This window comes from Erpetoichthys calabaricus, chromosome 6, assembly GCF_900747795.2.
Source record: "Erpetoichthys calabaricus chromosome 6, fErpCal1.3, whole genome shotgun sequence".
NCBI classification, from domain to species: domain Eukaryota; kingdom Metazoa; phylum Chordata; class Cladistia; order Polypteriformes; family Polypteridae; genus Erpetoichthys; species Erpetoichthys calabaricus.
In genome coordinates this window covers 101800703-101872359 of record NC_041399.2, presented here as the reverse complement: position 1 = coordinate 101872359, position 71657 = coordinate 101800703, and the positions used below count along the sequence as shown (strand labels likewise).

The window sequence follows — 71657 nt, the reverse complement described above, 5'->3', positions numbered from 1 at the left end:
GGCTACACATGTTATGTTTTACGTACTGTATATATATCCACATTATGTGAAAACTGAATATAGCGCCTTATCAGTCAGTTAATGGCTTCCAACACAACAGGCATGACAGAGTGAAACTTGTCTGAGATAATGGCAAACCAAATAACTTATTCAGTGCAAATTCACAGAATTGGCCCTTTTAAAAGGGAACTAAGTCTGTACATTACATTCATCACTTTTAAGGTTTCACATGTTTGTCACGTCAACAAACATTATAATAATGGCTGGGTGATATGAATTATTGTACAGGTGCATCATCATTTAGCTGATTTGGCTGCATTTCCCAGCTTGATCAAGGGTGTCGTAAGAGTAAGAGTTGCTGTTTATATACGCTAAGTTTTCCCATCAAGTTTTCTTTTATAAATCCCAACTTCTGTGGGTAAAGTTGCGTATGCTCATTCATGTGTGTGTGCAAGTTTTATAAATCTGGCTCCTTGTGCCAGAGATTGTCAATTTTATTTCCACACATGCTTTCACTTACAGACAGTTTATAAATCTCATTGCTGAGCTTATGGAAGAGTATCAAGACCTTACCAGAGATTTGCTGTTCCACTGCACTATGAGGTAGTTTTCAAAAGATAAAGTGCTTTTTTGTTTTTATTTTTTTGAACTTTTGGATGAAGTAAAGCAGTTATTGGAGGAGAACCACAAACACTATCCTGAGCTCTATGACCCATATTGGTGAACATGCTGTGCCGTTTAGGCGGTGTGATGATGTGGGTTCTGCTCCATGCTCCCATCTTACTTCTGGGAGCTCTTAAACCCAACATCGTCGGTAATGTCACCGATGAGATGGACAGTGAGACACAACAAATCAAGGGGATAGTGCAAAAAGTGTGAAGTGCTTTTATTAAAAACAGCAAAAACAAAGTGTCCAAATAAATAGTGCAGTGCTTCAAATAAGTTATTAAATAAATAATCCAATAAAACAGGTGAATCCATGGAGGTTAAAAATACAATAGAAAAAAAAATCCTTCAAAAGAGCGAGGTTAAAAACAATGGCAGGAGGCAGTCTTTCTGTAAAACTCCGGTGCTTACTTATTCCTTACTGACGGCTCCCCTGTTTCTCCCATTTGGGCCCCGCAACAGGTTAGTCGCCCTACCAGCAAAATGCAGCTCCCTTCAATTCTGGTCCGGAAGCCCTCCGATCTCCGGCTACATCGGACTCCAGCCGGACCGAGACTTGGGTTCCTTCCCCAGCGGCCAGGGCGCTAACGCTGGGGCTCAACAGGCCCAAAGTCTCCTTGACTCCGCTTCCTTCAACGGCCAGTCGAGCCCTCTGCCAGTCACTCCAGCTCCTCAAAATTGCTCAACTGGAGCAGCCACTTCAATCTGCCCCCTCTGAGAATTGGCCAAACACTCCTCTGGGGCTCTCCTACCAGCTGCATTAAACCTTCATGAGCCAGCACTCGCTCTTACTCTCCCGCACCAGCTTTCTCCTTCTCCTCCTATTTCCCCATTAACCTCCATTCCTGTTCTTTTCTCACTCTTCTATCTTTTTTTCCTCCTTTTTTCTCTGTCCTCATCTGCCTTGCGCTTCTATTAAATATTACGGGGACGTGGATCAGGTGTGGCAATTAGCAGCCCCCAGCAACAATTATGGATGCGGACGACTCCTCACCTGTGCACTTAAGCGAGGACCATCCACATCACGAATCACCCGGGAACCATTCCGGCCACACTTACCACTCATCCTCTCTAAGCTGCGAGAGCGGCAACTATTTATTTAAAAAGTGGCCTTTTTGAATTGAGCTGTGGACACAGGCAGACTACGTGGATCTACAAGGCAACCTAAACATGCTGCCTGATCGGGTGCAAAAAGTGTTTATCTTTGCAAGTAAACTCAGGCTGTTCAAGAGAAATTCTCCCTTTGTATTAAATGCAAGCGGACAATGAACTGAGTACCTAATATGGAGTAATGCATGGTATGTTACATTCCTTACTGACCCTTTTACAGCTGAATAAGACAGTTTGAAATCCTATTTAGAGACAGATGAAATAGCATCTCAAATAGAGATGATAGAAATTTTTAAAGATCACAGACTGAAATCTGTTATGAGGGAAGCACCCTGGAATTTTGGGAAAAAACCTAATGTCAAGCGGACACCACTGAAGCTGTTATAAATGTCCTACATAGTCAAAAGCAACTGTTTGCAGGTAACCTGGCAAACAGTTATCCTTTGCTACAGGTTACTTGAAATTGCTCTGTGTATGTGTCTGTCTGTGTGTATGTGTGCACACACATACATACATAACTTATGATGAGGCTCTTTGCAGTGGCATGGCTTTTTTTTAACAATCAACCCATTTAAACAATTTTTTAAATATTTTAATAACACTTGTTCATATAGCATACTATAAATCATTAGGGTTTGCTAGATATAAAGAATTTTGAGTTGTGCCATGCTGAGAAAATTTAAATTTTTTTAGTTTTACATACAGTAGTATAGAATGTCATGTTTCCATCCTTGCACAGAGACTGTAAGGGGACTCTTCCAATTGAGCAAGATAATGCTGCGAGCTAGCCATTTAATCACACCAATGTGTACATTGATCAAGAGTTTTCCATCCATCATAATGACTAAAAGGGCTATTAAACTATAAGGGTCTATTACTGTATAACCTCAACAATGTCTAATATGTAAGCAAAAACAGTAGTTCAGAGCCAAGCTAAGAGAGACAAATGATTGATAGCATATTTTACTAGTAGGATATGGTCCTGGGCTAATGTTTGACAGTCTAAGTTTTGTGAGATGAAGTTGATGTATGATTTTGAATATTAACCCCTATCTGGCAGAAGCTGCGGAAGAGTGTATTGGGTAAAGGCTTGACTTTTAGTCATTGTCTGAAAATTAAATTCTAAAGTCTCATTCCCAGCTCTTTTTTAGTATCTAAGAATGTATTGTCATATAAACAGTTGAATAATTTTGATGAGTCCTTTACCAGAGAGGCATCTTTGTAATAATTATGTCTCTGTATCAGACAGCAGAGGATGTATAGAAGGTCTAGTATGCCAAATCTACAATAGAAGGTCTACAATCTACAACCAGCAACAGTCTTTCTCTACTCCACACAATCTTTAACCTGGGTAGCTAAAATCTGTATTAGAAATATATTGTAAATGTACTGTAATAGAGAACATAGACAGGCTGTCATCCTGGCTAGGATGGAATTTTACTTTACCTGTCTAGGAAACCCTTATAATTGTTATATTTCTCCTTAAAGCATTGTTCACACTTCTATGTTTACCTGTGTAATCTATAGCACACTAGTGAAATCAATTCTATTTATGCCTCTCATTCACATCATCCCAGAGGTGAAGTGCATTTTTTTTAATGTGACATGCATATTTCCATCCATTTTCCAACCCACTGAATCCGAACACAGGGTCACTGGGGTCTGCTGGAGCCAATCCCAGCCAACACAGGGCACAAGGCAGGAACCAATCCTGGGCAGGGTGCCAACCCACCGCAGGACAGACACAAACACACCCACTCACACACACCAAGCATACACTAGGGCCAATTTAGAATCGGCAATCCACCTAACCAGCATGTCTTTGGACTGTGGGAGGAAACCGGAGCACCCGGAGGAAACCCACGCAGACACGGGGAGAACATGCAAACTCCACGCAGGGAGGACCCGGGAAGCGAACCCAGGCCCCCAGGTCTCCCAACTGCAAGGCAGCAGCGCTACCCACTGCGCCACCGTGCCGCCAACCTGCATATTTTCCACACAAAAACACATCAAAATATACCATTTTGCACATTTACTGCATTTACTCCATAGGAAATCCCGTGACACAAAAAGACCCCTTCTTTGATCATTACCTAGCAATGGCTTTTTTCTATTTCCTAATACATCTTACAATAGTAGTCCTGCTTCAAGTTTCTTTTCTGTCTGGGATGCATCTTTATCTTTGTTATTGCCAAGATTGTCACTGTAAATGGCAAACTGTGTATCATACTACCAGAATATCCACAACACATGGCTGATTGCTCAACAAAATAGCTTCAATTGACAGGAATAAAGTCTGGTCACTTTTTAATGGAGATCGTTAAATGCTAAATAAGTGGCAGATACATACAGAGTTAATTCACGTAAATGCTTCCATAAAGGAACTAAATGGCACAAATTTTGCTAAAGGTGAAATGCCATTTATTTCCCAATTATCCATGTTTGCTAAGAATTTTTTTCTGCAAATTCAATGTTGTGCAAATCATTTTGTCATCACTATTCAGAGATAAAGAATCATACATGCAACAGTCAAGTCTAATCAAACAGAAAAACGTCAAAGGAAACATGTGGCGGCTTTTGTATCTATAGTGTGCTACATGTGAACAGTAGTTGTGTAGTAAAGTTTAATGTTTGCTTTGATAAAATGCTAAGTTCAACTTCATTTTCTGTTGAAATTTCTAAAAAGGTAATCATGACATTAAAACAATACCTATTTCATTCACCATTTAAACTAATAGCATTGATTGACTATATTCCTCGTTACCTAAATATGGCCCAAATTGAAAAGCCATGGAAGTATAACAAAGATAACTCATTGAATACACATTTGTGCTTTGCTTGTAGTCCAAAACACACTACAATTTGCCATTGTTTCTTGATCCCACCAGTGCTCTTTTTATAGATTTGATAGGGCTCTTCTTATTCGGTGGGCATCACATGCATTTTTCTTAAGTGTGAGTACAGTACTCACTATTTGTCAACATTTGCACACATAATAATATCCCTGTGACCTACAAGATGTTTGATTTTGTCATGGATAGTCACAGAACTCTATAACTGACTCACAGGGGATGTCACTCTACCTGACTGGTGGTCACAATTCTATCCTTGACTTGTTAAGACAATGACTGAAAATCTATGTACTGTGAAATGGGCTTAAAAATCTGCAATTTTAAGTTCTTACTGTTCTATTTGAAGTTTACATTTGAACTGCATTAGATACTACTTCTTATGTTATTTTAACCACGTGAATTTATTAAAAAAAATTAGTGGCAAATAAATTGATCATCTGTCCATTTGATGTGCAGAGAGCTAATGGCAGCAGTGAGACAGGCTTCAGGATTAGTTGACTTTTTAAATCGTGTTACACATCATTTAAATGTTCTCATTTTGTCTTTCTGTTTTTTGCTTTTACTGTACTGAGAGCATAAAAAAAGTTTAAATCTACCAAAAACAATGTTTAAAATCTTCAGTTTTTAATTAAACATAGCACACTGTGGCTTGATGTTATAATTTAGGGCATTATTTTTATTTGTATGTCTTTTCTTTTCTTTCATCACATTTTGACAATAGTCTATTATTAAAAAAAATCAAGAAACCTGTTCCCTTATAACTTGCAAACACACAATTCATGCCCAAACTACAAAATAAAAAAAAGAATAGCAATAAAAGATGAAAAATTAACAAAAACTAAAAAATCATGTACTGTATGTGCTCTTTTAGCTTTATTATGCAGCATTATCTTACTGTATGTGAGACCTGTGGTTTGCTTATCCTCCATATTTCTGGCTAGAAGTTTCTTAGTTGAACTCTAGTCAATCATTTCACTTTGTCAATAAGCTGATAGCTATTTCTTCTTCAATCTAATGCACAAGTAGGGCTGGCAGAGAGATGGATTTGTTTGCATTTTTTCTTTAATGCTGATTTTAAGGCCACAGATTTCTGCTCTCTTTCTCCATCAGGTAAGCCTAATTTCATATTCTTTGCCCTTGAAGTTGGTCATAAAACATGATTTCATTTTGTGAAAGAAGTAAAACTAATTATAGCTTTTCATTTTCTTTTATAATTATTTATTAAAACATGCACTTGCCTGTGAGGTAGGTGTATGGACACTCTGGGAAAGAAATGACTGAGCAGTGACACAAAGTCACTGCATTGGTAGCTGTTCAAGTCAGTTGTGTGGAGTCCTGTCCATCTGGTTGAACCTTTGACCACTGGCATGCCAACATCCCAGAATTCCTTCCCAACTGTTGAGAAAGAACGTGCATAGTCTGCATGTGCAAGTCTGCATGTGTTGTGGCAGAGTCGTTATGAGCGAGAAAACAGGCATGCAAGTTGGTCGTGCAAAAGAGAGCTGCAATAGAGTTGAGGTCCCAGAGAAAGACAGACGTTTAGAAATTTACCTGAAAGTGGGGGCCTGTGCACATTTGTGCAGCTTAAAGACTCAGGGACATGTGATAGGCAGTGTCACGGGTTTTTTTTAGTAAGTTAATTTATTGGTTTTTAGGAGTTTTTATTTACCCAGAGGGTTAACTAGTATTATCTTGCACATGCACTCTCATAATGTGTTAATTGCTGCTTATCGGTTCAATCTGGATGGCAGTGGCTGGATTAGCCAGAATGATAAGAATGAAGGGGTAAGTGCGGGAAAGAAAGAAAAGAAACATGTGTAAAGACAAGAAAAAGGGTACTCGAGAAAGGTGAGAGAGAGAGAATGAAGTGAAAGCCAGCAGAGAATTGATATCTGGATCAACTGTAGAAGGTTGAAATGAGCTGGCAATAAAAGGGCATAGTCTGGCAGGAACAAGTTTTTGTCAGACAGTGTGAAAACCATAGAAGTCCTAGCTGTGGGCTGGGGGACTTCCAGGAGAAGCTATTCTGTATATATAGCTATATAGAGACACTGTTTGGGCAGTTTATCTGTGAAAAAAAAACTGTCCTCAGCACTTTTGCTATTTAAAATCTTGTCTGCCTCTTCACTTGCTACAGGTCCATTTCAGTTTAAGATCTATTAGATGCTCCTTCAAGGAACAATGTCAAAGCCTGCTTGCATGGGACATCACAAAATATTGGAGACTTTACACCAAAGATAGGCTGCTTGGGGTGAAATGTCATGACAGCATTTCCGATTAGAGTTAGGTTTAGGGTTACGGTTAGAGTTTTCTATATCTTGTGTTTGTGTTATTTTTCATTTTTGCTGTGGATAACTGTCCTTTTTCTGTCCTCTTTGATTTTTTGTCTTGTGTCTGAAGGAGGAGGAAGAAGAATTGCTTGTTTGTTTTCCTTTCCTTTTGCAGAGACACTGTATATACTGTACAGATTTACTATCACTTTTTAATTTTTTGTTCTAAATATTCTGTGTCATTGCAGAGGACTGCATTTACTTTTGGCCCTAGAAATAAAGAACATTTGTTTTTGAACATTGTCTTGGAGTCTGTGCTACCGTTTTCCCACCACTGGTCTGTTCGGGTACGTCCACAAATGCCCGAAGTTCCAGAGTCCATGTAGAGGTGCCAGGACGTGGGTCATCACACCCCTGTAGTAGACTCCCTACTGTCTCAGGTCAGGCCTACAACAAACTTGAGAACTTTAAATGGAATTCTATTGCAGAATGTTAGAAACGGAACACAAACTCTTGCAGAACTAGGCACAGATTATGCATAGAGTGTGCAAGCAAGAGGAACGTTAAGTAAAAGCAGTATGGTTGTCTCACTGTCTCACTGAAGCAAGTGTTAACTGATACAAATTCCAGAGAGACATACTGCAGTTTATGTTAGTATGATGGGGTCACCTTGTTAAGCTTTAAAGGCTGCAAGTTAAGTAGAAACTCTAATTGCCTTAAAGACCTCAAGACAAAACTTCTCCTTTTGCCCTTTAGATGACAGGAACTAGACTAAGAGTAAGTATCACTACTGCCGTTTTTTATTTGTCAAAGGCTAACATCACTTACCACCTCAAACCTATTGTTAACACAGAAAATATATTAGTATGTAGTTTTCTGAATACTGGTTTTACTTAAGCGGCAAGAAATAATGCATGTGTTGGCTAAATTTTTAGCCTTTATAAGTTTCTTCCTTCAAATTTCAATTGAAAAGATAAATTTTTAAACTGCACTCCTTCTATTAAACTTGTGTTGAGGACATTGTGATGAAATGCCCTGTAATTTAAATTACAAGACATGACCACTGTTCTGCTACATTGTGAAAAGACAGGTAATTAAAGTAAATGGACCAGGAAAAGTTAATCAAAATGAAAATGAGCCAGGGTCAGGAGCCAAAAAAGACAAAAAAGAACCAACCACCAAAGACCAAGAAGTTAACCATTGAAAAAACAGAAGCTGTAAATTCCTCAGTCTATGCGATTTTAATTTTAATAAAATTTAGAAATTTGGGCACATAGCACATTTAATGGCAAGATGCTGGCTTAAATAGAGTTGACATGCTTAGTTCATTTGATACAACTTCCAGTCATCATGGGATGACAACGGGAGTCATTACTAATGGAAACAAACCACAAAATGGTAATGGTGTAATATTCAAATACTGTAAACAATTGGTGTCATTTAAAAACAACAACAATAATGAAAAGTTGTTATATGATGCTTCACATGGTGTAAAATGTCTTATACAATTCAAATTTTTGTTGTCAATTTCCCAAAACCCTTAGTATTATAACAATCAGTAAATTAATAAGGTACCCAAAGTACAGTATAGGTAGAATCATAAAAAGTACACTACACAATAATAAAGTGGTCAGCTAGTCAATATCCAGCATGTATGAGACGCACATATAAATTATGCATATATACACATTCATAAATCATGTTATTCAACAGAATAAACTATGGCTGCTTCACATATTAGTTGAACCTAATAGTCCATTATTAATTGTGAAGATAACTCATTTAGAATTAAAAACCTGTAAACATTACAATCAGCAAATAGTGCGTAGCTTAAGATTGGAATTAAATTTTATTTCAAAAGGAACAGCGGTTTCAAATATGCAATGTCAACCTCATAATTGAGTGCAGAGTTGCAGGGACTGACGGTTATTGAGTGCAAGGCCATTGATAGAACACCACACTGTCACACACAATCGCACTCGCAAACACTTACATCTGAGTGCCACAGTGTACTTTGCTGCATTATTTTATTTTAGAGGTTAGGTGGATCGGTGATTCTAAATTGGCCTTGATGTGTGGGTGTGTTTGTGTGTTCGGATTCAGCGGGTTGGAAAATGGATGGATGGATGTTGTCATTTTAATTTGTCACTTATGAAAGTTGCTTGTTTGATAGTATGAATGTTTTTGTACCACTCCTTGAGACCCTTTTCCCTTCCATAACAGCACAATTATAAAATGTGCTGCTGATCCCTAGAATGACAGGAAAAAGGAAGAAAATGAACAAAATATCTTCTTCTTTTCCTGCTACTGCACTTTCCTCATCTTTGGTATGGTCAGTCCCTGTCCTTTAAGCTTTTATTGGCACTTCAGGCAAGGTGACCCTTCACAGGTAATCCATAGGCTTCCAAAACCCATTCAGACATTTTATTTTTTCCAGCAATGATGAAAAGGTACAACCAGTCAATGACACTAAACACATACGACAACTGCTACATATTCTTGCTAAAAGAGAATTCATAACCGTGAAACATGATACTTTGCACAGCTCTTAACACTCTACTTACAATATAAAGTCATTTCATGGCTTCTGTTAACTATCTGTCTTTTGATTCAAAACTGTTAAAATGTCTTTTTATTGGTCACTATTAGGGGATAGATAGATAGATAGATAGATAGATAGATAGATAGATAGATAGATAGATAGATAGATAGATAGATAGATAGATAGATAGATAGATAGATAGATAGATAGATAGATAGATAGATAGATAGATAGATAGATAGATAGATAGATAGATAGATAGATAGATAGATAGATAGATAGATAGATAACTTTATTAATCCCCAAGGGGAAATTCACATACTCCAGCAACATACTGATAAAAACAATATTAATTAAAGAGTGATAAAAACACAGTGCAAGTTAAAAAGTACAAGGTGGAGAGGTGGAGTGGAATTGCATAGTGTGGGGGAGGAATGATCTCCTCAGTCTGTCAGTGGAGCAGGACAGTGACAGCAGCCTGTCGCTGAAGCTGTTCCTCTGTCTGGAGATGATACTGTTCAGTGGATGCAGTGGATTCTCCGTGATTGACAGGAGCCTGCTCAGCACCCATTGCTCAGCCACAGATATCAAACTGTACAGCTCCTTGCATATAATAGAGCCTGCCTTCATCACTAGTTTGTCCAGGTGTGAGGCGTCCCTCTTCTTTATGCTGCCTCCCAAGCACACCACTGCATAGAAGAGGGCGCTCGCCACAACCGTTTGATAGAACATCTGCAGCATCTTACTGCAGATGTTGAAAGACGGCAGCCTTTTAAGGAAGTATAGTCGGCTCTGTCCTCTCTTGCACAGAGCATCAATATTGGCAGACCAGTCCAGTTTATCATCCAGCTGCACTCCCAGGTATTTATAGGTCTGTACCCTCTGCACACAGTCACCTCTGATAATCACAGGGTCCGTGAGGGGCCTGGGCCTCCTAAAATCCACCACCAGCTCTTTTGTTTTGCTGGTGTTCAGTTGTAGGTGGTTTGAGTCACACCATTTAACAAAGTCCTTGATTAGGTTCCTATACTCCTCCTCCTGCCCACGATAGCAGTGTTGTCAGCGAACCTTTGCACATGGCAGGACTCTGAGTTGTATTGGAAGTCCAATGTATATAGGCTGAACAGGACCAGAGAAAGCACTGTCCCCTGCGGCACTCCTGTACTGCTCACCACAATGTCAGACCTGCAGTTCCAGAGACGCACATACTGAGGTCAGTCTGTAAGATAGTTCACGATCCATGCCACCAGGTATGAATCTACTCCCATCTCTGTCAGTTTGTCCCTAAGGAGCAGAGGTTGGATGGTGTTAAAGGTGCTAGAGAAGTCCAGAAACATAATTCTTACTGCACCACTGCCTCTGTCCAAGTAGGAGAGGGATCGGTGTAACATGTAGATGATGGCATCCTCCGCTCCCACCTTCTCCTGGTATGCGAACTGCAGAGAGTCGAGGGCATGGCGGACCTGTGGCCTCAGGTGGTGAAGCAGCAGCCGCTCCATGGTCTTCATCACATGCAACGTCAAGGCGACAAGCCTGAAGTCATTCTGCTCACTAGGACATGATACCTTTGTGACTGGGGTGATGCAAAATGTTTTCCAAAGCCTCGGGACTCTCCCCTGTTCCAGGCTAAGGTTGAAGATGCGTTGTAGAGGACTCCCCAGCTCCAACGCACAGGCCTTCAACAGTCATGGCAATACTCCATCTGGACCCACTGCTTTGCTGACGTAAAGTCTCCTCAGCTCTCTGCTTACCTGGGCTGCTGTAATTGTGGGTGGGGGAAAACCCTCTCCTATGCTGGTATCAGCAGAAGGCTGGGTGGAGGATGCAGTACTCTGAGGTGAGAGTGGGTTAAGGTAGTCAAACCTGCTAAAAAAGTTGTTCATCAGGTTTGCTTTCTCCCTGTGTCTCTCGATGGAGGCACCCCACTTCGAGCTGCAGCCAGTGATGATCTTCATCCCATCCTACACTTCCTTCATGCTGTTATTCTGCAACTTTTGCTCCATTTTTCTCCTGTGCTGCTCCTCCGCCACCCTGAGCTGGACTCGGAGTTCCTTCTGCACGCACTTGAGCTCATGCTGATCACCACCTTTAAAAGCCGTTTTCTTCTGGTTCAAAAGGCCCTTGATGTCACTTGTAATCCATGGTCTGTTGTTAGCATAGCAGCGAACTGTTCTTACTGGAACTACAATGTCCATACAGAACGTTGATGTAGTCAGTAGTGCAGTCAACAATCTCTTCAATGTTCTCACTATGTGACCCCTGCAGGATATCCCAGTCCGTAGTTCCAAAGCAGTCTCTCAGAGCCCTGCTCTGCCTCAGGGGACCACTTCCTGAATGAGCGTGTGGTTGTAGGTAGCTCCCTCACTCTTGGTTTGTAGTGAGTCTGAAGCAGAACCAGGTTATGATCTGCTTTCCCAAGCGCAGGCAGCAGGGTGGTGCTGTATGCGTCCTTGACGTTTGCATACAGTAGGTCAATAATTCTATTTCCCCAGGTGTTACAATCCACATACTGAGAGAAGGCAGGTAATGTTTTGTCCAGCGTCACATGGTTAAAATCTCCAGCGATTAGCACAAGCACCTCGGGGTGCTGTGTTTGTAGTTTAGCAACAGCGGAGCGAGGAGGGATGTAAACAATACCAACAATGACGTGTCTGGGCAAGTAATAGGGATGCAGACTTATGGCAAACAGTTTGATGTCCCTGCAGCAAGTGGAGATTTTGACGTTTATATGTCCAGGGTTGCACCACCTTGAATTCACATACAGAGCGAATCCTCCTCCTTTCCGCTTCCCGCAGGTATTTGTGTCTCTGTCCGCTCTAACTGTGCTAAACCCGGGTAGCTCCACGTTAGCATCTGGGATGCTAGTTGTTAGCCAGGTTTCACAAAAACACAACAAACTGCATTCTCTGTAGTTCCTGACATTTTTCACCAGCGTAGCCATTTCATCGATCTTATTTGGTAGTGAGTTCACATTTCCCAGGATCACAGAAGGCACCGAAAGGCTTGTATCGCCACTTCCTCGCTAGCCACTTAGCCTTTAAGTCAAAGTCAAACCGAACTTTATTGTCATCTCAACCATATACAAGTATACAGATAGACGAAATTGCGAAGCTCAGGGTCCACAGTGTAACAACATGACGTGCAAATAATAATTTAAAAATAGAATTAAAATTTAAATTAAAATTAAAATATAAAATTTAAATTAAAATTAAAACACAAACAAGACAAGACATTGTGCAAAGACAAGACAAAGAAGTAGCAGCAATATTGATGTGTAAGATATGTAATATAATAAATAAATAATAGATATAGATTATACAGAAATTATCAGTGCATGCTAATAGTTGTTTAAGACATGTGTAAACAATGACATGTCAGAATGTTTCACAGCAGATGGATATCAAGAGTGTCAAATTCTTAAAGGTCAGTAGGAGATTTTCAGTTCTTTTCTCCCTGCACACTCGTCTTTCCAGGACAGTGGCTCACATGTATAAAAGTTCTGTTTTTAGAGGTGGTTGAGGCCGTGTGAAAGGTCCCAGGGGGTAGCCTGGTGTTAAGGAGTCTAACAGCTTGGGGGTAAAAACTCTCCTGCAGCCTGGCAGATCTGGCTTTGATGCTGCAGTATCATCTCTTGGATGGCAAAAGTGTGAAAAGTCCATGTGAGGGGTGTAAGGGGTCCTGCACAATGCTGCAGGCCTTGCAGACACTGCATTTGTAAAATATGTCCTACAGTGAAGGGAGAGGCACTCCAATAATGTTCTCTGCTGTCTTCACTATCCTTTGCAGGCGCTTGCAGTCGGATATGTTGCAGTTGCCATACCAGACAGTGATACAGCTGGTCAGAACACTCCCAATGGTGCCTCTGTAGAACATGGTGAGGATGGAAGGGGGAAAACGTGCTCGCTTTAGCAGCCTCAGGAAGTGTAGTCTCTGCTGGTCTTTCTTGATTAGTGATGAGGTGTTATGTGTCCACGTAAGTTCCTCAGTTATGTGCACAATGAGGAACTTGGTACTCCTAACAGTCTCCACATCTAAACCGTTGATGCTGAGTGGGATGTGGGCAGGACGTGATTTTCTGAAGTCCACGATTATCTCTTTTGTCTTGTCGACATTGAGAGATAGATTGTTGTCTTCACACCATGCGGACAGCCGTTCCACCTCATCTCTGTATGCTGTTTCATCATCCCTGCTTATCAGTTCCAGCACTGTCGTATCATCCGCAAACTTGATGATGTGGTTGGTGTTGTGCGTGGCTCTGCAGTCGTGAGTCAGCAGGGTGAACAGCAGTAGACTAAGCACGCAGCCCTGCGGTGCTCCAGTGCTCAGTGTGATGATGCTGGAAGTGTTGCAGCCTGTCCGAACTGACTGGGGCCTCCCTGTCAAGAAGTCCAGGATCCAATTGCAGAGGGTGGTGTTCAGGCCCAACCTGCTCAGTTTTACAACCAGTTTTTTAGGGATGATTGTGTTGAAGGCAGAGCTAAAATCTCTGAATAGTCCTGACATATGTGTCTTTTTTATCCAGATGTGTCAGGGAGAGGTGAAGGGCAGAGCATATGGCATCCTCAGTTGACCTGTTTGAGCGGTATGCAAACTGAAGAGGGTCAAGGTTAGGCAGGGAGATTAGTCTTTATGTGTGACATGAATAACCTTTCAAAGCACTTCATTATGATTGGCGTGAGTGCAACTGGTCGGTAGTCATTCAGGCATGTCACTGATGACTTCTTCGGCACTGGTATGATCGTGGTCGACTTGAAGCATGCTGGGACTGACGACTGGCTCAGAGATGTGTTGAAGATGTCTGTGAGGACACCAGCCAGTTGACTGGCACATTCTTTGAGCACACAACCAGGTACGTTGTCAGGTCCTGCTGCCTTGCGTGGATTGACTCTGGATAGAGTCCTCTTCACGTCATTTATGGAGAGACATAGTGCCTGGTCAGTGGAGGGAGGTGTTGCTTTTCTCGCAGGCTCTTTGTTCTGCGCCTCAAACCGTGCAAAGAATTTGTTCAGCTCATCCGGTAGGGAGGCATCATCATCGCTGCTGTGTGGGTTGAGCTTGTAATTTGTAATTGTCTGAACGCCCTGCCACATACGACGTGTGTCTCTGGTGCTGCTGAATTGTTTGTTGATCCTCTGCGCGTATGCCCACTTAGCTCTCCTTATAGTGCGAGACAGGTTGGCTCTGGTCATCCTGAGGACGGCCTTGTCTCCAGATCAGAAGGCTGCATTTCTGATCTTGAGCAGCTTGTGCACTTCTCTTGTCATCCAGGGCTTTTGGTTGGCTCTTCTGGTAACATCCTTGGTAACAGTAACATCCTCTATGCATTTGGAGATATAGCCAGTCACAGAGTCTGTGTACTCCTCCAGATTGATGGAGTCACCATTCCTAGCAGCCTCTCTGAAAATGTCCCAATCTGTCATTTCGAAGCAGTCTTGGAGAGCTGAAACCGCACCATCCTGCCACACTCTGATGCTCTTGCGGGCTGGTTTAGTACGCTTCAGCAGGGACTTGTATGCAGGGACCATAAAAATGCTGATATGATCTGAACAACTGAGGTGGGGGTGGGGCAGGGCTTTGTAGGTGTCAGGGGCACTCTGCTGCCACAATATGGCCTTCTTACCTCGTCAGGTAAATAGGGAACCACACCAGCACGGGCCTTTGTTCTTAGCGCTAGAAGTTGACTACCTGAATAGACGACTCTCGGCGTGTAAAAATCTATATCCAAGTAGTAAAAAGTCTCCAGGAAACTAGTCCACATAAAAGAAAGTGGTAGGAGTGATTAGAGAGATAGAGAAAAAGTTAGAAAGATAAAGTCCTACATGGAGCCGCTGGAAAGGCTGCCACTCACGGTGGCGCCTAACTATTCCATTTTTCTGTTTATAAAAATAAAGAACATACAGTAAATAATTGTTTTAATCTCTGAACCAGTGAAAGGAGCACCATTTCAAATTGTTTTAGCATAGTATATAAAGGCATGGGCAGCATGGTGGTGCAGTAGTAGTGTTCACGCCCCAGCATGGAGTTTGCATGTTTTCCCTGTGTCTACATGGGTTTCCTCTGGGTGTTCCAGTTTCTTCCCACAGTTCAAAGATGTGCAAGTTAGGTGGATTTATGATGTTTAATTGGCCCTGGTGTGTGTGTCTGAGTGTGTTCACCTTGTGATGGACTGACACCTGTAATGGATGGCTGGGGCCCATGCCCGGCTGGGATGCCCCTGCAGCATTTGTTCCAGGGGAGCAAGCATGGGAAACCTAATATCTCTCCCTGGATGGCAGCCTTCCTGAGTTGCAGCAGTGCCTTGGACTCCCGCAGGGCTTCATGGAAGTTGGAGTTTGGTGCAGCCCTGTTGGGTTCCGCAGGCTCCGTCAGGGGGTGCGGCAGCAGGAGCTGCTAGCACCTTTTGGGCACTAGTTTCACCACACCTGGAAGTGCAGCCGGATGTCGGCAATCAAGCACCTGGAGCACTTCCGGGTACCTAATAAAAGGAGCCAGCAACCTCCACTCATTGGCCAGAGTCGGGAGGAGGAGGACAAAGCTTGGAGGAGGAGTGGTGGTGGAAGAGAAAAAAGAAAGTGTGTGGTGTGTTTTTGGTGGTGCTTATTTTACACTTGGGACTGTGTTGTGCTTGTGGAGATTACGGGGAAGATGTGCCCCACAGGTGTAGAAAAATAAAAGTCTTTTTATTTTATACGTGTCTCCAGTGTGAATATGTGTCGGGTCGGGTGCTTATATAGCACCTTGTTACACACCCTGTCCAGAAACTGTTCCTGTTTTGTACCCTTTGCTTGCTGGCTTAAGCTCCACCCTGCCATGACACTGCTTGAGATTAAGCGGGCAAAGAAAATGCCATGGTATTTTAAAGGAATTAAAAACTGTAAAATAGGAGTCATTTATGTGCTTGCCTTTATTTCAGTGGTTCTTAACTTGATTTTCCTGGTCCAACAAAGCACAAATTGGTGGGTTTGGGGGAAGAGCTAAAATAATGGGAAACTATGAGAAAGCACTCTTTTAGATATGTTGTTTTGTTATTCAGTATATACATTGTACAGTATATTACCAATAAGCAGCATTACAATATTAAACTCAAACACCATATCATCTGTTAAGGTGTTTGTTACCATGTTTTATGTCAGCACAACAGAAAATGAAAGGAAGGGGTAACATAAGTGATTCTTGCAATTAAAGTTTTTAGGAACATTCCTGTCTACACACATGAATAGAGAGTATGCTGCATTTGCACCATCACTATATTTATACATTTTCAAAACCCATTAACTCTAGGAAAAGTTCACTTCAGTAATTTCTTCAGGGAAAAGCATTAAGTATACAGTCCCACTATAATAATAATAGTCTCTATTTCACTACACAACTTTACAGTTTTTAAAATGTGAAGCATCTGTATTATGAAAGAAAAAATTAACCAATATCTTAATATATAGATTGATTTCCTGTCTGACTTTCAAAAAGTATACTGTACATTCTCCTCTGGGCTTAATCTGCTACCTGTATTTTACCCAATTTAATTATAACACTGTCTCTGAAGGGTTAGCAAGGAAGCATGATTTGAGGGTGTATGCAGGATGATAAACCTGAATTTAAAGTAACCCCACCTGTTTAAAAAAGGAAGTACTGTGTGTATTCCAACTCTCTTCTCATTTTTATACAAGTCAAATCCCATTATAGTGAAAAACGAGTAACTAAATTTTCAGAATAATGAATACTTGTTGTTGGCCTGGATAAACATTCACACAACATGTTTAACATATTTCATTTTAACACACTGTAAATTTCAGTATATCAAAGTTTTTTCAACCAAAAATTGACACTGAAGATAATACTGCAATGAAAGAATACTTAATGCTACACCTACTCTTTTGCTGAGTCTTGGGAAACATGCAGACAGAAAGGTGAGTCCAGGTTTCCAAAGAAAATACAGGTACTTTACTTCTGCAGAGAGAAGGTGGGTACAGTTTCAAGACTTCACTCAAACAAAGAAGTTGTTACTTCAGCACTCAAGCACACAAGATAAGAGCTATAATCCTGCTTTAGCTTCCATCATCAGATTAGAAGAACACCGGCAGCTCAGAATTAACGTTGTGGTAGACAAGGAGAATGTGAGGAAGAGCAGGTCAAAGCTTAGTGTTAAATATTCTAAACATCGTGAAACAGGCAAGTTACACGGTAAGTCTGATAAAGCTGAGGACAACGAATTGCTTTGTCCGTTGTTTACTGTTTACCAAACACAGCAGACCAGCTATGGAGCTGTCCTTGCACCATTGTTGTTACAGATGGCGAATCACTGGTGACCCCGGTCACAATAGTACACAATTTTTCCCCATATTCTTTATAATGAAATTTCCTCTATAACGAAATATTTTTATGATCCCATGAATTTCAGTACAATGGGACTCCACCTGTGTTTGCTTTGATTAGAACAGCTAGGGTGCAAAAGACATGCACTTACAATGCAGCATGGGCCTCTCATGTAACGTCTGTCTCACTTTCCCAGTCCATAGCCCACAGAGAGAGAGAAAGAAAGAGGGAGCAGCCAACAGGAAATTATCCTAGTAGTCTTGATGACCACTTCATGTCTGGCAATCACCCATTCCTACAATCAGTCTGAAATGATAGTTGCAGCATTTTAAAATTCTACTTGGATTAATCTGTACCTAATATAGTGGAGTTTATATTCTGCATGCACAGATTAAATGTGAAGGCACTTAGAAATTGTTAGTTTATACAGGCTGATGCAAAAAAAAAAGAGAGAGATACTGATCACCATTTATTTTCAGCGTAAATGCTGAAAACACGTTAAACAGGATACTAATAAAGGTAACTTGATTTTCATATGTGAAATAGAGATACAAATACGTGTATAATAGTGTCACAGTGGTGCCATGGTTAGCACTGTTGCTTTATGCATTGTCATGTGCATGCACTTCTGAGACAGCTTAAGGACTCTAATGATGGGTTGTTACCCTCCGAACCAGGGGTTAGCGCTGTTTGCTAATGCCTTCTCTCCTCCTCCCTCTGCAGAACAGAGGAGTGACAGCTATTCCACCTCTGACGTCACTTCTGTTGTCTGCCCTCCTAGACCTGTCCTTTTCTGGAAGAAATATAACAGGCACTTCGGCTATCTTTGAATCAGTTCAGCTTTGAACTCGCATCTAGAAAGACATTTCCTCCACTTGTTTCATGCTTTTGTTTTTGTGCAAACCTTCAATTATACAGAGCTACCAGGGTAGTGCCCCAGCCTTTTCATGTAGTTGTGTCTTGGGTTTGAATGCAGCACCCACTAGTTGTGGTAGAGGCAGTACATTAGAAGATTAGAATTTATTTTCAGCAATTCAGCCTAACAAAGCTCAAAAATTCTATCCATCTAATTTCCCAAAATAACATCAGGAGGAGTTTTCAATGTCCCAAGACCGCCTTCTGAGTCCCAATCTTCGGTTCTAATTCTGTTCTTATTTTGTTCTATTTTCTCAGGTAATTGACAAGCAGCCCTGTACAGCGATTGGCTCGCCATGGAAACGCCTGTGTTCTAATTGGTCGAGGTGTTCTTATTCTGATAGTTTTGTAAATTTTGACTGGCTAAATGAAATGTGTTCTATTTTTTGTTCTGAAAGACCTGCCTCCCCGCCTAAAAGCGGCGATGTCATGTTCCAAGTTTTATCTTAAAGTGGGCCAGCTGGTACTATTAATATAGTACTATTGCTGCTACTATTAGTACACAAGAATTATAGTGAAGTGAAATAAAACTTGTAGTTTAATGTAATTAATTTTATTTTCTTATGTGCATATTAATGAAAGTGTTTTTTTTCTTTTTAGCGACTACATAACGATAGTAGTATAATAAGTAATATAACTATTAGTGCTACTACTATACAAGGATTATAGTGAAGTGAAATAAAACAGGTGTCATTTAATCTAATGAGAATTTTTTTGTTTTGTACATATTAACGAAAGTATTCTTTTTTCTTTTTAGCAAATTGGTTTCAGTAATATAAATATCTGTAGTCTGGACAGAATTGCATTATAATTATGTTTGTTAATAATAATAATGCTAACAATAGCAAATTGCAGTGTAATAAGGTAGTTGTAATATTATTGAAGGCCTTAAAAAAGTCAGGTCTAGTATTACTAACCATTCTATTTATTTATTTATTTATTTTGTGTCTGTGTCCCCTTACTCTTTCAGAATTAACTGTTTCTGGTATCCCTTACCATGGCTGCCACTAGTGTTCCTACGTTAGTCTTTGTTTGTAGTAGCAGTGTTCCTCTTAAAACAAAGGTTTCTTTCTTTAATTGACATACTGGTTGATTGCGTTGTTTTAATAGACCCAACATCACCTGCAGGGTTGACATGTAAGTATTCATAGGTTAAATAACACAAAGGTTAATTAAAAAAAAAACCTTTTTGGAATATTGAGCTTGGTGCATATAGAATTTGTTCAAAGGTGGCGGTTTATCATCCTGTTGTACCCTTGTTCATTTTTTTCCTTTTTGCATGCTCAGTTACTCTTTATTTTATCTCTGTTGGAGCCCACGTCGCTTGGTGCAGACTATATGTAGGTTGTAACTTATTAGTTGTTCCCTGAAGGCCAATTTGTAATATTCTGAAATTTCTTTTAATTTCAGTTTTTGGTAACCTAAACTTTAAATGTAAATGTCTGCCAGTTTCCTGCGGATCTGTTTCAGGTCGCTCGTTGCATTCCAGCTGGTTAAATTTGAAGAAAAAGAGAGGTGTTGTAAAACTTTGGAGTGGAACTGTAACTTTCTCTGGTGGTCACTGCAGCTGAGGGCGCTGGCCTGCACCCCATGGCCACAGGGCTGATGCAGCGATACCATGATGCCAGTGTGTCCCTGCCTCTGGTCCTGTATGTGGACCGAGACTGCTGTTCCCACGGGGGGCCATCCAAGGTGTCCCTGTTATTCCACCAGTGGGATCAGCTAGTGGTGTGGCTCGACATGTGGCACCTGATGCGATGCTTCGCAGCGAGTGTCACCACAGCTTTATGGCACGTCTCTCATTCTGTATTTTTGAGTAGGACCAGGGAGACGTCGTCCGGTTGCAACAGGCCAAGGCTGGTGAGGCGGGGAAGGGTCCCCGAGGCTCTGGCTTTGGAAACATCCTGTTAAAGGAGCTGGCCCACCACCGCCGCACGCGTGGGGCGGAGGGGACCAGCCGGCTCATTGACGAGATGCTGGAGGCCTTCGGGGACGTCACTGACACCATGGATATCCCGCTTTTAGATAGATAGATAGATAGATAGATAGATAGATAGATAGATAGATAGATAGATAGATAGATAGATAGATAGATAGATAGATAGATAGATAGATAGATAGATAGATAGATAGATAGATAGATAGATAGATACTTTATTAATCCCAATGGGAAATTTGGACTGTGACAAGATCCAGGACATTTGGAAGACTCAGAGGCGCCACTTCCACTGCATCCAGGACCCACCCGATGTGCACCTGTACATGCAGACCAGGCAGCTGGTCAAAGGGGGGATCACGCTGCCGGTGTTCAGGTGTGCGAGAGGTTCAACTTCGTTGGTGTCGTTCCACCTGCATCTGAACTGCTTCATACCTGGTAAGGGTGCCCAGAAACCTGTTCTTTGTGACCTGTGTTGTGCGAGGGAGTGGGTGGCATTGTATATTTCTCTCTGTCTCTCTCACTGTGTCTTTCAGGCACTTCAGCCAGCGTGTCCCACTTTCAGGCCTATCTCCTGGAATGAGGACCGTGTGGCACAGGCAGTGGAGGCAGCAGACTGTGATATTGTCTGCTACAGTGGCCAACTCCAGCACTCCCTCAATCAGATGAGCGAACTTGTGTTTCCCAAGCCCTTCCAACCCTTGTCTTGTCTTGTCTTATATGTCTGTCTGTCTGTCTGTCTCCCTCCCTCCCTCCTTTACATTTTAAACCAGTTCCCTCTTTTTCACAGGTGAGCTCATTGGCATCCAGCACCTATTTTCACAGACCGGTCGAGTGCTGGAGGAAGTGATGGGCAGCCCGACGCTCCGGATGGGATGGACACAGACGACGACGACGATATTGTCGATGAGGGCTTCCAAGAGGACGAGGGGTCGGTAATGGAGCATCTCGACCACACCCTCTTCGGCCTAGAGGAGGACTTCACCCCACCCACTTCGAAACCATTCTTTTCTGACACGTCCCAGTTGCACCCTGCCATCGGCGCCTCACAGTCTGGACCAGCCGACCAGGAGACCTCCCCTAGAAATGAGGCCATTCAAAAAGTGTGCCACGAGCCGGTAAGTCTCTCCCGACAAGTCGTGATATACCTGTGGAATATCTGATGAGTACTTCCCTTTCTCACTTCCACTCTCTTCCCCCAACAGAATAGCTTTGGACCTGACACTGACCCGGGTTATGAGCACGGGGTCCACCTGGCCTGCAGTCTCTTGCAGCTGTGTCACCATGCCTACGTGACGCAGCAGCAAGTGGCGGAGATCGTCGCCTTCTGGGAACGATTGCCAGAGGGTGAAAAGGCCCCTGTCCACTTCCCGTCACGCCACCAGGAAAGACTGATGAAGGGAAGGTTCCGACGCAAGCACTCGCAGACCAGTGTCATACCAGGAGTGGAGAGCTTGCAACAGTAGGTGCTCAACCTCTTTGGCGTGGCCTCTTTCCTTTTGATCAGATATCGATGGCAGGACTGACTCTCTCTCTCTCCTCCCTCTCTCTCAAACCCACCCCCCGAATTTTGTAGGTGCATGGTCAGCCAAGGCGTACAGATGCCAAACATCAGCCGCCTTGTGGAGGCCGTTTGTATAGAGCTGTCCAGGATTGACCCCGAAGGAACCACCATCTGCGGCGTGAGGGTGAACTGCTGGGCAGCAGTCATCCGTTATTATATCTGCATTCAGGAGAATGTACTTACAAACCCGGTACTCATGGCCCAGACACGCATCCAGCTATTCCCCCTCAATCAGCGCACCCTGGCACAATGGTAAGTACACACTGGACAAGTGGGGTCCACCATGCCCCTCTCCTCCCTCCCACCCTGACTTCCTTTGCTTTGTGTCCCTGTAGGCACTATGCTTGCACCAGGGAGCTGGTACGGCGGGCTCTGGAGATGACCGTGCCATTGCCAAGCAGCTTGGCTCTTGCTTCAGAGTCCGCCCCTGCCGTATGCCCACGACCCACGTGCCCCAACCAGACCACTGAACAAGGTTTTGAATACTGTGACCCACCTAAGCTGTCTGGTCAGGCGACACAGTGAGCTCGGGGCCCCGTGGAGGTGGCACCACCCATCGTCGCATCGGGCACCCCCCCCCCGTGCCACATGAACCACCTGCCACCCAGCCACTCCCGTTCCTCCGCCTCCACCGGCACAACCTTCAGTATCCGCACCGCTGCCTGGCAGCGGAGGAAGAAGCAGGAGGCAGAGGAGCTGGCGCGACAGCAAGGTATCCCTCTCAAACAAAGGAAGAAGGTGGTGGGAGGCCTTTGTTTTCCAGTGCTGAGGCTATCCTAAAATGAAAGAGTTTGGCCACAGCTGCTTTGGGAGGGAAACCTTTTGCTCCACCTCAGCCAGCAAAACTGTCCAGGATCGGCTGGAGGAAAAGAAGAGAAAAGCAAAATCGTGCCGGGGGGGATTGCCATTAAAGGATTTTGTTTTTAATTTATCATTTTATTTAAAATTTAAAATTTATTTATTTATTTAATCTGTAGATTAATTTTTTTTTTTATTATTTTTTATTGCAAAAAACTGCCTTTTGTATTCATTGTATATATATAGTTATTGGATGTTATTTATTCATAAACCTTGGATTATTGTTTGATTTTTATTTATTGTATGTATATAGTTATTTCATGTTATTTTTTCATAAACCTTGTTGATTGAATCGTTTTGTCTGCCTGCCTGCTTCTGTCCTGTCGCCACTTTAAGGGCTCTCTGTTTACCTTCCCGCGACCACATGGCTAATCGGCTATGCGTTCGCCCCTTTCACCTTCTACGGACCCGGCTCTGCTCCGCTGGCGTCCATCTTCCACCACGAAGATCGGCTCACTTTGTGATCGCCTACTGTCTACCATTCTTCTTGGTAATTTATTCCATATGTATATGGTTCTCTGCTTGAAAAAAAACTTCCCAACATTTGTCTGAAATTTACCCTTGACAAGTTTCTAACTGTGTCCCTGGGTTCCTGATGAATCCATTTTAAAAGTACCTGCCAGGTCCACTGTACTAACTGCTTTTGTAATTTAAAAAATTTCAAATATGTCACTTCACCATCTCCATTTGCTTAAACTGAAATGGTTTAACTCTTAATCTTTCATCCTAACTCATATGTTGTAGTCCTGGAATCAGCCTAGTCACTTTACTCAGGAGTTTTCTAGCACTGCTATGCCTCTTTTATAACTTGGAGACCAATGCTGCACACAGTGCTCCAGTTGTGGCCACACTATTGCGTTATAAACATTCAGCATAATCTCCTTTGATTTGTACTTTCCACATCGTACTACTGTACAGTATATAACATTCTGTTAGCCTTCTTAATGGCTTTGGTACACTATCTAGATATTGACAGTGGTGAGTCTCCTACAACTCTTGGGTCATTCTAATAAGGGGGGCTTTCAACTGTGAGACTCTAATGGTGAATTTATAATGCAATAGTAGTAGTAGCAGTAGTGGTAGCAGTAGTAGGACTAGTAGTTTTGGCAGTAGTAGCAGGACTGTCACTGGCCACAGAGCACAATGTAATTCTCACCTGCATGTCTGAATAACACAAAACACCCAGAAGTCAATGTGGAGCCTATGTGTTCTTACTTTGAGTGTATAAGTTTTTCTCTGGGTACTTTAACTATCCTCCTATAAAATGTTAAGGTAAATTTATTTCTGCTATAATGTGACTTTGTTTATGTAGGAGTTTTGATTTTTAGAGTCTTTGTATTTGATGTTATTAATTTTTTTATGTTTATATGGGGATTTCAACTCAGCATCATTTTATTTTTGGATCCTTGTGTGGATACCACCATTTTGTGTTGTTTTCAAAGCTCCCACCATATTGTTTACAGTTGCTATGCCTGTTGCCAGTCAAATGTCACGGAGCTAACATGACATATTACAACATCACATCCTGTCAGTTTAAGATGATTCAGCTGTCTTTTCCATTCAGAATCTCTGTCTCCTTTGTATTAGTGTTACAAAAAGCTGAAAGGCACTTTCAAGTAGACATTAGTGGTAGGATATCTCTGTCTGTTTTTTTGACTTTGTTTAATAGTTTGTGTATTGGGTTAACTCATTTGGCTCTCTGCCTTGTTCTCTCTTGGTTTCCACACATTTACCTGGCCCTAGGGAAAGATTTTTTCACTACTTTTCTCAGTGCTTTCATTTCTCAGTTTTTACTGTTTCTTGGGGCACATCTTACTACAAAGTTTCCTTAACAATTATTGATTCTTAATAGGCTCCTTCAGATTGTAAATATGGATGTATATGTAACATTTTAATAATTAAGAATGAAATAATATTAAAGCTGGCCAATTTTGTATTGCAATAAGCAAGTTCATAAAATGGGATAATGCATTAGTATTCAATGCCTGGTGAAGTAAAGTTTCCCTTGACTTGCATCTTAATTGACTACGCACAATGAAAATGTGTAAGCACTAAGTGCTGCCTCACTTGCACCAGGGCAAATATCCAGAACACAATGGGGAAGTTGAAGGTTCAAATACAGGAGATATACACTCCTTGTTTTTATTTTAAGGGCAATTTCAATTTAGACTTGGAGCAAATCAAAGTAAGAAATATTTCCATAAATTAACAACAGTATCTGTTATTGGGTGTTAGATTTCATTCTTGGAATCACTCAAGCAGAAGTAGAAACATGGGTTTTCATTTCAAAGTACAGGAAATGGAAGCTACAGTGTCTCACCAATTTTTCAAAAATAAAAGACATAAGAAATTTAAGGAAGTGATCTATTGCTGACAGTAAAAAGGCTCTTCAGAGAAACTATAAATGTGTGTACAACAGCAGAGGAAGAAAGCCCTCCATCTGGTGTGATCCAGGAAGAAACGTGTCAGGATCAGGACCTGGAATATAAGAAAAATGGGAGACTTAAGAGATAAAATATATTGAAAATTGCAACTAAAAGTACAGTGAGCTTACATCATGAAATAAAATGCAATATGAACATATTTGAAGGCGAATGGAAAAAATGGATATGATCCTAAGAAAGGTACATATTTATAAACATTGGTTAAATAAAAAGCCAGGGAAGAGTAGTAAATAGCTTAGAAAGTAATAAATATTGAACATTAGAGTGAAAGTCTACTGAAAATGGAAACACAAGTAGAGCATTAAATGAAGTTTAGGGAATACAGGGAGATTTACTAGGAAACTGAAAAGCTTATCAACTGTGTGAAAGCAAATGTATATTAAGGATGAAGGACGACTGAAGACAGTTCATGAAGAAATAGTACAAAGCAGTATCTATAAAACAGTAAAACTAGTAGGAAAAACACCAAGACCGAACATGATATCAAACTATCTTTATTCAGTATAGCAACTATCTATAGGGTAAACATTACTACAAAGAAAAAAACATTTTTGAATATATTTTTACAAAATAATCAATATACTCAATTTCAGATAATGCAGTCATTATACTTCTATTTCTCAATTTGAGATTTACTAAAATTGCAGATATTAATTGTAAAATATCTGAAGACAACCTTAAAACATTTGTTGCTTCATAGACAGGTTGTGAAACTTCATTTTACCTAGTAATACATTTTTAATAAGAAGAATTTATGAAGCACTGTGCTCTTCTTCTTTCATTCTTTAACCCGCCAAGGCGTACATAGCTTTCTCAAGCACGTCTCAGAGGAGTTTGCCTTTGAGTGAACACTAAATTATCGAGTGATATTTTTTGCTTCGAGAGTGTTTTCAAAACACAACTTTCATTGACTCAGATGGGACTCGAACCCACAATCCTCAGCTCCGAAGACTGATGCCTTATCCATTAGGCCACTGGGTCACAACAAAGAAAAAGCTCACTGATTGGTATGTTAATATAACTCATTCAGCCATCAGGTCCCCTCTTCTTTGCAGTTTCTCACAATTGTTCTTAGAGTAAGAAAGGAAAATGAAAAGTACAAATGTAAACACTCACCACTGGAGATAGGTCTGATGAGTAAATTTTCATTTTTTGCATTTCTCACAAATTGTCCTTTGTGAGATCCATCAGAGGTAACGTTTTACCATATTGACTTTTGGCCTGAAATAATAGCCACTGGACCCATACACCTAGGATACAATGACAAAGAGAACATCCACAGCTATTCTGGCTACATTCTAACAAACTTTTCCTGTAACTTTCTCTGATTCTGCAGCAACATTATTTTGAATGTATTTTTTCATACCAAAATCACTTGAAAATCCTAATGACTATATTATACTTGTAGATGGATACAGAGGTGTTCAGGATATTAATTTCTACCCATAAAATGTAAATGTCCCTCAATAAACCGTTTACAAGTTTCTTCCTTGTAGTACCTTAAACCTTGCCACCGTTGTTGCCTACTTTAGAAGTTGTTACTTTTTTGGTCACAGAAAATGTTTTTATTCAATTTTAATCTTTCCTCTTGTATCTTGAGATAGATCTCAATTAATATATACCATTCTCACAAGTGGAGAGAGGGATAGCATCGTTGATTTATCAACCTCTGCCCGATCGTACAAGAGTTTTCACCATCATCAGAAAGACTTCTTTCACACTGTTTTATAATAAGAAACATACAAGATGACAGATGGACATGCTTAGACTCACCTCCAGTAAGCCTGCCTTAAGGAGGATGAAAAAAGCCATTAAAAAGGGCTGAAATTCCCCAAGTTTGTTTTTCCCTTCAGAAATTGGAGTGTAGCAAATGTATCCAAAGAACAGCCTGCAACAAAGTTCTTATTTTTTTTTCTTTAAATGGGTCAGTTTCCTTTGCACTAAATCTTAAATGTCTATTTTGGATTCTCATAAGTCCGTTGAAAGGAAACATGCAGAAGCGGACCACTTTTTTTAGCCACAAACGACCCACGTGGGACTAGAACCCACAATCTCCAGCGGCTGATGTCTTGTCCATTAGGCCACTGGGCCACAAGAAAACCACCTAGCTCCTAAGCCAAGTAAATGGTTACCACCAAGTGGTTAACTGTTGAATGCAATGACTAGGGCTGGCAGCCTGAGTCTTTCAGTAGCACTGTCACCGGAAAACGCCTCAACCCCCAACCCCCAACCCAGGATGAAGTCCAGGCTTGTGAGCACTCTGAGTAATGGCTGAACCATCCAGATGCTAACTGGAACGTGTAAAATTCTAGGGGCCGCGTCTCTGATCTCAGAGGCTGCAAACTGTTCAAAAACGGCTCCTACAGCAAACCAATGAATTTTACATATCACACTTTTCAAGAGAACAAAAAGGTGTGCTATTTATACCAACATCGGTCATCGATCAGGCCATTGTCATGGATCATGGAGAAGGCGAGGATTATTTACGAAAGTCAGCAAATGTTCTTTTTGGAAAATTCTCCCTATTCGATAAATTACAACTCATTGTAAACACACAGGATAAATAAGGCCTCAGGAATTAGATGTTCTACCGTCTGAATGCGATCAAGTCCACAGCTCGTTTACATATGTGTGTGTTCCTTTCATTGTCACCATTAAAATTCACCAGATTATTAATACAGGATCAGAGTTGTAAGACTATGGATCGAAATGATATCTGAATGTACTCTGCAGGATGGAAACATATTTTATAAAATCTCTTACCAGGTTCAAGTGCTGCAAAGCAAAACCTTAAAAATGTCGTAAGAGTGATTTTTCTCTTTGCTACTTTCAACGTTTGGAGGCCGAATACCGGTCAAGCACTGCGCTCTTCTACTTTCATTCTTTAACCCGCCAAGGCGTATATAGCTTTCTCGAGCACGTCTGAGGAGTTTGCCTTTGAGTGAAGACTAAATAGTCGAGTGATATTTTTTGCTTCGAGAGTATTTTCAAAACACAACTTGCATTGACCCAAATGGGACTCGAACCCACAATCCTCAGCTCCAAAGGCTGATGCCTTATCCATTTGGCCACTGGGTCACAACAAGAAAGCAGCTCACTTTTTAGTATGTTAATATAACTCATTCAGCCATCAGGTCCCCTCTTCTTTGCAGTTTCTCACAATTGTTCTTAGAGTAAGAAAGGAAAATGAAAAGTACAAATGTAAACACTCACCACTGGAGATAGGTCTGATGAGTAATTTTTCATTTTTTGCATTTCTCACAAATTGTCCTTTGTGAGATCCATCAGAGGTAACGTTTTACCATATCGACTTTTGGCCTGAAATAAAAGCCACTGAACCCATACACCTAGGATATAATGACAAAGAGAACATCCACAGCTATTCTGGCTACATACTAACAAACTTTTCCTGTAACTTCCTCTGATTCTGCAGCAACATTATTTTGAATGTATTTTTTCATACGAAAATCACTTGAAAATCCTAGTGACTATATTATACTTGTAGATGGATACAGAGGTGTTGAGGATATTAATTTCTACCCATAAAATGTAAATGTCCCTCAATAAACCGTTTACAAGTTTCTTCCTTTTAGTACCTTAAAGCTTGCCACCGTTGTTGCCTACTTTAGAAGTTGTTACTTTTTTGGTCACAGAAAATGTTTTTATTCAGTTTTAATCTTTCCTCTTGTATCTTGAGATAGATCTCAATTAATATATACGATTCTCACAAGTGGAGAGAGGGATAGCATCGTTGATTTATCAACCTCTGCCCGATCGTACAAGAGTTTTCACCATCATCAGAAAGACTTCTTTCACACTGTTTTATAATAAGAAACATACAAGATGACAGATGGACATGCTTAGACTCACCTCCAGTAAGCCTGCCTTAAGGAGGATGAAAAAAGCCATTAAAAAGGGCTGAAATTCCCCAAGTTTGTTTTTCCCTTCAGAAATTGGAGTGTAGCAAATGTATCCAAAGAACAGCCTGCAACAAAGTTCTTGTTTTTTTTTCTTTAAATGGGTCAGTTTCCTTTGCACTAAATCTTAAACGTCTATTTTGGATTCTCATATGTCCGTTGAAAAAAGCATGCAGAAGCGGACCACTTTTTTAGCCACAAACGACCCACGTGGGACTAGAACCCACAATCTCCAGCGGCTGATGTCTTGTCCATTAGGCCACTGGGCCACAAGAAAACCACCTAGCTCCTAAGCCAAGTAAATGGTTACCACCAAGTGGTTAACTGTTGAATGCAATGACTAGGGCTGGCAGTCTGAGTCTTTCAGTAGCACTGTCACCGGAAAACGCCTCAACCCCCAACCCCCAACCCAGGATGATGTCCAGGCTTGTGAGCACTCTGAGTAATGGCTGAACCATCCAGATGCTAACTGGAACGTGTAAAATTCTAGGGGCCGCGTCTCTGATCTCAGAGGCTGCAAACTGTTCAAAAACGGCTCCTACAGCAAACCAATGAGTTTTACATATCACACTTTTCAAGAGAACAAAAAGGTGTGCTATTTATACCAACATCGGTCATCGATCAGGTCATTGTCATGGATTATGGAGAAGGCGAGGATTATTTACGAAAGTCAGCAAATGTTCTTTTTGGAAAATTCTCCCTATTCGATAAATTACAACTCATTGTAAACACACAGGATAAATAAGGCCTCAGGAATTAGATGTTCTACCGTCTAAATGCGATCAAGTCCAGAGCTCGTTTACATATGTGTGTGTTCCTTTCATTGTCCCCATTAAAGTTCACCAGATTATTAATACAGGATCAGAGTTGTAAGACTATGGATCGAAATGATATCTGAATGTACTCTGCAGGATGGAAACATATTTTATAAAATCTCTTACCAGGTTCAAGTGTTGCAAAGCAAAACCTTAAAAATGTCGTAAGAGTGATTTTTCTCTTTGCTACTTTCAACGTTTGGAGGCCGAATACCGGTCAAGCACTGCGCTCTTCTACTTTCATTCTTTAACCCGCCAAGGCGTACATAGCTTTCTCAAGCACGTCTCAGAGGAGTTTGCCTTTGAGTGAAGACTAAATAGTCGAGTGATATTTTTTGCTTCGAGTGTGTTTTCAAAACACAACTTTCATTGACCCAGATGGGACTCGAACCCACAATCCTCAGCTCCGAAGGCTGATGCCTTATCCATTAGGCCACTGGGTCACAACAAGGAAAAAGCTCACTGATTGGTATGTTAATATAACTCATTCAGCCATCCGGTCCCCTCTTCTTTGCAGTTTCTCACAATTGTTCTTAGAGTAAGAAAGGAAAATGAAAAGTACAAATGTAAACACTCACCACTGGAGATAGGTCTGATGAGTAATTTTTCATTTTTTGCATTTCTCACAAATTGTCCTTTGTGAGATCCATCAGAGGTAACGTTTTACCATATCGACTTTTGGCCTGAAATAAAAGCCACTGAACCCATACACCTAGGATATAATGACAAAGAGAACATCCACAGCTATTCTGGCTACATACTAACAAACTTTTCCTGTAACTTCCTCTGATTCTGCAGCAACATTATTTTGAATGTATTTTTTCATACGAAAATCACTTGAAAATCCTAGTGACTATATTATACTTGTAGATGGATACAGAGGTGTTGAGGATATTAATTTCTACCCATAAAATGTAAATGTCCCTCAATAAACCGTTTACAAGTTTCTTCCTTTTAGTACCTTAAAGCTTGCCACCGTTGTTGCCTACTTTAGAAGTTGTTACTTTTTTGGTCACAGAAAATGTTTTTATTCAGTTTTAATCTTTCCTCTTGTATCTTGAGATAGATCTCAATTAATATATACCATTCTCACAAGTGGAGAGAGGGATAGCATCGTTGATTTATCAACCTCTGCCCGATCGTACAAGAGTTTTCACCATCATCAGAAAGACTTCTTTCACACTGTTTTATAATAAGAAACATACAAGATGACAGATGGACATGCTTAGACTCACCTCCAGTAAGCCTGCCTTAAGGAGGATGAAAAAAGCCATTAAAAAGGGCTGAAATTCCCCAAGTTTGTTTTTCCCTTCAGAAATTGGAGTGTAGCAAATATATCCAAAGAACAGCCTGCAACAAAGTTCTTATTTTTTTTTCTTTAAATGGGTCAGTTTCCTTTGCACTAAATCTTAAACGTCTATTTTGGATTCTCATATGTCCGTTGAAAAAAACATGCAGAAGCGGACCACTTTTTTAGCCACAATCGACCCACGTGGGACTAGAACCCACAATCTCCAGCTGCTGATGTCTTGTCCATTAGGCCACTGGGCCACAAGAAAGCCACCTAGCTCCTAAGCCAAGTAAATGGTTACCACCAAGTGGTTAACTGTTGAATGCAATGACTAGGGCTGGCAGCCTGAGTCTTTCAGTAGCACTGTCACCGGAAAACGCCTCAACCCCCAACCCCCAACCCAGGATGATGTCCAGGCTTGTGAGCACTCTGAGTAATGGCTGAACCATCCAGATGCTAACTGGAACGTGTAAAATTCTAGGGGCCGCGTCTCTGATCTCAGAGGCTGCAAACTGTTCAAAAACGGCTCCTACAGCAAACCAATGAATTTTACATATCACACTTTTCAAGAGAACAAAAAGGTGTGCTATTAATACCAACATCGGTCATCGATCAGGTCATTGTCATGGATTATGGAGAAGGCGAGGATTATTTACGAAAGTCAGCAAATGTTCTTTTTGGAAAATTCTCCCTATTCGATAAATTACAACTCATTGTAAACACACAGGATAAATAAGGCCTCAGGAATTAGATGTTCTACCGTCTAAATGCGATCAAGTCCAGAGCTCGTTTACATATGTGTGTGTTCCTTTCATTGTCCCCATTAAAGTTCACCAGATTATTAATACAGGATCAGAGTTGTAAGACTATGGATCGAAATGATATCTGAATGTACTCTGCAGGATGGAAACATATTTTATAAAATCTCTTACCAGGTTCAAGTGTTGCAAAGCAAAACCTTAAAAATGTCGTAAGAGTGATTTTTCTCTTTGCTACTTTCAACGTTTGGAGGCCGAATACCGGTCAATCACTGCGCTCTTCTACTTTCATTCTTTAACCCGCCAAGGCGTACATAGCTTTCTCGAGCACGTCTCAGAGGAGTTTGCCTTTGAGTGAAGACTAAATAGTCGAGTGATATTTTTTGCTTCGAGAGTGTTTTCAAAACACAACTTTCATTGACCCAGATGGGACTCGAACCCACAATCCTCAGCTCCGATGGCTGATGCCTTATCCATTAGGCCACTGGGTCACAACAAGGAAAAAGCTCACTGATTGGTATGTTAATATAACTCATTCAGCCATCTGGTCCCCTCTTCTTTGCAGTTTCTCACAATTGTTCTTAGAGTAAGAAAGGAAAATGAAAAGTACAAATGTAAACACTCACCACTGGAGATAGGTCTGATGAGTAATTTTTCATTTTTTGCATTTCTCACAAATTGTCCTTTGTGAGATCCATCAGAGGTAACGTTTTACCATATCGACTTTTGGCCTGAAATAAAAGCCACTGAACCCATACACCTAGGATATAATGACAAAGAGAACATCCACAGCTATTCTGGCTACATACTAACAAACTTTTCCTGTAACTTCCTCTGATTCTGCAGCAACATTATTTTGAATGTATTTTTTCATACGAAAATCACTTGAAAATCCTAGTGACTATATTATACTTGTAGATGGATACAGAGGTGTTGAGGATATTAATTTCTACCCATAAAATGTAAATGTCCCTCAATAAACCGTTTACAAGTTTCTTCCTTTTAGTACCTTAAAGCTTGCCACCGTTGTTGCCTACTTTAGAAGTTGTTACTTTTTTGGTCACAGAAAATGTTTTTATTCAGTTTTAATCTTTCCTCTTGTATCTTGAGATAGATCTCAATTAATATATACCATTCTCACAAGTGGAGAGAGGGATAGCATCGTTGATTTATCAACCTCTGCCCGATCGTACAAGAGTTTTCACCATCATCAGAAAGACTTCTTTCACACTGTTTTATAATAAGAAACATACAAGATGACAGATGGACATGCTTAGACTCACCTCCAGTAAGCCTGCCTTAGGAGGATGAAAAAAGCCATTAAAAAGGGTTGAAATTCCCCAAGTTTGTTTTTCCCTTCAGAAATTGGAGTGTAGCAAATGTATCCAAAGAACAGCCTGCAACAAAGTTCTTATTTTTTTTTCTTTAAATGGGTCAGTTTCCTTTGCACTAAATCTTAAACGTCTATTTTGGATTCTCATATGTCCGTTGAAAAAAACATGCAGAAGCGGACCACTTTTTTAGCCACAAACGACCCACGTGGGACTAGAACCCACAATCTCCAGCGGCTGATGTCTTGTCCATTAGGCCACTGGGCCACAAGAAAACCACCTAGCTCCTAAGCCAAGTAAATGGTTACCACCAAGTGGTTAACTGTTGAATGCAATGACTAGGGCTGGCAGCCTGAGTCTTTCAGTAGCACTGTCACCGGAAAACGCCTCAACCCCCAACCCCCAACCCAGGATGAAGTCCAGGCTTGTGAGCACTCTGAGTAATGGCTGAACCATCCAGATGCTAACTGGAACGTGTAAAATTCTAGGGGCCGCGTCTCTGATCTCAGAGGCTGCAAACTGTTCAAAAACGGCTCCTACAGCAAACCAATGAATTTTACATATCACACTTTTCAAGAGAACAAAAAGGTGTGCTATTTATACCAACATCGGTCATCGATCAGGCCATTGTCATGGATTATGGAGAAGGCGAGGATTATTTACGAAAGTCAGCAAATGTTCTTTTTGGAAAATTCTCCCTATTCGATAAATTACAACTCATTGTAAACACACAGGATAAATAAGGCCTCAGGAATTAGATGTTCTACCGTCTAAATGCGATCAAGTCCAGAGCTCGTTTACATATGTGTGTGTTCCTTTCATTGTCCCCATTAAAGTTCACCAGATTATTAATACAGGATCAGAGTTGTAAGACTATGGATCGAAATGATATCTGAATGTACTCTGCAGGATGGAAACATATTTTATAAAATCTCTTACCAGGTTCAAGTGTTGCAAAGCAAAACCGTAAAAATGTCGTAAGAGTGATTTTTCTCTTTGCTACTTTCAACGTTTGGAGGCCGAATACCGGTCAAGCACTGCGCTCTTCTACTTTCATTCTTTAACCCGCCAAGGTGTACATAGCTTTCTCGAGCACGTCTCAGAGGAGTTTGCCTTTGAGTGAAGACTAAATAGTCGAGTGATAGTTTTTGCTTCGAGAGTGTTTTCAAAACACAACTTTCATTGACCCAGATGGGACTCGAACCCACAATCCTCAGGCTGATGCCTTATCCATTAGGCCACTGGGTCACAACAAGGAAAAAGCTCACTGATTGGTATGTTAATATAACTCATTCAGCCATCCGGTCCCCTCTTCTTTGCAGTTTCTCACAATTGTTCTTAGAGTAAGAAAGGAAAATGAAAAGTACAAATGTAAACACTCACCACTGGAGATAGGTCTGATGAGTAATTTTTCATTTTTTGCATTTCTCACAAATTGTCCTTTGTGAGATCCATCAGAGGTAACGTTTTACCGTATCGACTTTTGGCCTGAAATAAAAGCCACTGAACCCATACACCTAGGATATAATGACAAAGAGAACATCCACAGCTATTCTGGCTACATACTAACAAACTTTTCCTGTAACTTCCTCTGATTCTGCAGCAACATTATTTTGAATGTATTTTTTCATACGAAAATCACTTGAAAATCCTAGTGACTATATTATACTTGTAGATGGATACAGAGGTGTTGAGGATATTAATTTCTACCCATAAAATGTAAATGTCCCTCAATAAACCGTTTACAAGTTTCTTCCTTTTATTACCTTAAAGCTTGCCACCGTTGTTGCCTACTTTAGAAGTTGTTACTTTTTTGGTCACAGAAAATGTTTTTATTCAGTTTTAATCTTTCCTCTTGTATCTTGAGATAGATCTCAATTAATATATACCATTCTCACAAGTGGAGAGAGGGATAGCATCGTTGATTTATCAACCTCTGCCCGATCGTACAAGAGTTTTCACCATCATCAGAAAGACTTCTTTCACACTGTTTTATAATAAGAAACATACAAGATGACAGATGGACATGCTTAGACTCACCTCCAGTAAGCCTGCCTTAAGGAGGATGAAAAAAGCCATTAAAAAGGGCTGAAATTCCCCAAGTTTGTTTTTCCCTTCAGAAATTGGAGTGTAGCAAATGTATCCAAAGAACAGCCTGCAACAAAGTTCTTGTTTTTTTTTCTTTAAATGGGTCAGTTTCCTTTGCACTAAATCTTAAACGTCTATTTTGGATTCTCATATGTCCGTTGAAAAAAACATGCAGAAGCGGACCACTTTTTTAGCCACAAACGACCCACGTGGGACTAGAACCCACAATCTCCAGCGGCTGATGTCTTGTCCATTAGGCCACTGGGCCACAAGAAAACCACCTAGCTCCTAAGCCAAGTAAATGGTTACCACCAAGTGGTTAACTGTTGAATGCAATGACTAGGGCTGGCAGTCTGAGTCTTTCAGTAGCACTGTCACCGGAAAACGCCTCAACCCCCAACCCCCAACCCAGGATGAAGTCCAGGCTTGTGAGCACTCTGAGTAATGGCTGAACCATCCAGATGCTAACTGGAACGTGTAAAATTCTAGGGGCCGCGTCTCTGATCTCAGAGGCTGCAAACTGTTCAAAAACGGCTCCTACAGCAAACCAATGAGTTTTACATATCACACTTTTCAAGAGAACAAAAAGGTGTGCTATTTATACCAACATCGGTCATCGATCAGGCCATTGTCATGGATTATGGAGAAGGCGAGGATTATTTACGAAAGTCAGCAAATGTTCTTTTTGGAAAATTCTCCCTATTCGATAAATTACAACTCATTGTAAACACACAGGATAAATAAGGCCTCAGGAATTAGATGTTCTACCGTCTAAATGCGATCAAGTCCAGAGCTCGTTTACATATGTGTGTGTTCCTTTCATTGTCCCCATTAAAGTTCACCAGATTATTAATACAGGATCAGAGTTGTAAGACTATGGATCGAAATGATATCTGAATGTACTCTGCAGGATGGAAACATATTTTATAAAATCTCTTACCAGGTTCAAGTGTTGCAAAGCAAAACCTTAAAAATGTCGTAAGAGTGATTTTTCTCTTTGCTACTTTCAACGTTTGGAGGCCGAATACCGGTCAAGCACTGCGCTCTTCTACTTTCATTCTTTAACCCGCCAAGGCGTACATAGCTTTCTCAAGCACGTCTCAGAGGAGTTTGCCTTTGAGTGAAGACTAAATAGTCGAGTGATATTTTTTGCTTCGAGTGTGTTTTCAAAACACAACTTTCATTGACCCAGATGGGACTCGAACCCACAATCCTCAGCTCCGAAGGCTGATGCCTTATCCATTAGGCCACTGGGTCACAACAAGGAAAAAGCTCACTGATTGGTATGTTAATATAACTCATTCAGCCATCCGGTCCCCTCTTCTTTGCAGTTTCTCACAATTGTTCTTAGAGTAAGAAAGGAAAATGAAAAGTACAAATGTAAACACTCACCACTGGAGATAGGTCTGATGAGTAATTTTTCATTTTTTGCATTTCTCACAAATTGTCCTTTGTGAGATCCATCAGAGGTAACGTTTTACCGTATCGACTTTTGGCCTGAAATAAAAGCCACTGAACCCATACACCTAGGATATAATGACAAAGAGAACATCCACAGCTATTCTGGCTACATACTAACAAACTTTTCCTGTAACTTCCTCTGATTCTGCAGCAACATTATTTTGAATGTATTTTTTCATACGAAAATCACTTGAAAATCCTAGTGACTATATTATACTTGTAGATGGATACAGAGGTGTTGAGGATATTAATTTCTACCCATAAAATGTAAATGTCCCTCAATAAACCGTTTACAAGTTTCTTCCTTTTAGTACCTTAAAGCTTGCCACCGTTGTTGCCTACTTTAGAAGTTGTTACTTTTTTGGTCACAGAAAATGTTTTTATTCAGTTTTAATCTTTCCTCTTGTATCTTGAGATAGATCTCAATTAATATATACCATTCTCACAAGTGGAGAGAGGGATAGCATCGTTGATTTATCAACCTCTGCCCGATCGTACAAGAGTTTTCACCATCATCAGAAAGACTTCTTTCACACTGTTTTATAATAAGAAACATACAAGATGACAGATGGACATGCTTAGACTCACCTCCAGTAAGCCTGCCTTAAGGAGGATGAAAAAAGCCATTAAAAAGGGCTGAAATTCCCCAAGTTTGTTTTTCCCTTCAGAAATTGGAGTGTAGCAAATGTATCCAAAGAACAGCCTGCAACAAAGTTCTTATTTTTTTTTCTTTAAATGGGTCAGTTTCCTTTGCACTAAATCTTAAACGTCTATTTTGTATTCTCATATGTCCGTTGAAAAAAACATGCAGAAGCGGACCACTTTTTTAGCCACAAACGACCCACGTGGGACTAGAACCCACAATCTCCAGCGGCTGATGTCTTGTCCATTAGGCCACTGGGCCACAAGAAAACCACCTAGCTCCTAAGCCAAGTAAATGGTTACCACCAAGTGGTTAACTGTTGAATGCAATGACTAGGGCTGGCAGCCTGAGTCTTTCAGTAGCACTGTCACCGGAAAACGCCTCAACCCCCAACCCCCAACCCAGGATGAAGTCCAGGCTTGTGAGCACTCTGAGTAATGGCTGAACCATCCAGATGCTAACTGGAACGTGTAAAATTCTAGGGGCCGCGTCTCTGATCTCAGAGGCTGCAAACTGTTCAAAAACGGCTCCTACAGCAAACCAATGAATTTTACATATCACACTTTTCAAGAGAACAAAAAGGTGTGCTATTTATACCAACATCGGTCATCGATCAGGCCATTGTCATGGATTATGGAGAAGGCGAGGATTATTTACGAAAGTCAGCAAATGTTCTTTTTGGAAAATTCTCCCTATTCGATAAATTACAACTCATTGTAAACACACAGGATAAATAAGCCCTCAGGAATTAGATGTTCTACCGTCTAAATGCGATCAAGTCCAGAGCTCGTTTACATATGTGTGTGTTCCTTTCATTGTCCCCATTAAAGTTCACCAGATTATTAATACAGGATCAGAGTTGTAAGACTATGGATCGAAATGATATCTGAATGTACTCTGCAGGATGGAAACATATTTTATAAAATCTCTTACCAGGTTCAAGTGTTGCAAAGCAAAACCGTAAAAATGTCGTAAGAGTGATTTTTCTCTTTGCTACTTTCAACGTTTGGAGGCCGAATACCGGTCAAGCACTGCGCTCTTCTACTTTCATTCTTTAACCCGCCAAGGCGTACATAGCTTTATCGAGCACGTCTCAGAGGAGTTTGCCCTTGAGTGAAGACTAAATAGTCGAGTGATAGTTTTTGCTTCGAGAGTGTTTTCAAAACACAACTTTCATTGACCCAGATGGGACTCGAACCCACAATCCTCAGGCTGATGCCTTATCCATTAGGCCACTGGGTCACAACAAGGAAAAAGCTCACTGATTGGTATGTTAATATAACTCATTCAGCCATCCGGTCCCCTCTTCTTTGCAGTTTCTCACAATTGTTCTTAGAGTAAGAAAGGAAAATGAAAAGTACAAATGTAAACACTCACCACTGGAGATAGGTCTGATGAGTAATTTTTCATTTTTTGCATTTCTCACAAATTGTCCTTTGTGAGATCCATCAGAGGTAACGTTTTACCGTATCGACTTTTGGCCTGAAATAAAAGCCACTGAACCCATACACCTAGGATATAATGACAAAGAGAACATCCACAGCTATTCTGGCTACATACTAACAAACTTTTCCTGTAACTTCCTCTGATTCTGCAGCAACATTATTTTGAATGTATTTTTTCATACGAAAATCACTTGAAAATCCTAGTGACTATATTATACTTGTAGATGGATACAGAGGTGTTGAGGATATTAATTTCTACCCATAAAATGTAAATGTCCCTCAATAAACCGTTTACAAGTTTCTTCCTTTTAGTACCTTAAAGCTTGCCACCGTTGTTGCCTACTTTAGAAGTTGTTACTTTTTTGGTCACAGAAAATGTTTTTATTCAGTTTTAATCTTTCCTCTTGTATCTTGAGATAGATCTCAATTAATATATACCATTCTCACAAGTGGAGAGAGGGATAGCATCGTTGATTTATCAACCTCTGCCCGATCGTACAAGAGTTTTCACCATCATCAGAAAGACTTCTTTCACACTGTTTTATAATAAGAAACATACAAGATGACAGATGGACATGCTTAGACTCACCTCCAGTAAGCCTGCCTTAAGGAGGATGAAAAAAGCCATTAAAAAGGGCTGAAATTCCCCAAGTTTGTTTTTCCCTTCAGAAATTGGAGTGTAGCAAATGTATCCAAAGAACAGCCTGCAACAAAGTTCTTATTTTTTTTTCTTTAAATGGGTCAGTTTCCTTTGCACTAAATCTTAAACGTCTATTTTGGATTCTCATATGTCCGTTGAAAAAAACATGCAGAAGCGGACCACTTTTTTAGCCACAAACGACCCACGTGGGACTAGAACCCACAATCTCCAGCGGCTGATGTCTTGTCCATTAGGCCACTGGGCCACAAGAAAACCACCTAGCTCCTAAGCCAAGTAAATGGTTACCACCAAGTGGTTAACTGTTGAATGCAATGACTAGGGCTGGCAGCCTGAGTCTTTCAGTAGCACTGTCACCGGAAAACGCCTCAACCCCCAACCCCCAACCCAGGATGAAGTCCAGGCTTGTGAGCACTCTGAGTAATGGCTGAACCATCCAGATGCTAACTGGAACGTGTAAAATTCTAGGGGCCGCGTCTCTGATCTCAGAGGCTGCAAACTGTTCAAAAACGGCTCCTACAGCAAACCAATGAATTTTACATATCACACTTTTCAAGAGAACAAAAAGGTGTGCTATTTATACCAACATCGGTCATCGATCAGGCCATTGTCATGGATTATGGAGAAGGCGAGGATTATTTACGAAAGTCAGCAAATGTTCTTTTTGGAAAATTCTCCCTATTCGATAAATTACAACTCATTGTAAACACACAGGATAAATAAGGCCTCAGGAATTAGATGTTCTACCGTCTAAATGCGATCAAGTCCAGAGCTCGTTTACATATGTGTGTGTTCCTTTCATTGTCCCCATTAAAGTTCACCAGATTATTAATACAGGATCAGAGTTGTAAGACTATGGATCGAAATGATATCTGAATGTACTCTGCAGGATGGAAACATATTTTATAAAATCTCTTACCAGGTTCAAGTGTTGCAAAGCAAAACCTTAAAAATGTCGTAAGAGTGATTTTTCTCTTTGCTACTTTCAACGTTTGGAGGCCGAATACCGGTCAAGCACTGCGCTCTTCTACTTTCATTCTTTAACCCGCCAAGGCGTACATAGCTTTCTCGAGCACGTCTCAGAGGAGTTTGCCTTTGAGTGAAGACTAAATAGTCGAGTGATAGTTTTTGCTTCGAGAGTGTTTTCAAAACACAACTTTCATTGACCCAGATGGGACTCGAACCCACAATCCTCAGCTCCGAAGGCTGATGCCTTATCCATTAGGCCACTGGGTCACAACAAGGAAAAAGCTCACTGATTGGTATGTTAATATAACTCATTCAGCCATCCGGTCCCCTCTTCTTTGCAGTTTCTCACAATTGTTCTTAGAGTAAGAAAGGAAAATGAAAAGTACAAATGTAAACACTCACCACTGGAGATAGGTCTGATGAGTAATTTTTCATTTTTTGCATTTCTCACAAATTGTCCTTTGTGAGATCCATCAGAGGTAACGTTTTACCGTATCGACTTTTGGCCTGAAATAAAAGCCACTGAACCCATACACCTAGGATATAATGACAAAGAGAACATCCACAGCTATTCTGGCTACATACTAACAAACTTTTCCTGTAACTTCCTCTGATTCTGCAGCAACATTATTTTGAATGTATTTTTTCATACGAAAATCACTTGAAAATCCTAGTGACTATATTATACTTGTAGATGGATACAGAGGTGTTGAGGATATTAATTTCTACCCATAAAATGTAAATGTCCCTCAATAAACCGTTTACAAGTTTCTTCCTTTTAGTACCTTAAAGCTTGCCACCGTTGTTGCCTACTTTAGAAGTTGTTACTTTTTTGGTCACAGAAAATGTTTTTATTCAGTTTTAATCTTTCCTCTTGTATCTTGAGATAGATCTCAATTAATATATACCATTCTCACAAGTGGAGAGAGGGATAGCATCGTTGATTTATCAACCTCTGCCCGATCGTACAAGAGTTTTCACCATCATCAGAAAGACTTCTTTCACACTGTTTTATAATAAGAAACATACAAGATGACAGATGGACATGCTTAGACTCACCTCCAGTAAGCCTGCCTTAAGGAGGATGAAAAAAGCCATTAAAAAGGGCTGAAATTCCCCAAGTTTGTTTTTCCCTTCAGAAATTGGAGTGTAGCAAATGTATCCAAAGAACAGCCTGCAACAAAGTTCTTATTTTTTTTTCTTTAAATGGGTCAGTTTCCTTTGCACTAAATCTTAAACGTCTATTTTGGATTCTCATATGTCCGTTGAAAAAAACATGCAGAAGCGGACCACTTTTTTAGCCACAAACGACCCACGTGGGACTAGAACCCACAATCTCCAGCGGCTGATGTCTTGTCCATTAGGCCACTGGGCCACAAGAAAACCACCTAGCTCCTAAGCCAAGTAAATGGTTACCACCAAGTGGTTAACTGTTGAATGCAATGACTAGGGCTGGCAGCCTGAGTCTTTCAGTAGCACTGTCACCGGAAAACGCCTCAACCCCCAACCCCCAACCCAGGATGAAGTCCAGGCTTGTGAGCACTCTGAGTAATGGCTGAACCATCCAGATGCTAACTGGAACGTGTAAAATTCTAGGGGCCGCGTCTCTGATCTCAGAGGCTGCAAACTGTTCAAAAACGGCTCCTACAGCAAACCAATGAATTTTACATATCACACTTTTCAAGAGAACAAAAAGGTGTGCTATTTATACCAACATCGGTCATCGATCAGGCCATTGTCATGGATTATGGAGAAGGCGAGGATTATTTACGAAAGTCAGCAAATGTTCTTTTTGGAAAATTCTCCCTATTCGATAAATTACAACTCATTGTAAACACACAGGATAAATAAGGCCTCAGGAATTAGATGTTCTACCGTCTAAATGCGATCAAGTCCAGAGCTCGTTTACATATGTGTGTGTTCCTTTCATTGTCCCCATTAAAGTTCACCAGATTATTAATACAGGATCAGAGTTGTAAGACTATGGATCGAAATGATATCTGAATGTACTCTGCAGGATGGAAACATATTTTATAAAATCTCTTACCAGGTTCAAGTGTTGCAAAGCAAAACCTTAAAAATGTCGTAAGAGTGATTTTTCTCTTTGCTACTTTCAACGTTTGGAGGCCGAATACCGGTCAAGCACTGCGCTCTTCTACTTTCATTCTTTAACCCGCCAAGGCGTACATAGCTTTCTCGAGCACGTCTCAGAGGAGTTTGCCTTTGAGTGAAGACTAAATAGTCGAGTGATAGTTTTTGCTTCGAGAGTGTTTTCAAAACACAACTTTCATTGACCCAGATGGGACTCGAACCCACAATCCTCAGCTCCGAAGGCTGATGCCTTATCCATTAGGCCACTGGGTCACAACAAGGAAAAAGCTCACTGATTGGTATGTTAATATAACTCATTCAGCCATCCGGTCCCCTCTTCTTTGCAGTTTCTCACAATTGTTCTTAGAGTAAGAAAGGAAAATGAAAAGTACAAATGTAAACACTCACCACTGGAGATAGGTCTGATGAGTAATTTTTCATTTTTTGCATTTCTCACAAATTGTCCTTTGTGAGATCCATCAGAGGTAACGTTTTACCGTATCGACTTTTGGCCTGAAATAAAAGCCACTGAACCCATACACCTAGGATATAATGACAAAGAGAACATCCACAGCTATTCTGGCTACATACTAACAAACTTTTCCTGTAACTTCCTCTGATTCTGCAGCAACATTATTTTGAATGTATTTTTTCATACGAAAATCACTTGAAAATCCTAGTGACTATATTATACTTGTAGATGGATACAGAGGTGTTGAGGATATTAATTTCTACCCATAAAATGTAAATGTCCCTCAATAAACCGTTTACAAGTTTCTTCCTTTTAGTACCTTAAAGCTTGCCACCGTTGTTGCCTACTTTAGAAGTTGTTACTTTTTTGGTCACAGAAAATGTTTTTATTCAGTTTTAATCTTTCCTCTTGTATCTTGAGATAGATCTCAATTAATATATACCATTCTCACAAGTGGAGAGAGGGATAGCATCGTTGATTTATCAACCTCTGCCCGATCGTACAAGAGTTTTCACCATCATCAGAAAGACTTCTTTCACACTGTTTTATAATAAGAAACATACAAGATGACAGATGGACATGCTTAGACTCACCTCCAGTAAGCCTGCCTTAAGGAGGATGAAAAAAGCCATTAAAAAGGGCTGAAATTCCCCAAGTTTGTTTTTCCCTTCAGAAATTGGAGTGTAGCAAATGTATCCAAAGAACAGCCTGCAACAAAGTTCTTGTTTTTTTTTCTTTAAATGGGTCAGTTTCCTTTGCACTAAATCTTAAACGTCTATTTTGGATTCTCATATGTCCGTTGAAAAAAACATGCAGAAGCGGACCACTTTTTTAGCCACAAACGACCCACGTGGGACTAGAACCCACAATCTCCAGCGGCTGATGTCTTGTCCATTAGGCCACTGGGCCACAAGAAAACCACCTAGCTCCTAAGCCAAGTAAATGGTTACCACCAAGTGGTTAACTGTTGAATGCAATGACTAGGGCTGGCAGCCTGAGTCTTTCAGTAGCACTGTCACCGGAAAACGCCTCAACCCCCAACCCCCAACCCAGGATGAAGTCCAGGCTTGTGAGCACTCTGAGTAATGGCTGAACCATCCAGATGCTAACTGGAACGTGTAAAATTCTAGGGGCCGCGTCTCTGATCTCAGAGGCTGCAAACTGTTCAAAAACGGCTCCTACAGCAAACCAATGAATTTTACATATCACACTTTTCAAGAGAACAAAAAGGTGTGCTATTTATACCAACATCGGTCATCGATCAGGCCATTGTCATGGATTATGGAGAAGGCGAGGATTATTTACGAAAGTCAGCAAATGTTCTTTTTGGAAAATTCTCCCTATTCGATAAATTACAACTCATTGTAAACACACAGGATAAATAAGGCCTCAGGAATTAGATGTTCTACCGTCTAAATGCGATCAAGTCCAGAGCTCGTTTACATATGTGTGTGTTCCTTTCATTGTCCCCATTAAAGTTCACCAGATTATTAATACAGGATCAGAGTTGTAAGACTATGGATCGAAATGATATCTGAATGTACTCTGCAGGATGGAAACATATTTTATAAAATCTCTTACCAGGTTCAAGTGTTGCAAAGCAAAACCTTAAAAATGTCGTAAGAGTGATTTTTCTCTTTGCTACTTTCAACGTTTGGAGGCCGAATACCGGTCAAGCACTGCGCTCTTCTACTTTCATTCTTTAACCCGCCAAGGCGTACATAGCTTTCTCGAGCACGTCTCAGAGGAGTTTGCCTTTGAGTGAAGACTAAATAGTCGAGTGATAGTTTTTGCTTCGAGAGTGTTTTCAAAACACAACTTTCATTGACCCAGATGGGACTCGAACCCACAATCCTCAGCTCCGAAGGCTGATGCCTTATCCATTAGGCCACTGGGTCACAACAAGGAAAAAGCTCACTGATTGGTATGTTAATATAACTCATTCAGCCATCCGGTCCCCTCTTCTTTGCAGTTTCTCACAATTGTTCTTAGAGTAAGAAAGGAAAATGAAAAGTACAAATGTAAACACTCACCACTGGAGATAGGTCTGATGAGTAATTTTTCATTTTTTGCATTTCTCACAAATTGTCCTTTGTGAGATCCATCAGAGGTAACGTTTTACCGTATCGACTTTTGGCCTGAAATAAAAGCCACTGAACCCATACACCTAGGATATAATGACAAAGAGAACATCCACAGCTATTCTGGCTACATACTAACAAACTTTTCCTGTAACTTCCTCTGATTCTGCAGCAACATTATTTTGAATGTATTTTTTCATACGAAAATCACTTGAAAATCCTAGTGACTATATTATACTTGTAGATGGATACAGAGGTGTTGAGGATATTAATTTCTACCCATAAAATGTAAATGTCCCTCAATAAACCGTTTACAAGTTTCTTCCTTTTAGTACCTTAAAGCTTGCCACCGTTGTTGCCTACTTTAGAAGTTGTTACTTTTTTGGTCACAGAAAATGTTTTTATTCAGTTTTAATCTTTCCTCTTGTATCTTGAGATAGATCTCAATTAATATATACCATTCTCACAAGTGGAGAGAGGGATAGCATCGTTGATTTATCAACCTCTGCCCGATCGTACAAGAGTTTTCACCATCATCAGAAAGACTTCTTTCACACTGTTTTATAATAAGAAACATACAAGATGACAGATGGACATGCTTAGACTCACCTCCAGTAAGCCTGCCTTAAGGAGGATGAAAAAAGCCATTAAAAAGGGCTGAAATTCCCCAAGTTTGTTTTTCCCTTCAGAAATTGGAGTGTAGCAAATGTATCCAAAGAACAGCCTGCAACAAAGTTCTTATTTTTTTTTCTTTAAATGGGTCAGTTTCCTTTGCACTAAATCTTAAACGTCTATTTTGGATTCTCATATGTCCGTTGAAAAAAACATGCAGAAGCGGACCACTTTTTTAGCCACAAACGACCCACGTGGGACTAGAACCCACAATCTCCAGCGGCTGATGTCTTGTCCATTAGGCCACTGGGCCACAAGAAAACCACCTAGCTCCTAAGCCAAGTAAATGGTTACCACCAAGTGGTTAACTGTTGAATGCAATGACTAGGGCTGGCAGCCTGAGTCTTTCAGTAGCACTGTCACCGGAAAACGCCTCAACCCCCAACCCCCAACCCAGGATGAAGTCCAGGCTTGTGAGCACTCTGAGTAATGGCTGAACCATCCAGATGCTAACTGGAACGTGTAAAATTCTAGGGGCCGCGTCTCTGATCTCAGAGGCTGCAAACTGTTCAAAAACGGCTCCTACAGCAAACCAATGAATTTTACATATCACACTTTTCAAGAGAACAAAAAGGTGTGCTATTTATACCAACATCGGTCATCGATCAGGCCATTGTCATGGATTATGGAGAAGGCGAGGATTATTTACGAAAGTCAGCAAATGTTCTTTTTGGAAAATTCTCCCTATTCGATAAATTACAACTCATTGTAAACACACAGGATAAATAAGGCCTCAGGAATTAGATGTTCTACCGTCTAAATGCGATCAAGTCCAGAGCTCGTTTACATATGTGTGTGTTCCTTTCATTGTCCCCATTAAAGTTCACCAGATTATTAATACAGGATCAGAGTTGTAAGACTATGGATCGAAATGATATCTGAATGTACTCTGCAGGATGGAAACATATTTTATAAAATCTCTTACCAGGTTCAAGTGTTGCAAAGCAAAACCTTTAAAATGTCGTAAGAGTGATTTTTCTCTTTGCTACTTTCAACGTTTGGAGGCCGAATACCGGTCAAGCACTGCGCTCTTCTACTTTCATTCTTTAACACGCCAAGGCGTACATAGCTTTCTCGAGCACGTCTCAGAGGAGTTTGCCTTTGAGTGAAGACTAAATAGTCGAGTGATAGTTTTTGCTTCGAGAGTGTTTTCAAAACACAACTTTCATTGACCCAGATGGGACTCGAACCCACAATCCTCAGCTCCGAAGGCTGATGCCTTATCCATTAGGCCACTGGGTCACAACAAGGAAAAAGCTCACTGATTGGTATGTTAATATAACTCATTCAGCCATCCGGTCCCCTCTTCTTTGCAGTTTCTCACAATTGTTCTTAGAGTAAGAAAGGAAAATGAAAAGTACAAATGTAAACACTCACCACTGGAGATAGGTCTGATGAGTAATTTTTCATTTTTTGCATTTCTCACAAATTGTCCTTTGTGAGATCCATCAGAGGTAACGTTTTACCATATCGACTTTTGGCCTGAAATAAAAGCCACTGAACCCATACACCTAGGATATAATGCCAAAGAGAACATCCACAGCTATTCTGGCTACATACTAACAAACTTTTCCTGTAACTTCCTCTGATTCTGCAGCAACATTATTTTGAATGTATTTTTTCATACGAAAATCACTTGAAAATCCTAGTGACTATATTATACTTGTAGATGGATACAGAGGTGTTGAGGATATTAATTTCTACCCATAAAATGTAAATGTCCCTCAATAAACCGTTTACAAGTTTCTTCCTTTTAGTACCTTAAAGCTTGCCACCGTTGTTGCCTACTTTAGAAGTTGTTACTTTTTTGGTCACAGAAAATGTTTTTATTCAGTTTTAATCTTTCCTCTTGTATCTTGAGATAGATCTCAATTAATATATACCATTCTCACAAGTGGAGAGAGGGATAGCATCGTTGATTTATCAACCTCTGCCCGATCGTACAAGAGTTTTCACCATCATCAGAAAGACTTCTTTCACACTGTTTTATAATAAGAAACATACAAGATGACAGATGGACATGCTTAGACTCACCTCCAGTAAGCCTGCCTTAAGGAGGATGAAAAAAGCCATTAAAAAGGGCTGAAATTCCCCAAGTTTGTTTTTCCCTTCAGAAATTGGAGTGTAGCAAATGTATCCAAAGAACAGCCTGCAACAAAGTTCTTATTTTTTTTTCTTTAAATGGGTCAGTTTCCTTTGCACTAAATCTTAAACGTCTATTTTGGATTCTCATATGTCCGTTGAAAAAAACATGCAGAGGCGGACCACTTTTTTAGCCACAAACGACCCACGTGGGACTAGAACCCACAATCTCCAGCGGCTGATGTCTTGTCCATTAGGCCACTGGGCCACAAGAAAACCACCTAGCTCCTAAGCCAAGTAAATGGTTACCACCAAGTGGTTAACTGTTGAATGCAATGACTAGGGCTGGCAGCCTGAGTCTTTCAGTAGCACTGTCACCGGAAAACGCCTCAACCCCCAACCCCCAACCCAGGATGAAGTCCAGGCTTGTGAGCACTCTGAGTAATGGCTGAACCATCCAGATGCTAACTGGAACGTGTAAAATTCTAGGGGCCGCGTCTCTGATCTCAGAGGCTGCAAACTGTTCAAAAACGGCTCCTACAGCAAACCAATGAATTTTACATATCACACTTTTCAAGAGAACAAAAAGGTGTGCTATTTATACCAACATCGGTCATCGATCAGGCCATTGTCATGGATTATGGAGAAGGCGAGGATTATTTACGAAAGTCAGCAAATGTTCTTTTTGGAAAATTCTCCCTATTCGATAAATTACAACTCATTGTAAACACACAGGATAAATAAGGCCTCAGGAATTAGATGTTCTACCATCTAAATGCGATCAAGTCCAGAGCTCGTTTACATATGTGTGTGTTCCTTTCATTGTCCCCATTAAAGTTCACCAGATTATTAATACAGGATCAGAGTTGTAAGACTATGGATCGAAATGATATCTGAATGTACTCTGCAGGATGGAAACATATTTTATAAAATCTCTTACCAGGTTCAAGTGTTGCAAAGCAAAACCTTAAAAATGTCGTAAGAGTGATTTTTCTCTTTGCTACTTTCAACGTTTGGAGGCCGAATACCGGTCAAGCACTGCGCTCTTCTACTTTCATTCTTTAACACGCCAAGGCGTACATAGCTTTCTCGAGCACGTCTCAGAGGAGTTTGCCTTTGAGTGAAGACTAAATAGTCGAGTGATATTTTTTGCTTCGAGAGTGTTTTCAAAACACAACTTTCATTGACCCAGATGGGACTCGAACCCACAATCCTCAGCTCCGAAGGCTGATGCCTTATCCATTAGGCCACTGGGTCACAACAAGGAAAAAGCTCACTGATTGGTATGTTAATATAACTCATTCAGCCATCCGGTCCCCTCTTCTTTGCAGTTTCTCACAATTGTTCTTAGAGTAAGAAAGGAAAATGAAAAGTACAAATGTAAACACTCACCACTGGAGATAGGTCTGATGAGTAATTTTTCATTTTTTGCATTTCTCACAAATTGTCCTTTGTGAGATCCATCAGAGGTAACGTTTTACCATATCGACTTTTGGCCTGAAATAAAAGCCACTGAACCCATACACCTAGGATATAATGACAAAGAGAACATCCACAGCTATTCTGGCTACATACTAACAAACTTTTCCTGTAACTTCCTCTGATTCTGCAGCAACATTATTTTGAATGTATTTTTTCATACGAAAATCACTTGAAAATCCTAGTGACTATATTATACTTGTAGATGCATACAGAGGTGTTGAGGATATTAATTTCTACCCATAAAATGTAAATGTCCCTCAATAAACCGTTTACAAGTTTCTTCCTTTTAGTACCTTAAAGCTTGCCACCGTTGTTGCCTACTTTAGAAGTTGTTACTTTTTTGGTCACAGAAAATGTTTTTATTCAGTTTTAATCTTTCCTCTTGTATCTTGAGATAGATCTCAATTAATATATACCATTCTCACAAGTGGAGAGAGGGATAGCATCGTTGATTTATCAACCTCTGCCCGATCGTACAAGAGTTTTCACCATCATCAGAAAGACTTCTTTCACACTGTTTTATAATAAGAAACATACAAGATGACAGATGGACATGCTTAGACTCACCTCCAGTAAGCCTGCCTTAAGGAGGATGAAAAAAGCCATTAAAAAGGGCTGAAATTCCCCAAATTTACTTTTTCCCTTCAGAAATTGGAGTGCAGCAAATGTATCCAAAGAACAGCCTGCAACAAAGTTCTTGTTTTTTTTTCTTTAAATGGGTCAGTTTCCTTTGCACTAAATCTTATACGTCTATTTTGGATTCTCATAAGTCCGTTGAAAAGAAACATGCAGAAGTGGACCACTTTTTTAGCCACAAACAACCCAGGTGGGATTTGAACCCACAATCTCCAGCTCCGGAGGCTGACGCCTTGTCCATTAGGCCACTGGGCCTCAAGGGAACCTCCTAACTCCTCAGCCAAGTAAATGGTTACCATCAAGTGGTTAACTGTTGAATGCAATAACTAGGGCTGGCAGCCTGAGTCTTTCAGTAGCACTGTCACCGGAAAACGCCTCAACCCCCAACCCCCAACCCAGGATGAAGTCCAGGCTTGTGAGCACTCTGAGTAATGGCTGAACCATCCAGATGCTAACTGGAACGTGTAAAATTCTAGGGGCCGCGTCTCTGATCTCAGAGGCTGCAAACTGTTCAAAAACGGCTCCTACAGCAAACCAATGAATTTTACATATCACACTTTTCAAGAGAACAAAAAGGTGTGCTATTTATACCAACATCGGTCATCGATCAGGCCATTGTCATGGATTATGGAGAAGGCGAGGATTATTTACGAAAGTCAGCAAATGTTCTTTTTGGAAAATTCTCCCTATTCGATAAATTACAACTCATTGTAAACACACAGGATAAATAAGGCCTCAGGAATTAGATGTTCTACCATCTAAATGCGATCAAGTCCAGAGCTCGTTTACATATGTGTGTGTTCCTTTCATTGTCCCCATTAAAGTTCACCAGATTATTAATACAGGATCAGAGTTGTAAGACTATGGATCGAAATGATATCTGAATGTACTCTGCAGGATGGAAACATATTTTATAAAATCTCTTACCAGGTTCAAGTGTTGCAAAGCAAAACCTTAAAAATGTCGTAAGAGTGATTTTTCTCTTTGCTACTTTCAACGTTTGGAGGCCGAATACCGGTCAATCACTGCGCTCTTCTACTTTCATTCTTTAACACACCAAGTCGTTCATAGCTTTCTCGAGCACGTCTCAGAGGAGTTTGCCTTTGAGTGAAGACTAAATAGTCGAGTGATATTTTTTGCTTCGAGAGTGTTTTCAAAACACAACTTTCATTGACCCAGATGGGACTCGAACCCACAATCCTCAGCTCCGAAGGCTGATGCCTTATCCATTAGGCCACTGGGTCACAACAAGGAAAAAGCTCACTGATTGGTATGTTAATATAACTCATTCAGCCATCTGGTCCCCTCTTCTTTGCAGTTTCTCACAATTGTTCTTAGAGTAAGAAAGGAAAATGAAAAGTACAAATGTAAACACTCACCACTGGAGATAGGTCTGATGAGTAATTTTTCATTTTTTGCATTTCTCACAAATTGTCCTTTGTGAGATCCATCAGAGGTAACGTTTTACCATATTGACTTTTGGCCTGAAATAAAAGCCACTGAACCCATACACCTAGGATATAATGACAAAGAGAACATCCACAGCTATTCTGGCTACATACTAACAAACTTTTCCTGTAACTTCCTCTGATTCTGCAGCAACATTATTTTGAATGTATTTTTTCATACGAAAATCACTTGAAAATCCTAGTGACTATATTATACTTGTAGATGGATACAGAGGTGTTGAGGATATTAATTTCTACCCATAAAATGTAAATGTCCCTCAATAAACCGTTTACAAGTTTCTTCCTTTTAGTACCTTAAAGCTTGCCACCGTTGTTGCCTACTTTAGAAGTTGTTACTTTTTTGGTCACAGAAAATGTTTTTATTCAGTTTTAATCTTTCCTCTTGTATCTTGAGATAGATCTCAATTAATATATACCATTCTCACAAGTGGAGAGAGGGATAGCATCGTTGATTTATCAACCTCTGCCCGATCGTACAAGAGTTTTCACCATCATCAGAAAGACTTCTTTCACACTGTTTTATAATAAGAAACATACAAGATGACAGATGGACATGCTTAGACTCACCTCCAGTAAGCCTGCCTTAAGGAGGATGAAAAAAGCCATTAAAAAGGGCTGAAATTCCCCAAGTTTGTTTTTCCCTTCAGAAATTGGAGTGTAGCAAATGTATCCAAAGAACAGCCTGCAACAAAGTTCTTATTTTTTTTTCTTTAAATGGGTCAGTTTCCTTTGCACTAAATCTTAAACGTCTATTTTGGATTCTCATATGTCCGTTGAAAAAAACATGCAGAAGCGGACCACTTTTTTAGCCACAAACGACCCACGTGGGACTAGAACCCACAATCTCCAGCGGCTGATGTCTTGTCCATTAGGCCACTGGGCCACAAGAAAACCACCTAGCTCCTAAGCCAAGTAAATGGTTACCACCAAGTGGTTAACTGTTGAATGCAATGACTAGGGCTGGCAGCCTGAGTCTTTCAGTAGCACTGTCACCGGAAAACGCCTCAACCCCCAACCCCCAACCCAGGATGAAGTCCAGGCTTGTGAGCACTCTGAGTAATGGCTGAACCATCCAGATGCTAACTGGAACGTGTAAAATTCTAGGGGCCGCGTCTCTGATCTCAGAGGCTGCAAACTGTTCAAAAACGGCTCCTACAGCAAACCAATGAATTTTACATATCACACTTTTCAAGAGAACAAAAAGGTGTGCTATTTATACCAACATCGGTCATCGATCAGGCCATTGTCATGGATTATGGAGAAGGCGAGGATTATTTACGAAAGTCAGCAAATGTTCTTTTTGGAAAATTCTCCCTATTCGATAAATTACAACTCATTGTAAACACACAGGATAAATAAGGCCTCAGGAATTAGATGTTCTACCGTCTAAATGCGATCAAGTCCAGAGCTCGTTTACATATGTGTGTGTTCCTTTCATTGTCCCCATTAAAGTTCACCAGATTATTAATACAGGATCAGAGTTGTAAGACTATGGATCGAAATGATATCTGAATGTACTCTGCAGGATGGAAACATATTTTATAAAATCTCTTACCAGGTTCAAGTGTTGCAAAGCAAAACCTTAAAAATGTCGTAAGAGTGATTTTTCTCTTTGCTACTTTCAACGTTTGGAGGCCGAATACCGGTCAAGCACTGCGCTCTTCTACTTTCATTCTTTAACACGCCAAGGCGTACATAGCTTTCTCGAGCACGTCTCAGAGGAGTTTGCCTTTGAGTGAAGACTAAATAGTCGAGTGATATTTTTTGCTTCGAGAGTGTTTTCAAAACACAACTTTCATTGACCCAGATGGGACTCGAACCCACAATCCTCAGCTCCGAAGGCTGATGCCTTATCCATTAGGCCACTGGGTCACAACAAGGAAAAAGCTCACTGATTGGTATGTTAATATAACTCATTCAGCCATCCGGTCCCCTCTTCTTTGCAGTTTCTCACAATTGTTCTTAGAGTAAGAAAGGAAAATGAAAAGTACAAATGTAAACACTCACCACTGGAGATAGGTCTGATGAGTAATTTTTCATTTTTTGCATTTCTCACAAATTGTCCTTTGTGAGATCCATCAGAGGTAACGTTTTACCATATTGACTTTTGGCCTGAAATAAAAGCCACTGAACCCATACACCTAGGATATAATGACAAAGAGAACATCCACAGCTATTCTGGCTACATACTAACAAACTTTTCCTGTAACTTCCTCTGATTCTGCAGCAACATTATTTTGAATGTATTTTTTCATACGAAAATCACTTGAAAATCCTAGTGACTATATTATACTTGTAGATGGATACAGAGGTGTTGAGGATATTAATTTCTACCCATAAAATGTAAATGTCCCTCAATAAACCGTTTACAAGTTTCTTCCTTTTAGTACCTTAAAGCTTGCCACCGTTGTTGCCTACTTTAGAAGTTGTTACTTTTTTGGTCACAGAAAATGTTTTTATTCAGTTTTAATCTTTCCTCTTGTATCTTGAGATAGATCTCAATTAATATATACCATTCTCACAAGTGGAGAGAGGGATAGCATCGTTGATTTATCAACCTCTGCCCGATCGTACAAGAGTTTTCACCATCATCAGAAAGACTTCTTTCACACTGTTTTATAATAAGAAACATACAAGATGACAGATGGACATGCTTAGACTCACCTCCAGTAAGCCTGCCTTAAGGAGGATGAAAAAAGCCATTAAAAAGGGCTGAAATTCCCCAAGTTTGTTTTTCCCTTCAGAAATTGGAGTGTAGCAAATGTATCCAAAGAACAGCCTGCAACAAAGTTCTTGTTTTTTTTTCTTTAAATGGGTCAGTTTCCTTTGCACTAAATCTTAAACGTCTATTTTGGATTCTCATATGTCCGTTGAAAAAAACATGCAGAAGCGGACCACTTTTTTAGCCACAAACGACCCACGTGGGACTAGAACCCACAATCTCCAGCAGCTGATGTCTTGTCCATTAGGCCACTGGGCCACAAGAAAACCACCTAGCTCCTAAGCCAAGTAAATGGTTACCACCAAGTGGTTAACTGTTGAATGCAATGACTAGGGCTGGCAGCCTGAGTCTTTCAGTAGCACTGTCACCGGAAAACGCCTCAACCCCCAACCCCCAACCCAGGATGAAGTCCAGGCTTGTGAGCACTCTGAGTAATGGCTGAACCATCCAGATGCTAACTGGAACGTGTAAAATTCTAGGGGCCGCGTCTCTGATCTCAGAGGCTGCAAACTGTTCAAAAACGGCTCCTACAGCTAACCAATGAATTTTACATATCACACTTTTCAAGAGAACAAAAAGGTGTGCTATTTATACCAACATCGGTCATCGATCAGGCCATTGTCATGGATTATGGAGAAGGCGAGGATTATTTACGAAAGTCAGCAAATGTTCTTTTTGGAAAATTCTCCCTATTCGATAAATTACAACTCATTGTAAACACACAGGATAAATAAGGCCTCAGGAATTAGATGTTCTACCGTCTAAATGCGATCAAGTCCAGAGCTCGTTTACATATGTGTGTGTTCCTTTCATTGTCCCCATTAAAGTTCACCAGATTATTAATACAGGATCAGAGTTGTAAGACTATGGATCGAAATGATATCTGAATGTACTCTGCAGGATGGAAACATATTTTATAAAATCTCTTACCAGGTTCAAGTGTTGCAAAGCAAAACCTTAAAAATGTCGTAAGAGTGATTTTTCTCTTTGCTACTTTCAACGTTTGGAGGCCGAATACCGGTCAAGCACTGCGCTCTTCTACTTTCATTCTTTAACACGCCAAGGTGTACATAGCTTTCTCGAGCACGTCTCAGAGGAGTTTGCCTTTGAGTGAAGACTAAATAGTCGAGTGATATTTTTTGCTTCGAGTGTGTTTTCAAAACACAACTTTCATTGACCCAGATGGGACTCGAACCCACAATCCTCAGCTCCGAAGGCTGATGCCTTATCCATTAGGCCACTGGGTCACAACAAGGAAAAAGCTCACTGATTGGTATGTTAATATAACTCATTCAGCCATCCGGTCCCCTCTTCTTTGCAGTTTCTCACAATTGTTCTTAGAGTAAGAAAGGAAAATGAAAAGTACAAATGTAAACACTCACCACTGGAGATAGGTCTGATGAGTAATTTTTCATTTTTTGCATTTCTCACAAATTGTCCTTTGTGAGATCCATCAGAGGTAACGTTTTACCATATCGACTTTTGGCCTGAAATAAAAGCCACTGAACCCATACACCTAGGATATAATGACAAAGAGAACATCCACAGCTATTCTGGCTACATACTAACAAACTTTTCCTGTAACTTCCTCTGATTCTGCAGCAACATTATTTTGAATGTATTTTTTCATACGAAAATCACTTGAAAATCCTAGTGACTATATTATACTTGTAGATGCATACAGAGGTGTTGAGGATATTAATTTCTACCCATAAAATGTAAATGTCCCTCAATAAACCATTTACAAGTTTCTTCCTTTTAGTACCTTAAAGCTTGCCACCGTTGTTGCCTACTTTAGAAGTTGTTACTTTTTTGGTCACAGAAAATGTTTTTATTCAGTTTTAATCTTTCCTCTTGTATCTTGAGATAGATCTCAATTAATATATACCATTCTCACAAGTGGAGAGAGGGATAGCATCGTTGATTTATCAACCTCTGCCCGATCGTAGAAGAGTTTTCACCATCATCAGAAAGACTTCTTTCACACTGTTTTATAATAAGAAACATACAAGATGACAGATGGACATGCTTAGACTCACCTCCAGTAAGCCTGCCTTAAGGAGGATGAAAAAAGCCATTAAAAAGGGCTGAAATTCCCCAAATTTACTTTTTCCCTTCAGAAATTGGAGTGCAGCAAATGTATCCAAAGAACAGCCTGCAACAAAGTTCTTGTTTTTTTTTCTTTAAATGGGTCAGTTTCCTTTGCACTAAATCTTATACGTCTATTTTGGATTCTCATAAGTCCGTTGAAAAGAAACATGCAGAAGTGGACCACTTTATTAGCCACAAACAACCCAGGTGGGACTTGAACCCACAATCTCCAGCTCCGGAGGGTGACGCCTTGTCCATTAGGCCACTGGGCCTCAAGGGAACCTCCTAACTCCTCAGCCAAGTAAATGGTTACCATCAAGTGGTTAACTGTTGAATGCAATAACTAGGGCTGGCAGCCTGAGTCTTTCAGTAGCACTGTCACCGGAAAACGCCTCAACCCCCAACCCCCAACCCAGGATGAAGTCCAGGCTTGTGAGCACTGTGAGTAATGGCTGAACCATCCAGATGCTAACTGGAACGTGTAAAATTCTAGGGGCCGCGTCTCTGATCTCAGAGGCTGCAAACTGTTCAAAAACGGCTCCTAGAGCAAACCAATGAATTTTACATATCACACTTTTCAAGAGAACAAAAAGGTGTGCTATTTATACCAACATCGGTCATCGCTCAGGCCATTGTCATGGATTATGGAGAAGGCGAGGATTATTTACGAAAGTCAGCAAATGTTCTTTTTGGAAAATTCTCCCTATTCGATAAATTACAACTCATTGTAAACACACAGGATAAATAAGGCCTCAGGAATTAGATGTTCTACCGTCTAAATGCAATCAAGTCCACAACTCGTTTACTTATGTGTGTGTTCCTTTCATTGTCCCCATTAAAGTTCACCAGATTATTAATACAGGATCAGAGTTGTAAGACTATGGATCGAAATGATATCTGAATGTACTCTGCAGGATGGAAACATATTTTGTAAAATCTCTTACCAGGTTCAAGTGTTGCAAAGCAAAACCTTAAAAATGTCGTAAGAGTGATTTTTCTCTTTGCTACTTTCAACGTTTGGAGGCCGAATACCGGTCAAGCACTGCGCTCTTCTACTTTCATTCTTTAACCCGCCAAGGTGTACATAGCTCTCTCGAGCACGTCTCAGAGGAGTTTGCCTTTGAGTGAAGACTAAATTATCGAGTGATATTTTTTGGTTCGAGAGTGTTTTCAAAACACATCTTTTATTGACCCAGATGGGACTCGAACCCACAATCCTCAGCTCCGAAGGCTGATGCCTTATCCATTAGGCCACTGGGTCACAACAAGAAAGTAGCTCACTGATTGGTATGTTATTATAAGTCATTCAGCCATCAGGTCCCCTCTTCTTTGCAGTTTCTCACAATTGTTCTTAGAGTAAGAAAGGAAAATGAAAAGTATAAATGTAAACACTCACCACTGGAGATAGGTCTGATGAGTAATTTTTCATTTTTTGCATTTCTCACATATTGTCCTTTGTGAGATCCATCAGAGGTAACGTTTTACCATATCGACTTTTGGCCTGAAATAAAAGCCACTGAACCCATACACCTAGGATACAATGACAAAGAGAACATCCACAGCTATTCTGGCTACATACTAACAAACTTTTCCTGTAACTTCCTCTGATTCTGCAGCAACATTATTTTGAATGTATTTTTTCATACCAAAATCACTTGAAAATCCTAATGACTATATTATACTTGTAGATGGATACAGAGGTGTTGAGGATATTAATTTCTACCCATAAAATGTAAATGTCCCTCAATAAACCGTTTACAAGTTTCTTCCTTGTAGTACCTTAAAGCTTGCCACCGTTGTTGCCTACTTTAGAAGTTGTTACTTTTTTGGTCACAGAAAATGTTTTTATTCAGTTTTAATCTTTCCTCTCATATCTTGAGATAGATCTCAATTAATATATACCCATTCTCACAAGTGGAGAGAGGGATAGCATCGTTGATTTATCAACCTCTGCCCGATCGTACAAGAGTTTTCACCATCATCAGAAAGACTTCTTTCACATTGTTTTATAATAAGAAACATACAAGAGGACAGATGGACATGCTTAGACTCACCTCCAGTAAGCCTGCCTTAAGGAGGATGAAAAAAGCCATTAAAAAGGGCTGAAATTCCCCAAGTTTGTTTTTCCCTTCAGAAATTGGAGTGCAGCAAATGTATCCAAAGAACAGCCTGCAACAAAGTTCTTGTTTTTTTTTCTTTAAATGGGTCAGTTTCCTTTGCACTAAATCTTATACGTCTATTTTGGATTCTCATAAGTCCGTTGAAAAGAAACATGCAGAAGTGGACCACTTTTTTAGCCACAAACAACCCAGGTGGGACTTGAACCCACAATCTCCAGCTCCGGAGGCTGACGCCTTGTCCATTAGGCCACTGGGCCACAAGAAAACCACCTAGCCCATAAGCCAAGTAAATGGTTACCACCAAGTGGTTAACTGTTGAATGCAATGACTAGGGCTGGCAGCCTGAGTCTTTCAGTAGCACTGTCACCGGAAAACGCCTCAACCCCCAACCCCCAACCCCCAACCCAGGATGAAGTCCAAGCTTGTGAGCACTCTGAGTAATGGCTGAACCATCCAGATGCTAACTGGAACGTGTAAAATTCTAGGGGCCGCCTAGAGCAAACCAATGAATTTTACATATCACACTTTTCAAGAGAACAAAAAGGTGTGCTATTTATACCAACATCGGTCATCGATCAGGCCATTGTCATGGATTATGGAGAAGGCGAGGATTATTTATGAAAGTCAGCAAATGTTTTATTTTTTTTATAACTATGAACAGTTGACAGTAAACATATTGCAAAAAATGTATGTGTAGGAACATTAAATGGGAGTTCATTTGCTTTTATTTAGCAAAAAATCTGCCAATGTGGTAAGCAAAATTTACTTGAGATGAATTCTTAAAGTAAGCTAAATAATCGTAATTACACATTTTTTGATCAGTCAATAATTCTTACAATAAGGGAAACAAGATTTAATGTCATGATATAAAAACTTTTCACTTTGTTAGATTTCAGTTTTTGCAGTGCAATTTGATCGATTGAATATAAAATAAATAACTTGACTGAGTGTTAAACCAGAAACTGACAATGAACGGCCCACACATTCATTGTGGTAATGGAAATAAAATAAATTCTTGGGAAACTAAGGAAAATAATAATTAAAATCTTAAAATATAACAGAATAGCCCTTATTAATATCTCTTTTACAATATACTTGCTACCCTGTATACTTAGGGTTTAAATTTACACAATGGAATTACCAGTGTTAAATAATTACCAGTTGATGTTACCAAGGAAACAGTCATGTCTACCAAAGAAATGTTGGGCTGCCAACCGGGTCACCCCTTTTAATAATTTGGTAGTTCCACAAAATAAACAGCCACATGGTAGCACAAATAACAGCAAAACAAAACAAGGTTGTATTGCCTGGTATGGCTAAAGGAATTCAAGGCTCTGTAGAGTGGTCAAAGGGTCAGGCTGGTGCTGTGTCCGGTAGTCAGCTTTTCCCAAAATGAGAAAAGCCCTTTCAGGAGTGTCACCAGACAGGAAGGGACAGAGTCAGCTGCCCTCATGGGGCAGTTTCTTTGAGCTGCTGGTGGAAAAAGAGTCAATAAAGTAAACAACAGCACCCCCTCACGTCCCAGAGTGGTACTGCTTACCTTTGATGAGTCTGGAAGGTGACCCACTGACACACACTCATATTTATATGTAAATTTCTTATTATAACACTAACTTGCTGTGGATGAAAATCTTGACTGATGAAGAGACATGTTACGTAATACTATAAAAAACTGATTTTTTTTTTGATGAATGTTCGAGGCACATGACACAGGCATGACCAGAAAGTCTTATCATCTGCAGTTTATTTTGGCTATTGCATGTTCACCTTACATCCGAAAAACTCCTCTTTTTCATTTTCTGATTCCCCTATTCTCCTGTATTCCTCACACAACCAATCGCATTATAGAAAAAAAAACATTAAGGTAAATATAGCCACAAACTTAAAATGCAAAGATCATTCAAACAATAAACATACAAAGGTGTGCAAAAAAATCATTTACAGTTAGGTCCATAAATATTTGGACAGAGACAACTTTTTTCTAATTTTGGTTCTGTTCATTACCACAATGAATTTTAAATGAAACAACTCAAGATGCAGTTGAAGTGCAGACTTTCAGCTTTAATTCAGTGGCGTGAACAAAACAATTGCATAAAAATGTGAGGCAACTAAAGCATTTTTTTAACACAATCCCTTCATTTCAGGGGCTCAAAAGTAATTGGACAAATTAAATAACTGTAAATAAAATGTTCATTTCTAATACTTGGTTGAAAACCCTTTGCTGGCAATGACAGCCTGAAGTCTTGAATTCATGGACATCACCAGATACTGGGTTTCCTCCTTTTTAATGCTCTGCCAGGCCTTTACTGCAGCAGCTTTCAGTTGCTGTTTGTTTTTGGGCCTTTCTGTCTGAAGTTTAGTCTTCAACAAGTGAAATGCATGCTCAATTGAGTTAAGATCAGGTGACTGACTTGGCCATTCAAGAATTTTCCACTTCTTTGCTTTAATAAACTTCTGGGTTGCTTTGGCTGTATGTTTTGGGTCATTGTCCATCTGTATCATGAAACGCCGCCCAATCAATTTGACTGCATTTAGCTGGATTTGAGCAGACATCTCTGCTCAACCTCAGAATTCATTCGGCTGCTTCTGTCCTTTGTCACATCATCAATAAACACTGCCACTGGCAGCCATGCACGCCCAAGCCATCACACTGCTTCCACCGTGTTTTACAGATGATGTGGTATGCTTTGGACAATGAGCTGTTCCACACCTTCTCCATACTTTTTTCTTGCCATCATTCTGGTAGAGGTTGATCTTGGTTTCATCTGTCCAAAGAATTTTTTTCCAGAACTGTGCTGGCTTTTTTAGATGTTCTTTAGCAAAGTCCAATCTAGCCTTTCTATTCTTGAGGCTTATGAGTGGCTTGCACCTTGCAGTGCACCCTCTGTATTTACTTTCATGCAGTCTTCTCTTTATGGTAGACTTGGATATCATATACGCCTACCCCCTGGAGAGTGTTGTTCACTTGGTTGGCTGTTGTGAAGGGGTTTCTCTTCACCATGGAAATGATTCTGCGATCATCCACCACTGTTGTCTTCTGTGGACATCCAGGTCTTTTTGCGTTGCTGAATTCACCAGTGCTTGCTTTCTTTCTCAGGATGTACCAAACTATAGATTTTGCCACTCATAATATTGTAGCAATTTCTAAGGATGGCTTCTTTCACCTGCATGGAGAGCTCCTTTGACCGCAAGTTGTCTGTTCACAGCAAAATCTTCCACATGCAAGCACCACACCTCAAATCAACTCCAGGCCTTTTATCTGCTTAATTGATAATGACATAATAATGGACTTGCCCACACCTGCCCATGAAATTTGAGTCAATTGTCCAATTACTTTTGAGCCCCTGAAATGAAGGGATTGTGTTAAAAATGCTTTAGCTGCCTCACATTTTTATGCAATCGTTTTGTTCACCTCACTGAATTAAAGCTGAAAGTCTGCACTTCAACTGCATCTGAGTTGTTTCATTTAAAATTCATTGTGGTGATGTACAGAACCAAAAGTTAGAAAAAAGTCGTCTCTGTCCAAATATTTATGGACCTAACTGTAAATTAACAGTTTATCTGTAAAACATGATTCTACATTATAGCGTTTTGACTTTCAGGTCAACGTAAACACTGGTAATTGAGCAGAATATGGAGGCAGTACTCATGCCTAGTGTATCTCCCTAGAGTGTAAATGTCCCTTTTTCACTTTTAACCACTACTATTTCCTCTCTACTTATTTTGTAAATATATTTATTTTTACTACATCTTTTGCCTTTCATTTGCTTCTGTGGTGTGCTTTTCTCTCTGTTGAGGAATATTGCTAGTAACCAATGAATTAGTATTATTCCTTTACAGTTACTGAGATTGGAAACTGATGTGTTCTGTGACATCATACATACAAGTTGAACTGGAAGAAGTGTCGGGTGTATTGTATTACTGCTGTGTGAGAGTTAATTAAAATACAAACTATGTTCCTATTTTTTTTTTCCCCAGCATACGGTCAAAGGTAAACGAGTGTATGAAAAAGTTAACTTGTATTCAGAACTAGTATTGATGAGACTAAGTATGGCATGGCATGGCAGAAAGTAGTTGCAAAACTGGTAAGTCCGTAAATAAATAATCGGCATCATAGTGTCAAATAGCTTAAAAAGTGGTTGCTTAGTGGCGAGAAGTTAAGGCATATAAAGAATAATCAGACAGAGCACCATATAGCACTAACAATAATATGTTATTATGTGTGGAACCCTATCATAATTGGGTGAAGTTAAGAGACCTGGGGCCACTTCTGTTTTTATCTATACTTCTATACTAATTAATAAAAGGCAAAGCCCTCACTGACTGACTGACTCACTGACTGACTGACTCACTCATCACTAATTGTCCAACTTCCCGTGTAGGTAGAAAGCTGAAATTTGGCAGACTCATTCCTTACAGCTTACTTACAAAAGTTACGCAGGTTTCATTTCGAAATTCTACGCGTAATGGTCATAACTGGAACCTGTTTTTTGTCCATATACTCTAATGGAGGAGGCGGAGTCACGTATCGCGTCATCACGTATTACGCCTCCTACGTAATCACGTGAAATGAAAACAAGGAAGAGATTTACAGCATGAGTCAAACGCGGGAACGAAGGTAAATGACGTTAATTGTTGAGTGTCTTTTAATACTGTGTAATTGTTGAGTGTCTTTTAATACTGTTGTAAAAATAAACAGAATACAGCACAGAAAGGTTTGGGGTTTTCCGGCCCCGTATACTGTACAGTTTGCAAATTCGTTACAACAGTCCAGAGTATTACAACAGAGTATCACTGAACACATGCTGGTGTGATGGGGGAACCTTTATAGGGCGGGCCGGAATAAACAGAGGGAGTGTGGGTAATGAGTTGCAGGTGCATCCAGTAATCATGATGTCATCAGAGAGGAGGAGGATGAGGAAGTGGATGAACGGGAGCTTGCTCAGGGTGTCGGCGTTTCCTTCTTTCTGGGGAAAATAAGGAGAGAATGGTTAGTTGCCCGCCAATCCCTTATGGCTTTTGGGTTTACGAAATATAGACATACATACATACATTCACACATATATATATATACCAGCTGAAATACCCAGCGTTGCCTAGGAGGAAAATAAAGTGTTTTTTTTTAATTGTTTGAGAAAAATATAATTAGAAAAAACACAAGTTTAAAAATAAAAATAAATATGATTCGGTTGTTGAAACCCAAAAAAGCAATCATAATATCAGACCCCAACTTATACGCCCGTTCAAAAATGCAACACTTAAATTTTTTGCCTCCTCTAATCTTGCATCAATTTCTCAGATGCATTGAATTGTGTGGCAGCAGCGCAGATACCAATTTCTTTTGCCACTTCAAAGACATTTAATTTAAAATCAGCTTCATATTTTCTTCTGATCGAACGCTCCATTGTAGATAAGGGATGGTCTTACGATAAAAGTGTATGAGGGTGTGAGATACAAAAACACAAAACAGTGCAAATGTTGCTTTGGAATAGTTCGGGTATTAGCATGTGGTCACGTAGGCATAATAGAGAAAGAGAGAGAGAGGTTAGGAGTACGCGCTGATACAGCGCATTGCCTCACCTACAAAAAAAGGCAGTGTGTTCTGTGGTTACTCTCTCAGGTGGGCATTAGCATATCATAATCTGTTAGATCAATAGCGAGAGTTTTCCGCTTTCGACTTGGACAACAGACAGTATAAAATACCATAAATTATACAGTAAAATCCAGTCCTGACGGTATATACGGTAATAAAAACAAAAACACAACTTTAAAAATAAAAATAAATTAACAAACAATGAAGACTAACTAATGTGGTTGTCTTGCGGTCTTGTATGTATGAAACAGGACAATAGATGTTGGCACTGTATCTGATCGTGTTCAGTTCTTACGGGAAAGCGTTCCCCAGGTGGGGAGAAAAGCACATGCCCGTGATATCTGTGGCAATCAGCAGCTACCCTCTAAAACACACGTAGCTCTGATCTCTCTCTCAAAAACGCTAAACGTTACTCCTTAACAATCTGTAGATGATAATGTCTGTTGAACACACAGGTATCGCTAGCTAAGCGGAGGCAAGGTGCACTGCAACACGTGGCGAGACGTGGAGTAACTGGAACAGAGGCTGGTGAGTGAATGAGGAAGGTCCCGCCCCCATGCTCTGAGCCCACAGGCACTCTGTTGGATTTGCATAAATACATCGATACCGCAAGTGAACTATGGTACTTAGTGTGACTATTTGAGACTTTTCTGTTCAGGTACCCATTTCCTTTATGTAATCCGCGGATTCTCCGCTATTTTTACGATTATAGTTATTTATTGATTCCCTTCTTTAGCTGACTGCCTGCTCATATAAGGCGCTCTGCTTTTTTTTTTTTTGAACAGGTTTGATTCATCCAAGTGATCACTCGGGCTCCGTTCATTCACTTCTGCTTTTAAATTTTTATTAAGAAGAAAAGAAAACCTTTTAAAATTGAGGGAAAATATACCAATAACAGTTTGTTAAGGATCTGTTTTTTTTGTGAAGCTGCCTTCACTCGAGTGATCACTTCAAGCTTTAACCTGAGAAATCACCCCGTAAATGCACACGTTTAATTGCACATCTATCTGTCTATCTCTCTCTATATATATATCTCTATCTATCTATTTATCTATCTCTAACTATCTATATATATATATATATATATATATATATATATATATATATATATATTGTCACGCACGCGCGATTAGGGAGCCGCGGAACGACCTAAACTGTTGCGCGAAGACATATACCAGACGGGAATGGCGGAGTACTAACCTTTCTCTATTTATTTCCAAACAGAAAGAAAGACACAACACCGCCATGAACGTCTGAACATGGACTCTCAACACGCCACTTCCGCCTTCCCTCTGTCGCAGCCCAATGACGTCAGCAGTCCCATCATCCATCTCGGTTCCTTCCCAGCAGCGCTTCATCCATTTCCGGTCCCTCCCTCATAAATGTTCCCCCCGTCCGCCATGATGGCGAACGGTGTTATGATAATTGTAACCAAAGTATTATCAACTTGCACTTTTCCCACAGTATACGGGGCCGGAAAACCCCAAACCTTTATCGATTATTTGTGTCTTTTTTACAGTGGCGTAGCCGACAGGATAGAAAGCTTGTCCGAACATGACAGAAGGACAGGACCTGAACGAAGTGTTGACCGGGATGGCTGCCCAAATTCAGAATCTTCGGATCGCACACGCAGAAACAACGAGGGAGCTTGAAGCAACTAAGGCAAGGCTGACAACGGCAGAAGCGGTAAGACCGGAGCCCTCCAGACCTCCGCCTCCTCCGATGGTACCGTTGTCAGATGCCGACGATATAGAATCATACCTCGGCATATTTGAGAGGACCGCGTCTCGCAACCAGTGGCCGCGGGCGGAGTGGGCGTCCATTTTGGCTCCGTACCTGAAGGGTGCTGCGCAGCGGGCCTATTATGATCTCCCTGAGGAGGAGGCCGCAGATTACGACCTCCTAAAACCAGAGATCCTTAGTCGCTACGGCATCACTACGGACCAGCAGGCGAGTGAGTGGCGAACCTGGCAGTTCAACCCCGACCACCCTGCCCGAGCCCAGGCTTTCGAGTTCTGGAGCAAGATGGGGCGTTGGTTAAGACCAGAAGGTCCCCAAGCGCGTAAAGTCGTAGAGCAGGTGGCTTGTGAGGGCTTAGTAAACGCTATGCCAGGATATCTCGCCCAGCAGGTCCGTAGACATCCTTATAAAGACATGAAAGGACTCTTGGAGGTCCTGGAGCGTCAACTTGCGGTTCACCGAGCCGGGGGATCGGAAAAGCCGGCTCGTGGCGCCCGACAGGGACGGTCCAGTCACTCCGAGCCCACACGTCGCGTGGCGGAAGCACCGCTGAAAACCAAGGACAGACCCGGGCCACCGCGCTGTTTCAAGTGCGGGGACCTCGGTCACCTGTTGTCTGCCTGCCCGTTATATCAGCCACTCCAGGAGCCAATGGACTGCACTTGGGCCACCACCGAAAGGTACTGTGCTCTGTCAAACCCTCTGGCTATTCCGAATACGGGAGTGGTTTTAGTAAATGGTCATTCTGTGCTTGCATTGTTTGATTCCGGCAGTAACATTACCATTGTTGCTCGCCGTTATGTTTTACCGCAACAATGGCGATACCAGTACGTCAGTGTAACTTGTGTACATGGGGAGACCAAGTCTTATAAGTCCGCAAAGTGTTTTCTGGCATGGAATGGTGGCTTGTCTCGATTAACAGTCGCAGTGTTACCCGAGCCACCTTTTCCTGTCATTTTGGGACACGACTGGTCCAATAGCAACAGCGGGAAACAATTAACCACTCCTAGGGCTAAGTTGGGTCTTGTTATGGGTACGCGAAGCACCACCCCCGCGGCTCCCAGGCCGTGCACACGGGCAACCGCCGTAAATAACAGTGACCGGGGGGAAGAGTCTCTAGCGTCGGACCCCGACCCGGAAGATGATCCGGGCGAGGGCACGAGTCAAAGAGTCTGCAGAGCTCCCGTATATGCGGACCCAATAGACTCTATGATCAATCAGTTCCGGTCTACCCCCGCGTCATTTAAAAGGGAGCAATGGAATGATGATTCCCTAAAAAACGCCCGGAATGCAATCGTTTCAATAAATGGCCATTTGTCTGATGGTTCCTTACCACCGGAGCCCTACTTTGTATTAGAACATGATCTGTTGTATCGAGTTGCGAGTCACGAAGGTGGAGCGCGGAAGTTATTGTTAGTGCCGCGAACCTTCCGGCGGGAGGTTTGCGAACTGGCTCACTCCCACCTCCTGGGCGCCCATTTGGGAGCCGAAAAAAACGCTGGAAAGAATTAAACAGCGGTTTTATTGGCCAGGAATAAATGAGGAGGTCCGACGTTTCTGTCAATCCTGCCCGGAGTGTCAGATCCGTCAGATTCCTAGGAGGGACCGCGCTCCTTTAGTTCCTATTCCCCTTATTGATGTTCCCTTCGAGAGGATCGGTATTGATCTTGTAGGTCCCCTGGAACCTTCGACCCGTGGCCAAAAATACATATTGGTCATGGTAGATTACGCCACTCGATACCCAGAAGCGGTACCCTTACGGTCCGCTACTTCCAAGAATATCGCACGGGAATTAGTCAGGCTCTTTGCCCGAGTGGGAATACCTAAAGAAGTCCTCACGGACCAAGGTACTCCCTTTACTTCGGATACGTTCAGGGAGGTTGCTAAGTTACTGAAAATCAAACATCTGAGGACGTTGGTTTATCACCCGCAAACCGATGGCTTAGTGGAGCGGTTTAACCAGACACTTAAGCAGATGTTACGTAAGGTAGTCAGCGCGGACGGTCGGAACTGGGACGAGCTTTTGCCCTTCGTGCTCTTTGCTTACCGGGAAGTCCCACAGGCCTCCACGGGTTTCTCCCCCTTTGAACTCTTATATGGACGTCAGCCCCGGGGGCTTTTAGATATATTAAAAGAAGGCTGGGAGGAGGAGGCTCTGCCTGGCTGTAATGTTTTGGAGTACATCGCGCAAATGCGCAATAGAATGAACAAAATCCGACCCATCCTAAAAGATCACATGACCCGTGCTCAAGCAACGCAAGCCCGGTCCTATAATAAAAATGCTGTTCTCCGGGAATTTCACCCCGGAGACCGCGTAATGGTGCTCGTACCCACATCCCATTCCAAATTGCTGGCCCATTGGCAGGGCCCCTATGAGGTTAAGGAGCGGAAAGGGCTGGTGGATTATTTGGTGAAACAACCGAATCGTAGACCGGCCGAGAGAGTGTACCACGTGAACGTGTTAAAGCCGTGGAGAGATAGGGACGAGGCTCCACCCTCCGGTACTGCCCTCTCCCTTTGCGCACGTAAACTCACACTTAACCTCGGACCAGACTTAACCCCATTACAACGGCTGGAGCTGGAACATGCTATCCATGCCGTCCCCGAAGTGGTTAGCGAGGTACCCAGCCGTACTTCCTTGATTGAGCACGATATTGTTACAGACCCGGGGGTGATAGTCAGGGAGAGACCCTATCGCCTCCCGGAAGCAAAGAGGACGGAAGTGGAATTGGAAATCCAAAGGATGCTGGACATGAATATTATTGAGGAAAGCTATAGTCCCTGGTCCAGTCCTATCGTCCTCGTATCTAAGCCAGACGGGTCCTGGAGGTTCTGCAATGACTTCAGGCGTCTGAACCAAGTCTCTAAGTTCGATGCCTACCCTATGCCCCGAGTGGACGAGCTCTTGGAGCGCCTAGGGAGGGCACAATACTTGACTACCTTAGACATGACAAAAGGGTACTGGCAAATTCCCCTAACGGCATCCGCCAGAGAGAAAACAGCATTCAGTACCCCTAGTGGACATTGGCAGTATAAGGTCCTCCCATTCGGGTTGCACGGGGCACCTGCTACGTTCCAGCGTCTGGTGGACAGAGTGCTACGACCCCATCAATCCTATTGTGCCGCCTACTTGGATGACGTAGTCATTTATTCTGGCACCTGGGAGGAACATATACTGCAGGTGTATGCTGTTCTTGCCACACTAGCGAAAGCCGGCCTCCGCATTAACCCCCGTAAGTGTTACTTTGGCTTAAGGGAGGCCAAATATTTAGGCTACCTAGATGGGCGGGGACAGGTGAAACCCCAATGCTCCAAAATAAAAGACATCTTAGAATGGCCCCGTCCGATGACCAAGAAACAGGTGCAGGCTTTCTTAGGGTTAGCGGGGTATTACCGCCGGTTTGTTCCCCGTTTCTCTGAAAAGGCAGCACCCTTGACTGACCTGACAAAGAAAGGGTCTCCTGTCTATGTGGTATGGAACCAGAAAGCGGAACGGGCATTCAGTGACTTGAAAACGGCCCTGACGTCGGCACCTATATTACACACCCCTAACTTCTCTTTACCTTTTCTTCTCCAGACCGACGCTTCGGACACAGGCCTGGGTGCAGTGTTGAGCCAGAGTGTCGACGGTGCCGAACACCCCGTGTTTTACCTGAGCCGGAAACTGTTGGACCAAGAGACCCGGTACGCGGCGGTTGAGAGGGAAGCCTTGGCCATTAAGTGGGCGGTGACTCATCTGCGGTACTACCTGCTGGGTCGTGAGTTCGCTCTGGTAACGGACCATGCCGCCCTGCAGTGGATGGCCCTGCACAAGGAGTCGAACCCTCGTGTCACCAGGTGGTTTTTGGACCTGCAGCCATACAAGTTCACCGTTACTTATCGCCGGGGTCCCCTTCAGGCCAATGCTGATGCCCTCTCCCGGGTTCACGACCTCTCGGTTCGGTCCGCCCGACCCGATGGGTCTGGGCTGAGGGGGGGGTCATGTCACGCACGCGCGATTAGGGAGCCGCGGAACGACCTAAACTGTTGCGCGAAGACATATACCAGACGGGAATGGCGGAGTACTAACCTTTCTCTATTTATTTCCAAATAGAAAGAAAGACACAACACCGCCATGAACGTCTGAACATGGACTCTCAACACGCCACTTCCGCCTTCCCTCTGTCGCAGCCCAATGACGTCAGCAGTCCCATCATCCATCTCGGTTCCTTCCCAGCAGCGCTTCATCCATTTCCGGTCCCTCCCTCATAAATGTTCCCCCCGTCCGCCATGATGGCGAACGGTGTTATGATAATTGTAACCAAAGTATTATCAACTTGCACTTTTCCCACAGTATACGGGGCCGGAAAACCCCAAACCTTTATCGATTATTTGTGTCTTTTTTACAATATATATATATATATATATATACATCCCCGTGCTTTGCAGCAGCGAAGTACTGCTTTTAAATTTTTATTAAGAAGAAAACCTTTTTAAATTGAGTGAAAATATATCACGTTGTCAGTTCAGCACTCTGGTTGTAATATGACCAAGCTGTGCAAGCACACTCTTGAGAATGCAACGTATAGTTGTACAGAAGAAAAGCAATCTTGCCTGAAATCAATGGCAACCTTTTGTAGGTCTATGAACTTAATTTAAACTTTAGGTTTACATGGTGCTTTCTTTCCGAAGTACCTGCACTCATGAATATGTCTGTATGCGTCAGTCACTCAAATCCCGCGGTTCGCACCGGCGAATTTCTGCTTTTAAATTTTTATTAAGAAGAAAAGAAAACCTTTTAAAATTGAGGGAAAATATACCAATAACAGTTTGTTAAGGATCTGTTTTTTTTGTGAAGCTGCCTTCACTCGAGTGATCACTTCGAGCTTTAAGCCTGAGAAATCACCCCGTAAATGCACACGTTTAATTGCACATCTGTTAATATGTATGCTTACAAAGTATTAAAAGACACTCAACAATTACACAGTATTAAAAGACACTCAACAATTAACATCATTTACCTTCGTTCCCGCGTTTGACTCGTGCTGTAAATGTCTTCCTTGTTTTCACTTCACGTGATTACGTAGCAGGCGTAATACGTGATGACGCGATACGTGACTCCGCCTCCTCCATTAGAGTATATGGACAAAAAACAGGTTCCAGTTATGACCATTACGCGTAGAATTTCGAAATGAAACCTGCCTAACTTTTGTAAGTAAGCTGTAAGGAATGAGCCTGCCAAATTTCAGCCTTCTACCTACACGGGAAGTTGGACAATTAGTGATGACTGAGTCAGTCAGTATATATATATTTAATTTTTTTATAGCTTTTTCCATGGCAATACTGCGCTGTTTGAGGACACAAAGCAACCATAGAGTTAAACGCGGTTTGTGATGGTGAAAATAGCCAATCCGAGAGCGTAACTCATTTCTCCTTGCTACGATTGGCTGCTGCTCTGTGACGCATCTCTGGCAGATGCAGCCCAGCATTCCCGTATCAGTTTACCATGCATGTAACTATCTCGAATGTTTCAAATGTTTCGCTGAGCATTCTCATGTTTTTCGTTTTGTTCTTCTTAAAG

General features: G+C 41.1%; 17 non-coding genes across 17 annotated transcripts; all 17 read right to left on the bottom strand.

The window, feature by feature from the left end:
- Positions 1-26378: 26378 nt before the first annotated feature.
- On the bottom strand, positions 26379-26451 carry trnar-ucg (transfer RNA arginine (anticodon UCG)). The gene has a single exon. It is a non-coding gene; the product is annotated as a tRNA-Arg (tRNA).
- A 2024-nt stretch (positions 26452-28475) lies between these two features.
- On the bottom strand, positions 28476-28548 carry trnaq-uug (transfer RNA glutamine (anticodon UUG)). Its single transcript has one exon. It is a non-coding gene; the product is annotated as a tRNA-Gln (tRNA).
- Positions 28549-30572: 2024 nt separating this feature from the next.
- Positions 30573-30645, bottom strand: trnar-ucg (transfer RNA arginine (anticodon UCG)). Its single transcript has one exon. It is a non-coding gene; the product is annotated as a tRNA-Arg (tRNA).
- Positions 30646-32669: 2024 nt separating this feature from the next.
- trnar-ucg (transfer RNA arginine (anticodon UCG)) lies at positions 32670-32742 on the bottom strand. Its single transcript has one exon. It is a non-coding gene; the product is annotated as a tRNA-Arg (tRNA).
- Positions 32743-36854: 4112 nt separating this feature from the next.
- trnar-ucg (transfer RNA arginine (anticodon UCG)) lies at positions 36855-36927 on the bottom strand. Its single transcript has one exon. It is a non-coding gene; the product is annotated as a tRNA-Arg (tRNA).
- A 4113-nt stretch (positions 36928-41040) lies between these two features.
- On the bottom strand, positions 41041-41113 carry trnar-ucg (transfer RNA arginine (anticodon UCG)). The gene has a single exon. It is a non-coding gene; the product is annotated as a tRNA-Arg (tRNA).
- A 2024-nt stretch (positions 41114-43137) lies between these two features.
- trnar-ucg (transfer RNA arginine (anticodon UCG)) lies at positions 43138-43210 on the bottom strand. Its single transcript has one exon. It is a non-coding gene; the product is annotated as a tRNA-Arg (tRNA).
- A 2024-nt stretch (positions 43211-45234) lies between these two features.
- Positions 45235-45307, bottom strand: trnar-ucg (transfer RNA arginine (anticodon UCG)). The gene has a single exon. It is a non-coding gene; the product is annotated as a tRNA-Arg (tRNA).
- Positions 45308-47331: 2024 nt separating this feature from the next.
- trnar-ucg (transfer RNA arginine (anticodon UCG)) lies at positions 47332-47404 on the bottom strand. Its single transcript has one exon. It is a non-coding gene; the product is annotated as a tRNA-Arg (tRNA).
- A 2024-nt stretch (positions 47405-49428) lies between these two features.
- trnar-ucg (transfer RNA arginine (anticodon UCG)) lies at positions 49429-49501 on the bottom strand. Its single transcript has one exon. It is a non-coding gene; the product is annotated as a tRNA-Arg (tRNA).
- Positions 49502-50544: 1043 nt separating this feature from the next.
- trnar-ccg (transfer RNA arginine (anticodon CCG)) lies at positions 50545-50617 on the bottom strand. The gene has a single exon. It is a non-coding gene; the product is annotated as a tRNA-Arg (tRNA).
- Positions 50618-51533: 916 nt separating this feature from the next.
- Positions 51534-51606, bottom strand: trnar-ucg (transfer RNA arginine (anticodon UCG)). Its single transcript has one exon. It is a non-coding gene; the product is annotated as a tRNA-Arg (tRNA).
- A 2024-nt stretch (positions 51607-53630) lies between these two features.
- On the bottom strand, positions 53631-53703 carry trnar-ucg (transfer RNA arginine (anticodon UCG)). Its single transcript has one exon. It is a non-coding gene; the product is annotated as a tRNA-Arg (tRNA).
- A 2024-nt stretch (positions 53704-55727) lies between these two features.
- Positions 55728-55800, bottom strand: trnar-ucg (transfer RNA arginine (anticodon UCG)). Its single transcript has one exon. It is a non-coding gene; the product is annotated as a tRNA-Arg (tRNA).
- Positions 55801-56843: 1043 nt separating this feature from the next.
- On the bottom strand, positions 56844-56916 carry trnar-ccg (transfer RNA arginine (anticodon CCG)). The gene has a single exon. It is a non-coding gene; the product is annotated as a tRNA-Arg (tRNA).
- Positions 56917-57832: 916 nt separating this feature from the next.
- On the bottom strand, positions 57833-57905 carry trnar-ucg (transfer RNA arginine (anticodon UCG)). Its single transcript has one exon. It is a non-coding gene; the product is annotated as a tRNA-Arg (tRNA).
- A 1043-nt stretch (positions 57906-58948) lies between these two features.
- trnar-ccg (transfer RNA arginine (anticodon CCG)) lies at positions 58949-59021 on the bottom strand. The gene has a single exon. It is a non-coding gene; the product is annotated as a tRNA-Arg (tRNA).
- Positions 59022-71657: the final 12636 nt, after the last annotated feature.